This window comes from Dasypus novemcinctus, unplaced genomic scaffold (assembly GCF_030445035.2).
Source record: "Dasypus novemcinctus isolate mDasNov1 unplaced genomic scaffold, mDasNov1.1.hap2 scaffold_151, whole genome shotgun sequence".
NCBI lineage: Eukaryota > Metazoa > Chordata > Mammalia > Cingulata > Dasypodidae > Dasypus > Dasypus novemcinctus.
In genome coordinates, this window is record NW_026688155.1 from 793,669 (window position 1) to 865,757 (window position 72,089).

Genomic DNA, 72,089 nt, shown 5'->3' on the forward strand with positions numbered 1-72,089 from the left:
TGACCTTCTTGAACTCCATGTTAGTTGAGTGGGGTAAGTCCAATAAACCAGAATGTAGGAGCTGCAAGTCTGTTGAGGCTCAGGGCCTGGCTATCACATGGGCAGTCCAGAGATTCAGGTCCCCTGGGTATACATTAAACCCCAGCAACAACTACAGTTCTGGTAAAATTAACAGGAGAGACTTGTGGACCAAGATCACATCTGAGTCCAGCTCCATCACACAGAAACACAAACTCCAAAGTAGGGGCAACTGGCATGGCACTGAACTCCATCTGCCATGACCATAGAACCTGTGGGTCTCTGTAGCCCTCAGAAGAACCAATACCTGAGGTTGTATCTACTTTATCTGTCTTTGGGACTCTGCTGAGGCATGCATAAGGGTGACCCCTCTGATAACCTCCCACCTCTTTTTGGAGACTCATAGCCATATAAACTCATTTGTCCTTTCCATTTCCCCCTTTTCTTCAGGTCAAAATGTATTTTTAACTCCTGGTATTAATTATATGTAGATTGAGATATTCTGCTGGTCTGAGTTGACCCTTTTATTCAAGGTCATTTTCTAGTTACATCATCAGCTGGTACTTGGTAGTAATCCTTCGGCACCAGGGAGATTCATTCCCAGGCATCATGTCCCATGCTGGGGGGAAGGCAACACATTTACGTGCTGAGTTTGGCTTTGAGACTGGCCACATTTGAGCAACAAGGAGGCTCTCAGGAGGTAACTCTTATGCACTCTGCAGCTCTAGGCCTTGTCCTTATTTCAGGTGCACAGGCTCACAAGCATAGTCATAGTCTTTTTTTGGTCTTTGCCATTGCACTTGGGGGATTGTTGCTATTCCTTTAGGGACTGTGATAGAGCTCCCCTGGCCATTTTCTTAATGCCTTATATATTCTTTTCAGAAACTATATGTCAGTATATGACGTAGGTCATGATGAAGAACTTTCATCCATTTGTTGTGGGTTACTCCACACTTGCTCCTTTTCTCCCTATATTACTTTGGTACTTGAAAGTAACATGAAATTTTTCTGTTGGTATGCATACAATTTTAAAACATTATAGACAAAACTGAGATTCAAAATAGCTTCAGCAAAGCAGAGATCTGTTTCTTTTCCTAGACTTTTAATGAAATTTTTTAAATTATGCAACTTTCTTTCTGATATTTCTGGATTCTCTACTTCTGCCACTCTTAAAAATGGGTCCTCACTCTCATTATCTCTATTGCACCTTCTGTTGTTCATTTTCTTTCTCTATCTGACTACCAAATATTCCTTTTACATATACTCTGTTGAGAAGAAACATTATTACATTGGCAAAATCTTGTCATTCTCTATGAATGTGTATATATTTTCAAAATCAATTACCTACAGGTTATTTCAATAAGTTACATTGGATTTCATTTCTGAATTATCTTATTGCATATTTATATGTATTGTATTTCTACAATCACTAGATTTTAGTTTTTTATATATATTTTATAATGAAATTTCTTTGTTTTTATACTGAGTCATTTGACTACAGTTTTTAATTTTATATCAATCTATTTTCATACATATTTGGTATTACCAATGGCAGTCTATATTCAACAAATTTTTAAAAATATCTATTGCTTCAGATTCACAATCACATAGGTTCAGTGTCATTTCTATCTGGACTACAATATTACCACTATATGGCTTTATATCTATCATCAGGCACATACACTGACATCCCCCAAAGTAATCTTTATATTTCCCATGGTCCTCAAGGATTCTCGTTAATACTTGCTCTTGCGATGGTTAAAAAAAAAACAAAAACAATATTTTATAAATAACCTCTAGAAAGAAAAATTCATTTAATTGGGTTTACTGAATTTTTAAAATTTAAGAACACAAACATTTATGTATATTCTGTCATGATCTTATTATTAAAACTTGAACACAAGTACATTAGTAAGAAACATGTAATTCAAAACCATACAAATATAGGTCTACAATTAGCTCACATTCCAGGATTTCAGAAATGCACTCCCAAGCATCCTATATCCTGGGGGTTTTCTGCTTCTCTCTGAGTGGATGGTCATTTGTGGAACTCATTCCACTCTGTTCTGAGCTGCATCTAAATAACCCACTGCTAAAATAAGCAATAATAAAATACTGAATGTCTTTCCCATGAGGTCAAGAACAAGATACATTAGTTCATTTTCATCACTGCCATTGAACACTGTACTGGAAATTCTAGCCAGGGCATTAGGCAACATAAAGAAATAAAGTCATCAAAATTGGAATGGAAGAAGTAAACTATCTTTACACACAGATGAAAGAATGCTTTCAACAGACAGTCCCAAGGAATCCACAATACAACTGGAAGAAATGGAGATTAAGCAAACTTGCATTCTACAAGACATGCACTCAAAAGTCCGTTTTGTTTATATAGCAGAAAATAATATGAAATGGATTTTTTAAAGAAAATCCATTCATTTAGCCTCTAACAAATAAAATAACTAAGAATGAATTTAATGAAAGGGTGAAGACTTGAATAACTGACATACATACATGGAAGAATTTAAGAAGACATATACATATGGCAAGACAACCATTGTTAATGGTTGATGGGACTCATTATTGCTCTAATATCAATACTACACACAGGGAACTACAGATTCAATATAATAGTTATAAAAATCCTGGCAGCCTTATTTTTTTCTTACAGAAATGGAAAAACCAATTCTCAAATTTACATGACATCAGTAAGGGGCTTGACTGGTAAAACAATCACCTATTTCTCTTGTGAGATTGGGTAGATTAATTTATGTAACATGAAGACATTTGGCTGACTTAGATATGTAGGATTTGTGGGATCCTATAAGGGATACTGGGGTCACAGAAAAGAGGGATTAATTCTTCCCCTTAATGGAGAGACATCATTTTCCTGTAAGTCTTGAGGGGACTCAGAGGAAAGGATGTGGAATATCTCTGAGAACAGAGCTGTGCCTCTCCTTTGGGGGATTTTTGTTCAGGCTGGGTAAAGCTTTTGGATCTCAGAAGGAAGTGGAGGTCTCTAAAAGAACTAATAATTCACCATGTCCCTTCATCTGTATACCATAAATCATAGGACCTGCAGTGAGTTAAGCATGAGCAAAGGTATAAACATTCATTCACCATCACTACTGACCAGTAAAATTCATGTGAAAACTACAAGGTCTCACTGCTACATCTTTTGGGAAGGGCATGATCTGGGAGAGGAAGGACTGAAATAGGAAAGGTGCACACACCAAGCCGCTCAGAGTTATTCATGTCTTTCAACAGGGAGCCAAGTGTTGTTGACCACCTCCAGATAAATTCTCATATCACTGATTGGACTTTTCAAATGCAAAGTTTTTATTTCTGTTGATTTACTATTTTCTATCTCTTTGTTAATATTCTCTATTTGGTGAGACATAATTCTCATATTTTCCTTTTACTCATAGAGAATATTAAAAACTCATATATATATTTTTAATGTAATATTATTAGAAAGTCAATTAAAAAAAACTAGTAATTTATAATCTTTATTTATCAAGTTCAAAATCTGGGCTCCAGAATGAGGAGGATGGCGGTGGAGTAAGGAGCTCCCAGAGTCAGCTCCTGCTACAGGGCAGTTAGTAAACACCCGGAGCTATCTGGAGCTAGGTGAAGCATCCATCTCGGGGCTCAAGGAGGCCAGAAGAGCATCCTGCCACATCGCTGAAGGAATGGAAGGAGGAGACTGCCCATCTGCAGAGAAAACTTGTAAGTAGACCACTCCACACCACGGAGGCCAGTGCCCATCCTCTACTGAAGGTATAAGCCACATCACAAACTGTTCTATGGCTGGAATTGAAAGCTCCACTTCCAAAAAATGGGGAGGAAGAGATAGTTGGGCACCAACTTCAGCTGCTGATGAGTAAATTCAGTGGGCCAAAGTATAATCCTAAGAACAACTAAAGTTTGAGACTGTCCATGTCAAAAAGAGGCTGGTAGCTGCTGTCTTCACTCCACACTTGGCATGAGGGGAAGCAGGGTGGACTGACAATCACAGAGCTGGTGGGGACCAGCTTCCTTCAATCCAGGTCAGATTGCAGCTCTAGCCTAGGCACCAGTGTCACCTCCAGCAGGGAAGAAGCTGTAGGGACCTGCATCAGCCTCTCCAGGAAATTATCAGCCAAGCCATGAAGGCCAGTGTTTTTATTCTACTTTGGCAGCATGAGCCACCCCAGGACCTATTCTGTGGCTGGAATTGGAAGCTCCATTTCCAAAAAACAGGGGAGAAGGAGATGGTTGGTCATGATTTCAGCTACTGATAAGTAAATTCAGCTTACTAAAGTCTAACCCTAAGAACAGGTAAAGTATGAACCTGTCTAAGCTGGAAAGAGTCCAATGGCCACCATTTTGACTCCAAACCCCAGCCTGAGGGGAAGCTGGGCTGACCAAAAGTCATGGTGATGGTAGGAACCAGTTTCTTTCACCCAGATGAGCCTGCAGTCCTAGACTAGGCTTCAGCCCCACCTCTGGTAGGGAAGAGACTGGCAGGCCCTGCACTGTCCTATCCAGGTAACTTTAGGTACATTTGGCTGGCACAAACTGAATAATCAGAAGTCTATCAGGTCAACAGCAGTCATCTTGAACCTGCACTGCATAGATTGCTGCCCACACCTGCAGCTCCATCCTCACCCCAGGCAGGGAAGAAAGGGACATGAAACTTCATCAGTCTCTCTGAACAACTAGAGTCTAGGGCTGCATACTTGAGATTATTCTGTCCCAACCCTTGGCAAGAAGAAAGTTGGGAAAACCTTCATTGGTCCCTTAGGCAAGGCAGGCAGTTTGAGCCTCCACAGCATATAGCACCTACTGCACAACCAGGAAGGGAGAAATAGCAGGAAGTCCTAAACTAAAGAGAAAACCTCACCCAAAATAAATACTCTAATAAGCCAGATGCCAAGATAACAACATAAAATCACAATGCACACCAAGACACAAGAAGAAATGGCCCAGTTAAAGTAACAAGATAAGCCTCCAGATGACATAAAGGAGCTGAGACAACTAATTGCAGATGTTCAAACAAATCTCCTTAATAAATTCAATGAGATGGCTAAAGAGATTAAGGATATTAAGAAGACATTGCATGAGCACAAAGAAGAATTTGAAAGCATACATATAATAGCAGATTTATATGAAGGAAAGGCACAATAAATGAAATTTTAAAAACTTTGGAATCATATAATAGCAGATTTGAGGAGGTGGAAGAAAGGATTTGTGAACTTGAAGAAATGGCCTCTGAAAGTGAACATACAAAAGAACAGATGAAGAAAAGAATAGAAAAATTGAACAAGGTTTCAGGGAAACTAAATGACAGCAAAAGAAATGCAAACATATGTGTCATGGGTGTCCTAGAAGGAGAAGAGACAGGAAAAGGGGCAGAAAGAATACCTGAAGAAATAATGACAGAAAATTTCCCAATCCTATTGAAGGACATAAACATCCATGTTCAAGAAGCAAAATATACTCCCATCCAAAAAAGTCCATATAGACAAACTTCAAGACACATACTAAAAAGAATGTAAAATGCCAAAGATGTAAAGAGAATTCTGAGACTAGCAAGAGAAAAGCAATGCATAACATATAAAGGATATCCAAAAAGATTAAGTGCTGATCTCTTACCAGAAACCATGAATACAAGACAATGGTGTGATATATCTAAGATACTACAAAAGAAAAACTTCCAGCCAAGAATCTTATATCCAGCAAGATTGTCTTTCAAAAATGAGGGCAAACTTAAGATTTCACCATTGTAAATTATGTTAGCTGTGGGTTTTTCATATATACCCTTTATCATGTTCAGAAAGTGTCCTTCTATTCCTATCTTTTGCAGTGTTTTTACCAGGAACGGGTGTTTTAGTTTGTCAAATGCCTTTTCTGTATCTAAAAATATGATCATGTGATTTTTTTCCTTTTCTGGTCATGTGACATATTAATTACATTGATTGATTTTAAGTTGAATCATCCTTGCATACCAGGGATGAATTCCACTTGGTCGTGGTGTATAATTCATTTGATGTGTTGTTGAATATGATCAGCAAGTATTTTGTTGAGGATTTAAAAAGATTGGCCTGTAATTTTCCTATCTTGTGGTGTCTTTGTTTGGCTTTTGTATTAGGGTAATGTTGCCATTATTGAATGAGTTAGGCAATGTTCCTTCTATTTCAATTTTTTGAAAGAGTTTAGGCAAGATTGGTGTTAGTTCTTTCTGGAATGTTTGGTAGAATTCACTTGTGAAGTCATCTGGCCCAGGGTTCTTCTTAGTTGGGAGGTTTTAAAGAACTGATTCTCTTTATTTGTGATTGGTTTATTGAGATCAACTTCTTTCATCAATGTAGGTTGCTTATGTGTTTCTAGGAATTTGTCCATTTCCACTAAATTGTCTTTCTGTTGGCATAGAGACTTTCAAAGTATACTCTTTGGATAGTCTCTATTTCTGTGGGGTCAGTGGTGATATCCCCTTTCTCAGGTATATAGAGTATATAAATATGTTTAGATATTAATTGGGTATTGTCCTTCAAGGTAGACATGACAACTGAGGGAGTGTTGAGCTCTACTGCATTCCCCAATTTAACAGCAACAATCCCCCAAGTCCTAGGGCAAAGACCAGAGAAGGATGGTAGAATGATGGGCCCTGGATACTGAGAACTATGCTTATAAGCCTGTGTGCTTGAAATTTCAACTAGGCCTAGAGCTGCAAGGTACCTAAATGTTACCTCCTGAGAGCCTCCGTGATGCTTAAATGTGGCCACTATCTAAGCCAAACTCAGCATGCACTACCCTCCCCCCAGTATGGGACATGAGTCATGGTGATAAGCCTCCCTGGTGCTGAGGGATTACTACCAATTACTAGCTGGTGTCGCAACTAGGAAAAGACCTTCAATAAAAGGGTGAAATGGTAAAGACAAATGAATTCATATGGCTAAGAGATTTCAAAATGAGTCAGGAGGTCATCAGAGGGGTCATGCTTATGCATGTCTCAGAAGGATCCCAGAGATAGCAAAGTAGATACAACCCCAGGTAGTGGTGCTCCTGAGGGCTACAGAAACACACAGGTTCTCTGGTCATGGTAGATGGCTCTGGAGTTCAGTGCCTTGTCAGTGGGCCATACTTTGGAATTTGTGCTCCTGAGTGTGGTGGAGTTGGACTCTATCTCCACACATGCCTCTTCTGTCACTTTTACTGAACATGTGGCTGGCACTGGGGTTGGTGTATGCTCAGGAGAATTCAATCTCTGGACTGTCCATGTGCCAGCTGGTCCCTGAGCCTCAGCAGAATTGCAAAACCTACTCTCTGGTTCATTGATCTTAACCAGGTCAGCTAACAGGGAGGTGAGGATGGTCAACTACCACACCAGGGAACTGAGAGAGTAGACAACTACAAGCAGGAGAATTGCATCAATCAACCATATTGGATCTACACCCCCTCTTGATTTAGAGGTGATGTGGACATCATGATCCCAGGGTCCACAGGATGAGGAATAAAATATGGATTAGAGTGGACTTACTGGTATTCTACTATAGAACTATTGTGACTCTAGCAATGGAAGAAATTGTATCATTGATGTGGAGATAGTGGCCACAGGTGCTGCTGAGGACAGGGAGAAGAAAACAGAGGTGTGACACGAGGGCATTTTCAGGACTTGGATTTGTCCTGAATGATATTTGAGGGAGAGATGCAGGACCTTATATATCCTACCACAACCCACTGAATAGACTAGGAGAGAGTGTAAACTACAATGTAAACGATAATCCATGCAGTGCAGCATTGCTCCAAAATGTATTCACCAAATGCAATGAAAGTGCCACACTGATGAAAGAGGTTGTTGATGTGGGAGGAGAGAGTGGATAAGGAGTGGGGTATATGGAAACATCTTATTTTTTTAATGTAACATTTTGTGTGATCTATGTATCTGAAAAAAGACAAGAAAAAAATTTGCTAAAAAAAATGAGAGTTTAGAATATTCACAGATAACCAGAAACTGAGAGAATTTCTAACCAAGAGATGAGATTTTCAGGAAATTCTAAAGGGTGGGCTAGAGCCTGAAAAGAAAAGACTGGAGAGATGGGCCTAGCAGAGAGTCTAGAAATCAAGATTATATCAGTAAAAGTAACTAAAAGTGTAAAAAAAGTGATGAAAATAAAACATGCCAGAAAACTCAAATACTCAGGAATAAACTTAAACCAATGTTGTAAAGCACTTGTATTCAGAAAGCTGCAACTCAATGTTAAAGGAAATCAAGAAATGCCTAAATAACTGGAAGAACATTCCATGCTCATGGATTAGAAGACTAAGTATCTTTAAGATATCAATTCTACTCAAATTGATACACAGATTCAATGCAATCCTGATAAAAATTCCACCAACATTTTTAAAATTGAATACACAGGGACGTGGCTATGGCTCAATCAGTTGGGCTCCCATCTACCATATGGGAGGCCCTGGGTTCATGTCCCAGGGCCTCTTTGTGAAAGGCAGGCTCACCCGCCACCCAGCCCACAGCACTGCTGAGAGGCAACTCAACAAGGTGATGCAACAAAAAAAGGGAGACAAGCAAAAAAAAAAACACACAAAAGAGAGCACAGCAAATGGGCACAGAGAGCAGACAGCAAGCAAGCTGCAAGAGGGGAGGGGAAATAAATAAATAAGTACACACACAGAAGGAACACAGTGAATGGACACAGAAAGCAGACAGCACATCAAAAAAGCCACAAGGTGGGGGATAAAATTTTTTTAAAAAACATGACTATCTAATATTTGGAAAGGTAAGTGGTCCTCAATAGCCAGAAACATCTTAAAAAGGAAAAATGAACTTTCCTCTCTAGAGTTTAAATTATATTACTTAGCAATCATGGTAAATACAGCATGGTACTGGCAAAAGACAGTGGAACCAAACTGATGGTTCAGAAACAGGCCCTCACATGTATGGTCAAGTGATTTTTGACTAGCCTGTCAAACCCACACAACTCAGACAGAACAGTCCATTCAACAAATGGTGTTGAAAGAACTGGATATCCAAAGCAAAAAAAAAAAACAAACGGAAAAAGGACCCCTATTTCACACCTTATCCAAAAATTAACTCAAAATGGATTAAAACAAAAACAAAAACAAAAAATAAAACAAGAATACAGCTTCTAGAAGAAATTGTAGGAAAATAGCTTCAAGACCTGGTGGTAGGTGGCAGATTCTTAAAGGAGATAAGAGAAGGACTGAGACGGACTACTGATGTTCAATGTATGTAGTTTTAAAAGCTTTAATGTAAATATGTGGAAATGCATAGAGTTGGATGGAAACACATAGTAACAGCTAGTTTATAAATGGGGATATGGCTGAAAATGGTAGTAGTCTAGGTATGTAAATGCCAATTAACAGAATGCTAGAGAATATTCTGGGAACTGAATAGCACAGTAAACCAAGAGATGCATGAGAATTATGGTTGATGGTATAGATGCAAGATTGTCCTTTGTTAGCTAGAGTAAATGTACTTATTGCAGGGTCATGGGAATGTGGAGAAGCATGGGAAAGATACAACTGGAGTGACCTATAGACTGTGGATATCAGTAATAATACAATATTCTTTCATTTATGCCAAAGATATACAGTACTGATTATGGGGCAGTATGGAAAATGTGTGCTAAATGTACACTATGGATGTGGTAACAATCAGATGATATTATATTATTTGTAATAAATGTCCCACCACAGTGTGGTGTGTTGATAGAGGGGTATTGTTTGGGAATTCTGCATGTGTGCACAATTTTTTTATAAATTTACAACTTCTGTCATAAAAAATATATTTTAAAAAGAATAGCATGGATTGGGAAAACATACATGAAATAGAAGATAAGGACTGTAATTAGGAAGATTTTGACAATATTCTTTCATAATTTGTAACAAATATCTCACAACAATGCAAGGTGTTGGTGAAGGATTGATGAATGGACCCCTGTATTATATTATGCACTTTTGCTATGTAAGTTCCCAACTTTTACTATGCACTTATGGTTTTGTATGTTCATATATAAATGAAATAAAGATAATAATAGGGTGGGTTGGGGAAAATACTTCAGTTAGTAATAATATTTTGACAATGCTCTCTAATCATTAGTTAAATATTCTAACAACAATGCAAGGTATTGGTGGTATGGTGAGGTACAAGAGTCCTGTATGATGTTATATATGTGTTGTAAGTTCACAACTATTAATATTTGTTTATTGTTTATGTATGTTTACATGAGTGATATACTTCAATAAATTTTTAAAAATCTGAGCTTAATGGGGGATAGTTTCTATTAACTGTCTTTTACCTTGTGTGTGTAGTATTTTTTCTTGTTTCAGTGCATGTGCAAAAAACTGGATCTTTGAATATTTTAAGGTGGCCAGTCTGGAAATCCCAGTGTGTCAGAGCTGGACTCAGTTGCATTTTCCTTACATGAGGCTTTTCTGTCCCTTATATCTGAACCTATTTTTAGTACCAGAGTTAAGAGGTGTATGTCCAAGAGACTTAAATCTTTGGTCTGTCCATGTACCATTTGGCCCTGACTCTCAACAGATTTGCAACACCTACTCTCCAGTTCATTGGACTCACCCAGGACAACAAGGAGATGATGATGGACAACAAGCATGTCAAGGAACAGAGAGAGTCTGCAAATGGAAGCAAGATAGTCCCATCCATCTGCCCCATGGGATCTAAGCCCTCTCTCAGAGGTTAAGTGGGCATCACTATCCTAGAAACCTCCAGTTCAGGGAATGAACAATGGATGAGAGTAGACTTATTGTTATTCTACTACAGACTCATTATGATTCTGGCAATGGAAGAACATTTATCACTGATGTGGAGGCAGTGGTCACTGGAGGTTCTGAGAGGAAGGGGAGGGAAAAACAGGTCTACTTTGGGGGCATTTTCAGGATGTGGGAATTGTCCTGAATGGCATTACAATGACAGATATAGGCTATTATATATCTTGTGATAACTTACAAAAATGTGGAGAGAGGTGGCGGACATGGCCCAGTGGTTAGGGCATCCATCTACCACATGGGAGGTCCACAGTTCAAACCCTGGGCCTCCTTGACCCGTGTGGAACTGGCCCATGTGCAGTGCTGATGTGTGCAGGGAGTGCCATGCCATGCAGGGTTGTCCCCCATGCAGGGGAGCCCCACACACAAGGAGTGCACCGTGCAAGGAGAGCCACCCAGTGCCAAAGAAATTGCAGCCTGCCTAAGAATGGCACCACCCACATGGAGAAATGACACAACAGGATGATGCAGCAGAAGGAAACACAGACTCCCATGCCACTGACAACAGCAGAAGTGGACAAAGAAGATGCAGCAAATAGACACAGAGAGTGGACAACTGGGGTGGAGGGGAAGGAGAGAGAGAGAGAGAGAGAGAAATAAATAAATAAATAAATAAATAAATGTATGTATGTATGTATGTATGTAGGTATGTGGAGAGAATGTGAACTATAGTGTAAACAATAATCCAAGCTTAGTGGTCCAGTGCTCCAAAATGTGTTCATCAATTGTAACAAATGTATCACAGTAATGAAGGATGTTGTTAATGTGGGAAAGTATGGGAGGGTAGGGAGCAGGGCATATGGGAATTCCCTATATTGTTTATGTAACATTCATATAATCTAAGTATCTTTTTTTTAAAAAAATAAAAACTACATAAAAAATAAAAGGATTAAACACCTTGATCAAGGGTGATTTATCCCAGGAACAAAAGAGGGGTTCAACACAATATCATTCAATGTTATAATCCTTATTTCTCAAGTAAGGAAATACTGCATGAACATTTCAATGAACAAAGAAAAGATATTTCCAAAATCCAATATCCTTTTATGTAAAAAAACACTCTGGAAAATAGTTTGAGATATTAACTTCCTCAATGTGATGAAAGATCGTGTACAATAACTCACAGCTAAAATTATAGTCAATGGTGAAATTCTGAAAATCCACAACCCAAGGCCAGGAACAGGTTAAGGTATATCAATTTTATCACTGCTACTCATTATTGTATAGGAAGTTCTGTCCAGAGCAATCAGGCAAGAGAATATAAAAGGCATACAAATTGTAAAGGAAGAAGTAAAGCTATCTCTTTACAAAGATTACATGATCCTTTATATACAAAATCCAAAAGAAAACTAAAAAAAAAAAGGATCTACTAAATGAATTCAGTAAATTTGTAGAGTATAAAACAAAAATCCAAAAATTAGTTACGTTTTGACACTCCAGCAAAGAATTATCTGAAATGAAAATGAAAAGATTCTACTCAATTGACATCTAAAAGAAAAAGTCCTAAGTATAAATTTAATGAAATAGGTGCAACACTGTACACTAAACTAGAAAAAAGACTGCTGAACACAATTGAAGACTGAAACCAAAGGCAGGACATCCATTGGTCATGTCTCATAAGTCAAAGTATTGTTAATGTGTCAATACTACCCAAAGTGAGCTACAGATTCAATGACATATTTATCAAATTCCTACTTTACTTTTACAGAAATGGAAAACTTAATCCTCAAATTCACATGGAATCTTTAATTGTCTCACATTATAAAAACAACTTTGAAAAAGTATCAAAATACAATAAGCATGCTAACCAGAATATTACCCAAAATTATACTACATAACATGCAGTGAACCAGGTAAATCTGTTCTCTTCTCCAGGGTAATGTCTTATAACAGAACTAGATAAATTTGCTCTCTTTTCAAGGGTAAATACTTATAAACAGAATCAGTCCTTAATAACCACAGAAAGGGTAATCAAAATACCTACTATATGTTGCTCAATGAGAAACCAAATCCTTAGAATGAATGGAAAGAAAAGAGTTCTCAGTAGATAAACAGAAGGAATTAAAAGATGTAAATGAATATTTCAGAGCTCAGACTAAATTATCAAATACAAAAAAATTACTGGTGGGCTTAATAAAATGCAGGCATCAGAGGAAAATACTGTCATGCTGGAAGCTAGATGAGTAGAAATCATTTAAGCTCAGTATATACACAGAAAGAGGATACAAAATTAACAGTCTAAAAGAACTGTAGGACACTTAAAGTTTTAATATTCATTCCAAAGATGGAAGGAGATAGAAGGAATTTGATGTGAAATAAATACAAGTTAAAAGTGACTGAACACCACCCAACTTTGCAAATACAGATCCCAAAGATCTCAGAAAATGTCACCTGGAGAAAATCCAGTCAAACAATTGAAGAAATGAAGTCAATCTTGAAAAATCTTGAAAAGAGGCACAGGGAAATGAAACATCTTGAAAAGAGGCATAGAGAAATGAACATTACATATAGGAAAATATTATTTTGAAGGACTGTATTTCCCATCAGAAAACATATATGCCATAAGGGAGTTTAACTTTAAAGTGCTGAAAGAAAGGAATTGTTATTTACCAAAAAGAGATTAGGCTGCAAATGTTGCTTACACTTTGAAGGGAAAATTAAGAAAGGACAGACTGAAAAACAGACTTCTTCACTAGAGTCCTTCCTCTATAAAGATGTGAAAGAACTGCTTCAGGCTGAATAGAAATGATACAAGAAGGAAGCTTCAGGAATAAAAGACGTACTGGGCTCCTGGCCGGGGGGTCACTGTTGTGGGCCCTGGGAGAGAGCGACAATCCTCCAGGTGCAACGGCAAGAACCAGGAAGGAAGGAGGGCCCAACAGTGGGCTCGTGATACTAATGGTTACACTTTTGAGCCTATACACCTGCAATAAGAACAAGGCCTAGAGTAGCATTGTGCCTGAGGGTTTCCTCCTGACAGCCTGCATGTTACTCAAATGTGGCCACTCTCACAGCCAAACTCAGCGTGTAGATGCGATGCATTCCCCCCAGCGTGGGACATGACACCCGGGGATGAGCCTCCCTGGCACCGAGGGATCACTACCACATACCAGCTGAAGAAGCAACTAGAAAATGACCTTGAATTAAAGATTCAATGCGGAACAGCAGAATATACCTGTCTACATATAATGACATGACTTCGGGAAGCTGTTTGACCTAATGTAAGGGGGAAATGGAAAGGAGAAATGAGATTATAAGGCTGTGAGTCTCTAAAAAAGAGTCTGGAGGTTGTCAGAAGGAATACCCCTATGTACAACTGAACAGAGTCTAAGAGACAGATAAGGTAGATACAACCCCAGGTATTGGTTCTTTTGAGGGATAAAGAGACCCACGGGTTCTATGGTCATGGCAGGAGGGGTTCACTGCCATGACAGATAGCCCTTCTTTGGAGCTGGTGTTTCTGCATGATGGAGATGGACTCAGAGGGGATCTCTTTTCACAAACTTGCATGCTACTTTATTGGAATTGTAGTCGGTGCTGGGTTTAAGATATATGTAGGGGATTCGAATCTCTGGACTGATAATATGACACCCAGGCCCAGAGCCTCAACAGACTTCAGCTCCTACACTTTGATTTATTGGACTTACTCCACTCAGCTAACATGGAGTTGAAGAAGGTCAACCACCACAACATGGAGCCTAGAGTGTCTACAACTGGAAGTGGGAGGAGTGCATCCAGTACCCATATGGAATCTAAGCCCTCACTTGACATAGATGTGCAATGGACACAACCAATCCAATGTCCACAGAGAAAATGTGGAATGGGTGTGGGAACGGTAGCCATGGTGGCTGCTGGGTGTGGGGAACGGGAGGAAGAGATGAGATGTGGAGGAGTTTTCAGGAAGTGGAGTTGTCCTGGATAGTGCTTCATGGACAATTACGGGACATTATAGATCCCCCCAGGGCCCACTGGATGGAACGTGAGAGAGTCTGGGCTATGATGTGGACCATTGACTATGGGGTGCAGTGATGCTCAGAGATGAACTTACCAGGTGCAATGGATGTGTCATGATGATGGGAGAGAGTGTTGCTGTGGGGGGAGTGGGGGGCGGGGGCGGTGGGGTTGAATGGGACCTCATATTTTTCATAATGTAATTAAAAAGTAAATAAATAATTAATTTAAAAAAAAAAGGAATAAAAGATATAGTCCAGAAATGGGTAAAGGAAATAACCTATTTTTAAACTTTAAAATTGTTTCATATATTTTAAAAGGTACAATATTTTTGTAAAAGTTAGACTCTACTCTGGGTGGGAGGACACCCTCCATGTAGAGGGAATGTAGGTGACCACTATAAGAAGTGGGGTTGAAATGATCCAAGTGCTTCAAAGGCTGTCAGTTGAATTGCTATGTTAACTCTAATACATTTGACTAGATCGGTATACATATGTTATTCTCAGAGCAATCAGTTCAGTGCCATGTCAGTTGACCCAATTTTGGAGTTTGTGTTCCTGAGTGTGATGGAGTTGGACTCAGATGTGACCTTTCTACACATGCCTCTTCTGTTACTTTCACCAGATCTGTGGTTGGCGCTAGTGTTGGTGTGTACTCAGGAGACCTGAATTTCTGGACTGTCCATGTGACAGCCAGGTCCTGAGCCTCAGCAGACTCACAACTCCTACCCTCTGGTTTATTGGACTTAACCCAGCCTCCTAACAGGGAGGTGAAGAAGGTTAACAACCACACCAGGGAACCGAGAGTGCCTACAACTGCAAGCAGGAGAATTGCATCCATCATCCGTGTGGAATCTAAACCACCTCTCAATATAGAAGTGGAGTGGACACAACCATCCCAGGGTCTACAGAAATGGAGGAATAGAGTATGGACAAGAGTAGACTTGCTGATAATGTACTATGGAACTATTGTGATTAGTAATGGAAGAAATTGTAGCATTGAGGTGGAGAAAGTGGCCATGGTAGCTGCTGAAGGTAGGGAGAGGGAAGAGGAGATATGTGGGGGCATTTTCAGGACTTGGAGTTGCCCTGGGTAGTACTGCAGGGACAGATGCTTGACATTGTATGTCCTGCCATGGTCCACCGGGTGGACTAGGGGAGAGTGTAAACTACAATGTAAACCATTATGCATGTGGTGCAGCAGTGCTCCAAAATGTATTCATCAAATGCAATGAATGTCCCACGATGCTGAAAAAGGTTGCTCATGTGGGAGGAGTGGGTGAGGGGGGTGGGGGGTATTTGAGGACTGCTTATATTTTTTAATGTAAATTTCAAAAAATAGAGAGAGAAAACAATTGCAAAAAACTCTAGAAAAATTATGTGACCTAAATAGTCCTTTATCTAAGAGACACATATAAAGCACCTAAAACATTGGCATACAACTTGTGGAGTGAGCAACAGTATTCATTTCTCTTGGCTGAATACCTAGGAGTAGAATTGCTGGGTCAGAGGGGAAGTCGGTCTTTTCCAGCTATCCTCCCTACCAAGGTAGGCCATACTACAGCAGGATCTGGGTGGCCTCTACTTTTCAGCTGTGCATGAGGCTGCCAGTCACCCTGGAGAAAATGCAAGATTTCCTGGTGCTGACCCCACAGCTCCTCCTATAGTAGGCTTCCAAGAGTCTAAGACCAATGACCCCCCTGATTCTGCCCTGCAAGTTCAGGGGACTCCTGCCTTACATGGATGATGGCAGTGCTGGTGCTGGAGCAGAAGGTTGGGTATATCTACCATTAAGTCCTTTCTCAATCATACCAAACATGATTTTCAAGCAACAGAGTCCAGTAATGAGGAGTGTCCTGGGGGCTGGACCACAGGTTTTAACACACCAATATCCTGCCTGTGTTTGTGCACGTTCTTTCCTCCATTGCACCCCAGGCACAAGTCAATCAGGGTGGACTCTGCCTTTAATAGAGTTTTTCTGGACCATGGTAAGATATTCAGAGACCCACCCTATGTATCTGCTCTTTATGGGCACTTGCCTGGGCAAGCTTTGCCCCTGCCACCAGCTCTGCACAGTCTTAGATGAGCCTCTTTGGCTCTGGGAGCACAAAAAGTTCACATTTATGCTCCAGGTGTCAGTGGGGGCCTCTCCTCCTTCCTGGAAGACCTTGACCTCTAAAGAGAAACCTCGGTTCCAATTGCTCAGAAAGCAGCTCCATCCAGAACTCACAGACCTCTCCCATGACTTCACGTGCCAAACAAAATGCCATTTTCATGAGCCCATACAGCAATACTGGAGGTTTCCCTGGAGGGCAGGAGTCCGGATCCACACCCCTCCCTGCTGTACCAGAGGTCCTCAGAGAACATGAGCTGGATGGCCAGAATACTATCAACTTAGCCTCACAGGTGGTAAGAGAAGATGGTTTAGATTTGTCCACAGGAATAAAAGGAAGTCAAGGAATTGCTCACCCAAATCTGATAGTTATAGACAGAGTGAAGGGAAGACATTTGACTGCCACACAGGCAAGGGGAGGCTCGGAGGTGGCTGCCATGCCCAGCTAGCTAAATAGATCACTTATGTGGCTCTAGACTTGAAGATGGAAGCACATTCCTTAGCATCAATGTACTGGGGGGGTGGTGGGGAGGGGTGACAGAAGACTGAGTCCATACTGACTGTAGTGCCACCAAGCCTTTCAGTTCCTTCCTTCTGTCTACTGTTTAATCCTGTCTTTATTTATATGGTCAACTTCAGGAATTCACATCAATATACCCATTTTAACCCCCATCCACAGATATTGTTGAGATTCTTGCATTTACATATAAGTAGCTGTTTCCTGTATGCACATTAAGCAAATGTGATGAGATACAACACAGGATTGTTTGTTTCACTAGAATCCCATGGCTGTGGTGAGATACATGAATGGAACTGGTCACCTTTGGGCCACACTTTATACACTGGGCCACTGATTTCTTTCTTCTATTCAGCTTTGCACTCACTCTATCTCCCTGCTTCTGTCATCTCTGCTAAAACAGGGCAAAGCCTTGTGAAAACTCATGTAGTGAAGCATATCTCTCCTGTGAGGTTGTGATAGACTAAATCATATCACATGGAGTGGTCTTTGGTTGAGCTTCAGTTGACCTAGATATGTAAGAATTTGTGGGACTCTCTGATGATGTAGGTGTGTAATTACCCTCCTTAACAGAGGGATGCAATTCTCTCAAATGTCTTATTGGGACACATAGGGAAGGTTGTAGCTCATCTCACAGAACAGGGCTGGTTGTTTTCCTTGGGGGTTTTGGGATTGGGCTGAAAGCAGGATGGGTTCTCAAAAGGTTGTGGAAGCCTCTGAAAGAACAAATAATCCACAGTATCTGCTCTTCTGTGAACCATAAATCATTGGATCTTGTATTAGTCAGGGTTCTCTAGGGAAATAATCATCAAGAAACATCTGTCAATAGTATGTGATTCTATAAGAGTCTCTCACACAACTATGGAGATGCACAAGTCCAGGTTCCACAGACAGGCTGCAACCAGGGGCTGCAATGAAAGTCCAATGAAGGTTCATGACAAGTTCTGGGAGATGTTGGCTGTTGAAGATGAGCTGGGAAATCCTCTCTCAATGCTGGAATTGCTTCCCCTTTTTAAGGGATTCAACTGATTGGGTTAAGTGTTACTCATTGCTGATTGCAATCTCCCTGATTGATGCAATTATAACCAGCTATCTATGATTTACCACAGCAATAAAGTTAAAGGTGACTGAAGTCCATAAATACCCTTGTATTACAGTTAGTCCAGTGCTTGATTGACCAAACAACTGGGCACAATTACATGGTCTGGTTGACACAATAGCCTAACCATCACAGTCCACCCCTTGTCAACCTGGTACCCATACACATTACCTTAAACCATACTTAGTCTCTAAGCAAAAACAGTAACAGACATGCATATATCTATATTTCTGCCTAACAATGTTCAACTCTCTTGTGTACAACTGGAAACATATTAATTCCATATAGAATAGGGTGCAAGTTCTTGAGTAATATTCACTCTCAAACTTAATATCCTCAAATATTATGACATTAAATTGATAAAACTTGTTATATGATAAGGCAAAAGTTTGGGGAAGAAGACAAAGAAATTTGTTTTGTGTACATATAAAATCATCATAATAATGAAACAAGGAAGAAAGATTCATGACCATTCACTTTTCTAACTGGTCACATGACAAAGTTCATATTTATCACTTCTTCCACTACCCATTCCATGTTTCCATACCCTCAGAAAGCATCTCAGCTGGCCATGGTTCTTTGCCTGGTGGGGTGACTGAAACTTTCATTCCTGAAGAATATGGGCCATTGTTAGTCCTGCTTGGATTGGGTTGTTGCAAATTTCCATTGACATTAATCATAGGACACGGCAGTACTAGAAGATGCCCTACAGGATCTCGTGTATTCCAGGCAAACTCTTCTGTACTCCTATTATGTAGATGCAGTAGTAGCTCCCCTTGACAGTCAGGATCAATCACCCCAGCCAGTACAGTAATTCCCTTATTTGACTGTTGATTCAGAGGTAAGAGATCTGGTAGCAGTTTTAACTTCCATTTCAATGGAATCATTGTTGTGTTCCCTGGTGACAGCACTCTTTCTTTTGTGACTAAAACCTGTAGGCCAGCAGAGTTTGAGGTTGCAGGGACAGGAAGCAAAAATTTTCCTGGTGGGTCACTAGGGGTAATAGTCAGTGGTGCCACTCCCACTTCCATCCCTTGATTCCTGGACCCATGGATCCTGGTTATGGGAGAAACAGTGCCATAGAGTGGACACTGATTTAAAGCATACACAGCCTCCTGGAGAACACTGCCTCAGCCCTGCAAGGTATTGCCACCTGGTTGGCACTGTATTTGAGTCTTCAAAAGGCCATTCCACCATTCTATCAATCTAGCTGTTTCAGGGTGATGGGGAACATGGTAAGGCCAGTGAATTCCATGGGCATGTGCCCATTCCCACACATCATTTGCTGTTAAATAGGTTCCCTGATCAGAAACAATGCTGTGTAGAATGCCATGGAGGTATATAAAGCATTTGGTTAGTCCACAGATAGTAGTTTTAGAAGAAGCATTGCATGCAGGAAATGCAAACCCATATCCAGAGTATGTGTCTTACTCCAGTTAAAACAAATCACTGCCCCTTCCATGGTGGAGTGGTCCAATGAGGTCATCCTGCAACCAGGTAGAAGGCTGGTCACCTTGAGGAAATGGTGCCATTTCAGGGGCTGAGTGTGGGTCTCTGTTGCTGGCAGGTTGCACAATCAGCAGTGGCTATAGCCAAGTCAACCTTGGTAAGGGGAAGTCTATATTGCTGAGCCCATGCATAACCTCCATCCCTACCTCATGGCCACTTTGTTCATGGGCCCACTGGGCAATGACAGGAGTGGCTGGGGAAAGAGACAGCATTAGTCACAGAGCAGGTCATCTTATTCACTTGATTAAAATCTTCCTCTACTGAAGTCACCCCATGGTGAACATTCATGTGGGACACAAGTATTTTCATGTCTGCCCACTCAAAAAGGCCTATCCACATACCTCTTCCCCAGACCTCTTTGTCACCAATTTTCCAATCATGTTCCTTCCAAGTACCTGACCATCCAGCCAAACCATTGGCAACAGCCCATGAATCAGTGAACAAATGCACCTCTGGCCATTTCTTCTTCCAAGCAAAATGAACAACCAGGTGCACTACTCCAAGTTCTTCCCACTGGGAGGATTTTCCCTCACCACTGTCCTTCAGGGATGTCCCAGAAAGGGGCTGCAGTGTTGTAGCTGCCCACTTTTGGGTGCTACCAGCATGTTGTGCAGAACCATCTATAAACCAGGCCCAAGTTTTCTCTTCCTCAATCAACTGATTGTAAGGACTCCCCTAGAGGCCAAAACAGTGGGCTGGGAAAGAAAAGGTAACAAGGCAGGGGTGGTGACCATGGGTATTTGGGTTACTTCCTCATGTAACTTACTTCAGGACCAGCTCGAGTCCTATCTCATATATACCACTTCCACTTTATTATGCAGTGCAACTGTGCACTCCCAACTTTATGGTTTGGTGGGTCAGACAATACCCAGCTCATGATAAGAAACTCAAGTCTCATGGTAACTTGATGTCCCATGGTTAAGAATTCAGTCTCCACTATAGCCCAGTAGCAGGCCAAAACCTGTTTCTCAAAAGGGGAGTAGTTATCTGCAGAGGATGGCAGGGCTTTGCTCCAAAATCCTAAGAGTCTGCATTGTGATCCTCCTGTAGGGGCCTGCCAAAGGCTCCAGGTAGCATCTTTATTTGCCACTGAAACTTCCAGCACCATTGGATCTGCTGGATCATATATGGACACCTAGAAATTTCACTGAGGTGGAAGGACCTTGTATTTTAATTGGATTTATCTCCCATTCTCTCTTATGCAAATGCCTTACTAATAAGTCTAGAGTCTTTGCTACTTCTTGCTTACTAGGTCCTATCGACATGATATCATCAATATAATGGACCAGTGTGATGCCCTGAGGGAGGGAGAGATGATCGATATCCCTGCAGACAATATTATGACATAGAGCTGTAGAGTTCATAAACTCATGAGACAGGACAGTGAAGGTTAACTGCTGGCCTCGCCAGCTGAAAGCAAACTGTTTCTGGTGGTTCTTACCAATAGCAACTGAGAAAAAACACATTGGCTAAATCAACAGCTGCATACCAGGTACCAGGGAATGTGATTTACACAAGCAATGGTAACACATCTGGAACAGCAGGTGCAATTGAGGTCACCATCTGGTTAAGTTCACTATAATCTACTGCCATCCTCCAAGATCCATCTGTTTTATGCATAGGCCAAATAGGACAGTTGAATGAGGTTGTGGTGGGAATCACCACCCCTGCACCCTTCAAATCTTTGATGGTGGCACTACTTTTTGCAATCCATCCGGGAATCCAGTATTGCTTTTGATTTACTATTTTGCTAGGTAGGGGCAGTTCTAGTGGCCCAACCATAATGGCCCTCACTCCACAAGTCAGGGATCCAATGTGGGGATTTATCTAGTCACTTACTGAGTATGTCTATTCCAATTATGCATCCCGCAACTGAGGAAATAACCACAGAATGAGTCCAGGGACCTACTGGACCAACTGTGGGACAGACCTGAGCTCCATTAATCATCCAACTTCCATAAGCCCCTACTCTGACTGGCGGACCATACTGATATTTTGGGTTTCCTGGAATTAATGTCACTTCTGAGCCAGTATCTAATAATTACCAAAATGTCTGATCATTTCCTTTTCCCCAATGCAGTTACTCTGGTAAAAGTAGGTCTCCTTGGGGAAAAGTGGGAGGAAGATTAACAGTATAAAGTTTGGGCAGTTTAATGGGATCCTTCCCCCAAGGAGACTTGGCCTTCTCCTCATTCAAGGGGCTCTGGGTCTGTAAACCATCTCAAGTCTGGGAATTGATTAAGGTGCTGTGATACTCTGCATCTGTAATTTGAGTTAGGGTTTTATTCACTCAACCTAGAACACTTCTGTTTATAAAGATTGTGAAGAAAATTAGTAGACTGCTTATTTCACTGCTAGGTCCCCCATTATGTATTATCCAATACCATAAATCTACGCAACTCAGACTATTTTGAGTGCTTTTTTGAATCTGCCTTTCATGGTGGTAGCCATGCCCACCTTGACTTTGAGATTATCTGCTATTTGACTTTTACCAGACTGACATCCAATCATCCCCATAATGTTTAAGGATTCTAATTCCATCAGAGTCCCCCCTACAGTTATATCTGGACTACAGAGAACAACAACCACAGAGCTCTCCAGGGAAGATGGAGTAAGTCTTACAAAATTATTCCTTACAGTCCTGATTAAAGGTGTGTCCTCTGGACATTTCTGGGGTGGGTGGGCAGCTCTAAAATGGTAAATCCATTCTAGCATTACAATCTCCCTAAACCTTTGAATTCCTTCTACTGTGTACAAGCATAAATCAGGTATCTCAACCTCAGACATGATAGGCCATCTTTTGGCCCATGCTTCAATCAGCCACCCAAACAAACTGTTAAAGCCCTTTCTAACCCACCCAGCTATAGCATGGAATCCAGAATTTCTGCTTAGTGGGCCCATATCAATAAATTCAGTCTGATCCAACTTTATATTTCTTCTACCATTATCCCATACCCTTAGTATCCATTTCCATGCATATTCCCATGATTTCTGTCTATATAAGTTGAAAACTCATGCCATTCTTTCTGAGTATACATTACTTCCTCATGGGTCACACTTTGTATTTCACCTTTGGGGTCTTGTTGTGATTTTAGTCTAGTAATAGGTCTCAAATACAAGAGAGGTGGTGGGGGTGGGTAAGGAGAAGGATTAGAAATGCCTTGCAAGCTACTGACCTCAGGGCATTCTCTTGCATTTTCTTCTGGTGAGACAGGATTAATCTCTTCAGGCAGGGGTTGGAAGGTAGTTTCCTCAGGGCAGACTGGAGGCTAGGCAGTGCATGCTGGAGTTTGGCTGGTACATGTCTCAGTGCTGGGAGGAGGTCCAGACTCCTTGGGGCAGGCCAGAGACTGGGCAGGGCAGGCTTCAGTTTGGCTGGTACCCACCTCAGGGCTGGAAGTTGTTTCAGACTCCCTGGAGCAGGCTGGAGGTTGGATGATACAAGGTTGGCAAGGTATGATCTGGACAGGGCAGGCCATGGCAGGCTTATGTGATAAAGTCACAGCAGAATTCAGGGTTTCAATGTCCCCATCAATATCATCATCCCATATATCTCCATCCCAATTCTCTGAATTCCACTCTTTTCCAATCAAAGTCTTCAGTTTGAAGAAACCCTGCAGGATTGGGATTTTAGTTTCCTTTGTAACTCCATTACTCATACAATGAGAGTCTGAGTTTGGTTCTCAGATATTTCAAGCCTGTGGCACAGGAGACAAGATTTTCTTTCAGAGCACACATAGAAACTTTTGCATCATCCATGTGGAGTTTAAGTTTCAAATCTGAAGCCTTTAAATCATCTCTTTCTTTTGTAACACTATCCAGACTATCTAGGAGGAGCCAGCCAACATCATTACACTGTTTGACTGCACAGAACTCTGTTAAGGTATTGAAAACACTCTCACCCAGATCCTTGCTTCTTATAAGTATGGAAGTAGGGGAATCCAGTGATGCTATCTGTGCATCTCGATTGCTAACTCATACCATAAATCATTAGCAGCCTCTTTGTTATTGGAAAGGGAATTGTCAGTTCCCTTGAGTCCAATTAAAGAGACTATTGCAAAACTCCCAAAACCATCTCAGACACCCCATGTAAAGACTCTGTTCCTCAAGAACCACTCCCAGGCATTCTTAGGACTTGGAGTTGTCCTGGGTGGTACCCCAGGGACAATTGCCGGATGTTGTATGTCCTCCCATGGCCCACTGGATGGAACATGGGAAAGTGTGGGCTGTGGTGTGGAACATGGGACATGGGGTGCAGTGATGCCCAGAGATGTACTCATCAGATGCAATGGATATGACATGATGATGGGGAAGAGTGTTACTGAGGGGGGAGTGGTGAGGTGGGGGTGGTGGGGGCGAATGGGGACCTCATATATATATATTTTTTTAATGTAATATCTTTTTAAAAAATGAATAAATTGAGTAGAAATTGGAAAAAAAAACCACTCCCTGTACAAAGCTGTATGTCAGTGTTCTCTAGGGAACTAGAATCAACAAGAAATTATGTCAATAGTATGTGATTCTATAAGAATCTCTTGGGAAACGGACTTTGGCCCAGTGGTTAGGGCGTCCGTCTACCACATGGGAGATCCGCAGTTCAAACCCCGGGCCTCCTTGACCCGTGTGGAGCTGGCCCATGCGCAGTGCTGATGCGTGCAAGGAGTGCTGTGCCACGCAAGGGTGTCCCCCGCGTGGGGGAGCCCCACGCGCAAGGAGTGTGCCCATAAGGAGAGCCGCCCAGCGTGAAAAGAAAGAGCAGCCTGCCCAGGAATGGCGCCGCCCACACTTCCCGTGCCACTGACGACAACAGAAGCGGACAAAGAAACAAGACGCAACAAATAGACACCAAGAACAGACAACCAGGGGAGGGGGGGAAATTAAATAAATAAATAAATCTTTAAAAAAAAAAAGAATCTCTCACACAGCCATGGGGATGCACAAGTCCAGGTTCCACAGGCAGGCTGCAACCAGGGGCTGCAATGAAAGTCCAGTAAAGGTTCTTGACAAATTCTGGGACATATTGGCTGTACAAAGATGGGCTGGGCAATTCTCTTTCAATGCCAGAATCACTTCCCCCATATATATATTTATATATATTTACATATATGTAATATATATATATATTTACAAAACAATCATGCTGATATGCAGAATTCCCATACTACAAGTCTTCAACAACCACACAATTGTGGAACATTCATTTGTTACAGATTATGAGATTTATCATCAGACTATTACCACTAAATATGGTCCATAGCATACATTTAGTATATCTCTTCTGTACTCCCCTAGCCTTAACACGTACATTTTGATATTGATGTAAGAATGTTACAATCATGGTTGTTAATAACTTTTAATTGGGTTTTTGCTTTCTTAATGTTGGGTGGCATTTAACTGATTGGGTTAAGCATCACTCACTGCTGATGGCAATGCCCCTGACTGATGTAATTATAACCAGCTATCCATGATTTACCACTGCAGTAGAGTCAATGGTGACTAAAAGTTCATAAATGCCCTTGTATTACAGTTAGCCCAGTGCTTGCTTGACCAAACAACTGGGCACAATTACATGGCTGAGTTGACACATTAGCCTAACTGTCACAGATCTGTAGTGAGTTCAGCTTGTGAAACAGTAAAGAAAAAGGCATGTAGTATCAGTAATGGTCAGTAAAATTCATAAGGACTGTAAGGTCTCAGACCCATATCTTCCAGAATGGACCTGGTTTGGTGAGGAAGAACACTTGCAGGGAAGGTACATAATTAGTGCTTGTGAACTCTATGCCTATTTTCAATCCAGGCTGCTCAGACAGGATTGAAGACCTTAGCCAGGGAAAAAGCTGGGGGCTTCCAGACTTCATCCATTGAACCAAAAAGCCCTGGTGCAGTGGGTCACTATCCCTGTTGATGAACATCAACTGATCACCCAGGGTTGTTCAGTGGAAGGTGAAGCTAATCATTTGAGGAGCTGCTGTGTAGCAGTTGGTCTGGGATGTCCAGGGTTCTGCACCAGCTTGGGGAGCCAAATAGACCACCAGTCACTCAGGGATGTCCCTTGACTGTCAGAGAGGCTCACCAAAGTAGGTGACAGATAATGTAAAAATGCTGTGGGAAGAGGGCTACAAGTCTAGACTTCATCTAGACCTTTGGGGGGGGTTCATGTGAGGGAAATGACATAATTGTTAGGGTTTGAAATGTAGAGTCAGGAAATTGTGTCAGCATTGGGGCCATTCTTGTGGCTCATGAACATCCTTTGGGCATTGATTCTCTCCCTCAACAGCTTTGAGAAAGCAGCATTTTTAAGGACAGTCTCAACGGTGAAAGCAGGAAAGTAATTAGGAAACATTCTGAGATGATTGAAAACAAAACCACCACATACAAAAACTTACAGGATGTAGCAAACGCAGTACTGAGGGGAGAATTTATAACCCTAAATGCTTAAACTACAAAAGGAAAAAGACCAAAAGTCAAACACCAAACTGCACATCAGGAAGAACTAACAAAACAACAGCACAAACTAAATCCAACACAAGCAGAAAGAAATCACAAAGATTGGAGAGTTTAAAAACCAAAAATGAAGGGGGGAAAAAAAAACAATATCATCTAAATTAATGCAGAAAAAGCATGTGACAAAATCCAGCATCGTTTCTTCCTAAAATCACTTAGAAAAACAAGAATAAAAGGAAACTTCACCAACATTATAAAGGGCATACTTGAAAAACACCACTGCAAACACCATATCACTGGTGAAAGATTGAAAACTTTCCAAGATCTGGAATGAGACAAGGATGCCCAATGTCACCGATGTAATTCAACATTGTACTGGATGTTGTAGGCAGAGCCAAGTAAGCAAGAAAAAGAAATTAAAGACATCCAATTAGGAAAAGAAGTAAAACTTTCTACTTGCAAATGACATGATCTTATATATAGAAAGTCCTGTAAATTATACAACAAAGTTATTCAAGCTAACAATTCCAGCAAAGTGCTGTTTGTTGAGATAAACATGAGCAAATCAGTAGTATTTATGTATAATTTCAGGAAGAAATGAAAAAAAAAGAGTCCATTTCCAATTACCAGAATAAATTTAATTGAGGATGTAAAGGAATTATGCATGGGAAACTTCAAAATTATGAATACAAAAAGAATTTTTAAGAGAATGGAAGGATATTCCCTGCTCATGGATTGGAAGGTTAAATATACCAAGATATATGAATTACCGATGCTATGCAGTCCCAATGAAAATTGCAATAAACAACTTTGTAGAAATGGAAAAGACAAGTCAACACATTTATTTGGAAGGACATACAGTCCCAAAAAGCCAAAACCATCATGAAAAAACAAGCTCAGAGGACACACACTTCTTCACTTTAAAACATATTACAAAGCTACAGTGGCCTAAACAACATGGTCCTGGGACAAGTAGATACATAGACCAATTGAACTGAATGGACCCTCAAAATTATTCAGAAATAGACTCTCATAACTATGGCCAATTGATTTTTGACAAGGCTGCCAAGTCCATTCAAAATAGTCTCTTCAATAAATAATGCTAAGAGAACTGGATATCCATATGTAAAACAATGACAGAGGACCCTGATCTCATCTCATATACAAAAAATTAACTGAAAATGTATAAAGATCTAAAAGAACTAGTAAGATAAGATTTCTAGAAGAAAACATAGGAAATGATCTTCAGCACCTCATGTTGGGCAATGGTTTCTTAGACTTTACACCCAAAGCACAAGCAACAAAGGAAAAATTGATAAGACCTCATCTAAATTAAAAAGTTTTCCACCTAAAATAATTTTATCATGAAAATGAAAAGACAAGTCATTCCATGGGAGAAAACAATTGGAAACTATATATTCAATTAGGGTTTAATACCTAGACTATACAAAGAAATCCTAAAACTCAACAATAGAATGAAAGAAAACCCAATTAAATATGGGGAAAAGACTTGTGTCTCCAAAGAGTATACACAAATGAACAGAAAGCACATGAAAAGATGCTTACTTTCATTAGCTATTATGGACATGCAACTCAAAACCAAACTGAAATACCATGTCACACTCACTATAATGGTGTTATTAAGAAACAGAAAATAAAAAATATTGGAGAGGATGTTGAGATATAGAAACACCCATTCAATGCTGATGGCCAAGTAAAATGGCCATACAGCAGCAGTTGGACCTTGCAATAAGGAGAATACATTCCCTTTGAAAATTCTGTGATGACCGGTTGCCATGGTTATCTCATGATGCACGTAAGGCTCATGGTCCTAACTGTCACTCTATGCCCAGAGAGATTTGGAGTTGGTAGCAGGTGGAAAAGCTCCCAGCTTAGTTTCCACAGAACATAGAGATGGGAAATCTCAATTGCTGCTTGAGAGGTATGATCATATTGGCCTACATGATTAATTCAATCCCCAAAAAATTGGCAGGAAATTTTTCCACAAAATATGATTCACTTTTCTTCTGGTTTCTCCTCTCCAATTTGTCCTAAAGAGTTTTAGATGTGATTTATACTTTTCTCTTAATTCTTATTTTATATTTTAGATCCATCTATCAAGCTGGTTGCCTTAAAATGAGTCTCCCTTTAGAAAAATTTAGCATTTCTTATAAAGTTCTTTACCATTCACTCTCTTCCTCAAGACCATGTCTGTGCTAATGTTATTTTACTCAGCAGAGATGTAGTAAAGTAATTACTGCAGAATATGGAATGAATCTGGATTGGTAGGGACCAGAAAGGATGCATTTCATATGATGAGGTGTACTAAAGATGTTTTTAACACCCTTTTCAACCTCTATTCATCATTAAGTGTATATATAACTCAGTATACTTGGGGTATGTTAGTACCATTCATATAACTAGTTTTCCAAACCTAGCTATAAGAACTTGAGTTTCCAAATGTCAGTTTATAAACCAATATACATATTTCCTTTAATCCTTGGGGGTTATCCAAAATTTTCATTTTAAGAAGTTACCTACTGATTTTCTCACTGCCCTGTATGCTCTTCAATAGTAAGTATGGGGAAAATAGAATAATTTTTTTCCATTGTGTTTTACATTACAAAATAAGCTTCTTTAGATGTTGACCATAATAACACATATTAGACTTGTTAGTGGTTTCATGGTTTAGGAAGCTAGACCATAAGTAAGACAAATGTTGAACTTAAATGGAGTGATTCCCTTCACTATCCTTTCTCACTAATGGATTGTCTATCTTTACCTAAAAGGCCATATGATTTTGCCAGATTTCATGGTGGGATTTCTGTGGGATAATAGCAGAGGGTGCAGGTAATTGAGTGCAGCCTGAGGGAGGGAGAAGAAGGGACATCCCTTAGTACATGAGCAATTGGGGCCCAAAGAAAGGAGGCTAGAGGTGCTGAGGAAAGTCCTGGGTGGGGATAGCTATGGATGGGACTCTCTCCTCTGCCACTGCTTGTTCAGACTTGAGTGCAAGGAGAACACATTCTCTGCAGAGCTCTCATGTGGCAGCTCTTTGTGAAAAGGTGGGTTCTGAGCCAGGATGGGAATCAAGCACACCCCTGATCACTAGGAGAGATTACATGCCCCCAGGAAGGCTCACATGAGGCAGCTGACAATGGGAGTATTTGGGGCATGATGTTCACAAGTTTTGTTGTTCCCTGGTCCTTCAGAGGAACTCTATGAGAGGAAACCTGAGTCATGGTTTGGGTCAGAGAACTCACTTAGGCAGAAGGCAGGGTGAGGGTTTGAACCACTCTCTCTCCTGTAATAAAGCAGTTGGCAGGCCTTTCTCCACAGCTCCTGGGAGGTAACTTGTAACCCCAGAATCTGCTTAGTGGGGACACTGACTACATTTCCTGACTAGAATCATTCACTCAGCAGTGTTGTGACCACACAGGGTTGATGTGGGATCTCAGAACAGAGCACGTGTTCTCCGTGAGCTGTAAAGGATCACCCCACTGAGGGCTGAAAGTCAGTGTCCATCCACCCCTGTCCTGGAACCATCAGACACCCACTCTGGAGGGAAGCACTAGCAAGTTTCTTGCAAATTCCTCCCAACATTTAATAAGTGAACTCTTCTGGGGCTTTTATGGTATATTGGGCATTTTTCTTAAGGATTTCCTTACATTTGCTTATTTTTAGTCTCATAATACAAACTAATAAGCAGGTCTGGCTAAAATCTTCAAAAGACAGCATGGAAAACTGGACACATAGAGTTTACATAATGTTCCCTGTTTTGGGTGGCCTCTGAATTAGATTTGAACACAGTTGACCATGCTTTTGGTCACTGTGCTCTGCTGCCTTCCTATGCTGTGTCATCTATATAAAGTACCCTACATCTGTCTTTTGGGTGTCTAAAGTGAACCCCAAACTACAACTTTTTTTGAAACCCACCTTTGACTCAAGTGGGACACCTGTGTAGACTGTAAATAAGGGATCACAGTGTGAACTGTAAATAAATTAATAATTATTTCCTACATTCATCTGTTGGAAGGATGTCACCTGAGAGTTCTGTTGTGATTGCCTTTCCCAGTTCTTGTCTCAAGCATGAAAAAAGAAAATTTCCTACCCAGTCCAAAAAATCTACTATCTGATAATCCCATTCAGTTGGAAACCTCAAAATCAGCATCTGGCCAAAGAAAAGGGAGTGTCCTCAAACATTCCCTAGAAATTTTCCACAGACAGTACAGTAGAAATGCAATTATTTTATTGCATCAGTAATGTTGACTGTAGATACTAAGTATTCCATATTGAGAAAAACCTTTAAAAAGGTTAAACCATGATAGTTTTCTTAATTCACATGTGAAATTTTGCTTTTAGTAATGAGTCAGTAGTGCCACAACCATATAATTAAAAATGTAGTTACAACTAAAGTTGGTTCACATTTACTGGTAGATTGTATTTTAAGTTAATGTTTGGTCAGTCTATTTCTGAACATTAGTAGGAAGAGTTATCTTCTGAAAAAGTGCTGTGAGATTATTAAAAATCTGATATATTTTTAAGAGAAGTTTTAGATTCACATAAAAACTGTGGAGAATACAAACTGTTCCCACATATTCCCCTGCCACCCTCCCAGTCTAGAGCCAGCAGTTTCCCCTGTTAATAACTCTCATCACTGTGGTATGAACAATTGAAGGGACAGTATTGATACAGTGTTTTGGAGGCTCACTCTTCCTAATCCTCAGCTTTGTGCATTTTGACAAAGGCATATTGTCATGTACCTACCATGACAGAACATCAGTGGTTGAATTGTGTCCCTCCAAATTACACGGAGAAAACCTTGGTACCTGTGAGTGTGACCACTTTGGAAATAAGATGTTTGCAAATGTGATTAAGATGAAGCCTACTGAATCAGGGTGAACTGCAATATAATACAACTTGTGCACTTACAAGAAGGGAAGAGACAGAGAGGAGAAGGCTGTGTGAAGATGGACCAACACTGGGGAAGAAGGCCAGGTGGAGATGAGGAAGAGAATAGAGTCATGCTGCCAGGAGCCAGGACACCTGGAGCCACCAGAAGCTGGAAGAGTCAAGGAATGGCTCCTAGCAAGGACCTTCAGAGAGAGACACAGAGTATGGTGCTGTGGACACATTAATGCTGGACTTTTTGTCCCTAGAACTGTGAAGGTTTAAGTTTGTGTTCTCAAACCACCCAGTCTGTGGCAATGTATTATAGAAGTGCTAAGAAACTAAACACATATAGTGCTGGGAAGTAAGGTGCTGCTGTAACAGATATATGTGGAAGGCTCACAGAGGCTTCTAGGCAAAATATAGCTTCTGAGCACAGTCATGGGTGAAATTAGCCCAGATATTTCCAGCCTACCTATAGCCATGACTCTGCATTGAAGCTTCAGACTCCAGAAAGCACAAATGGACCTCATCAATGTGCCTCTCTGGATTGCTAAAGATGTGATACAAAAACCTACTGAAATTGTTGTATTCCACAATTTGGGACAGTAGGGTTTTCATACAAAATACCAGCAAAAATAATGCATTAATAAGAAATTTAAAATGTATGCAGGACTGTATATTGAAATCTGATTGACCTACCCTCCATTTTCTTTAGCCCTCTAGGTTCTGTGTCTCAAGTAAGAACAGTTAAGTTTTTGCACATCCTTTTGGATTGAGTAATTGAGTATTCATATAAAATTGACACTGTATCACAGTTTTCTAAGGGTTTTACCTATATGTACGCATGGTCTTTTTTCCCCTTACTTTTAAGGAAATTTTAGATTACATGAAAGTTAAAGCAAAATTAGGTGGGATTCCCATATACCCCACCTCCACCCCCTCACACTTTACCCATTAAAAACATCTTTCATTAATGTTGGACATTTCTTATAAATCTTGAAGCACTGCTACTAACCATGGTCCAGAGTTTCCTAGGTAAGGCCCACTGATGGGTTGCCAATTTCCTGGGGATATCTGCCCTGGCTAGAATGTCCAGATGTCTTTAGAGCCCTCAGGAACATTCCTGCCTGAGACATTATTTACTGTGGCAGCCACAGAGATCCTCCTGTGACCTGCCTAAACTTTCCTCTGGAATGACTTCCTGACTCATATTGAAGTATCCTAGCCATAAACACTCATTTGTATTTAATATTCCCTCTCTTGGTCAAAGTCTTTTTACAAATGTATCTCTAGTTGGCAATTGGTAACAATCCCTCAGTGCCAAGGGGGCCCATCCTTGGGAGCAATGTCCCATGCTAGGGAGAAAGCAGACTTCCATGATGAGTTTGGCTTAGAGAGAGGCCACATTTGAGCAACATACACATTTTCAGAAGGTAACTCTTAGGCAGTATATATCACTAGGCTAAGTTTCAGTTTTACAAGAATGAAGTTCATAACTACCAGCATTAATCTCAAGGGCCTGGCATATTGGTCTGTCCTCTTTTAGCTAGGTTCTGATGATGTATTGATATTCTTGCCACTGTATTAGAAAATGTAGCAGGGCTCCAAGAATGGGAATTGAAAGTTTTGTTGGTTATTGTATGGGTTCCATCTACTGAGATAACACCCCATGACCATATGGACACATTCATAATCCCTAGAGGCATGCCTGAGGTGCACCCCTCCCCACACATCTGTCCCTCACTGTCACCCTGCACCAGTAGACCTCCCCTGCCATAGCTGTAACTTGTGCAGTTCAAAACCTCCCCATAAAGAAAGTCAAAAGTTTTTTGCATTGTGACTTTCATCACCTTAATATCTGTTATTTTTTATGTATACTTACAATTTCATCTGTATCTTCCCCCAACGTCTTATTTTTTTTCACTTTATCTTCAAAGAAGCTTAAGGTTACAGAAATGTCACATCAAAAATATAGGGAATGAGCAGATGTGACTTAAATGTTTGAATGCCTGCTCTCCACATGGGAGGTCCCAGTATGATTCCCAATGCCTCCTAAAAACAAAGACAAACAAAAAGTAAATGAAAAAAGCAAACACACACACACAAAAACAACTCAAAGGAACTGATGTGGCTCAGTGGTTGACTACTGGCTTCCCACTTACAAAATCTGGGTTTCACTCCCTGGTCCTGGTACCTAAAAAAAGAGAGAAGAAAATTGAAGAATATATAGGTGATTCCCATATACTGCACCCCTTCCCATCTCATATTTATTCCTATTAGCAACATCATACATGAGTAGGGTTCATCTGTTACAATTGAAAAAAAAAATGGAAGCATTGCTACAAACTATGGTCAATGGTTTATGTTATGGTTTACACTTTGCATCATACTTTTATACGTTTTCACACAATGTACAATCATCTGTATCCATCATTGCAAAATCACACAGAACAGTTCCAATGCCCTCAAAATGCCCTATGATCCATCTATTCTTCCCTCCATCTTCCCTCAGAACCTATGTTAGCCACTAAGTTTCAATTTTCCAAGAATAAGGTTCATAGTCTTATGCATTAATAATGAGGCTTTGACATACTGGTCTGCTTTTATTTGGCACTGCCCATGTACTCTAGAGATTCTTGCCCCTCTCTTTGAGTATATAGCAGGATTCCCAGAATGGAATTTTAATATTTTCTCATTGTTTGTGGGTCTCCATCCACTGATATAACACCTTATGACAAGATGAACACATTCATATTCCTTTGAAGCATCCCCCAGGGGCATCCTTTTCTGTATGCCCCGCTAGCACCGGTACACTGCACCAGTGACCTACCTGCTGTATTTGCCAAAAGAACATTCCCATCCTTGTAGTCCCAACACAAACCAACAAATCCCAAGTACACTTGTTCCTTTCTCCAAGACTTCCACAATTCCATACAGTCCAAATTAAATACCTCCACCCTGCTCACCCTTCCATTCCAGTTCCATCAACCCACTCATATCCCTGCATCACCATCACCCCATCCACTGCCAAACCACCCCTTTCTGCCTTATCATAGGCACTGCCCATATTGAGCTTGGTTCACCACACTCAAGTCCCTTTCTGTCTCCTTTAATCTATCTTCTGGAATCTCTGTGAGTCTCCTAAATAAACTTAGGTCATATCAGTGAGGTCAAGAAGTATTTGCCTTTAGTGACTGGCTTACTTCACTCAACATAAGGTCAAGATTCAACTATGTTGTCACATATATCAACACGCCATTCCTTCCTACAGCTGAGTAATATTCCATTGTATGTATAAACCATATTTGCTTATCCATTCATTTGTTGCTGGTCACAATTCTTATGCATATATACCCAGTAGTGGGATTGCACAATCATATGGCAATTCTATATAACCCTTTTGAGCACTGCCAAATCATCCTCCAAAATGGCTGCACCATTCCACTTTCCCAGCAGCAGTTGAAGAGGGTTAGTCTTTAAGGAAATGGAGATACCATTTTTAATAAGTAGGGTGGCTAACATTTTAGAAAGAAACAAAACTAGAAAATAACAAATAGAGATGTGGATATGAGTAAACTGGAATCCCCATATATTGGTGATAGGAATCTAAAATAAAGCAGTCAATTCGGGAAATAGTTTGACATTCCCTCAAAAAGCTAAACCTAGAACTACTATATGACAGCTACCTACTAGGTTTATATATTAAAGAATTAAAAACAGAGGCTGAAAGAGGTACTTGAAACCAGTATTATTGCAGCATTATTTGCAATACCCAAAAGCTGGAAACCACCTAAGTGTGCTCATTTAGAGGAATAAGTTTTTTAAAAGTGGTATATCCATACAATGGAATATAATTGAGCCATAAAAAGTATTGAAGTTCTGATACATACTACTATATGCATGACCCTTAAAAATGTACTGAATAAGGCAGGCACAAAAGTAAAACAGTTGGTGATTGCAATTATTTGAAAGCTAAGAAAAAGTAAATTCATAGAAACAGATAGATTAGAGTTTATTACCAGGGACTAGCAGAAAGTAGAATGGGCTTAATAGCTAATAACTACAGAGTTTCTGTTTCAGGTAATGAGAAAGTTTTGGAATTGAATGTTTGGTGACAGTAACAAAACACTGTAAATGTAATTGATTCAAGTAAATTGTACATGCTGTAAAAATGAGTAAACTGGCAAATTTTCTATTATACAGCTATCTCATTGAAAATTTTTTAAAAATCCTCTAGAATGGATGGGATATTCAAAGTCAACAAGGCTGTGAGGCTGAAGCAGTATTTCTTGAAGTCAGTGTGATACTGACAATTTCCTTGGCCTTCAGAATAGGTTGGATATATATCATCATACTGTATAGTTTAGTACCACTTATACATGAACTATTTATCATTGACTTAGATTGTCTTCAGCTACAAAGCCAAGGATTCTATTCTGATTACATTCCACTCTTTCCTTTGTCTCTCTTTCCTACATGAAGTGTTTCTGGGTAGCTCCACCATCCTTGTTTGCACATTGTAGCCTCTTGTCTGGGCAAAGCAAAATGCCCTGAGTAATGCAGGAGCTGCACCCCAGTGTACTGATCATTACTCTGTGTCCCCCTAGCTCCCATGGAAGACCTAGTAGAGGAGCCTTCTAGTGACAGGGTGGTTGAGGAGGTCCCATCTAATGTTGAGGTGAAGTCATCTGTTTTTGTCTAAGATAGAAATGTTCCTTTCTCATATTTGTCCTTTTTTAAATTTGAGTACAGCACTTATTATATGATGGTATGAATTATAAATATTTTTAAAGATTAGACTACAGCATAATTATATTTTTTCTTCTCCTCCCCCAGCCCCACCCCCACCTCCATCCTACTGTTCTTACTGTCTGTGCCCATTCACTGTATGACCTGCATTTTTGTCTTGTCTTCTCATCTTTCTCCTCTAGGATTCACTAAGACTCGGTCCTGGGGACCTCTGATGTGGAGAGAGGTACCCTTTCACATGTGCCACATCAGTTCCTGGTCTCTGCTGCCCTTCACTTTGACTTTCCCCTTTGTTTCTCTTTTGTTGCATCATCATCTTACTGTGTGACTCACCTGAGCAGGCACTGGCTCACCACAGAGGCACTCAGCTCACCATGTGGGCACTAGCTCACTGCATAGGTACTCACATAGGCACTTGGCTTAACACATGGGCACTTGGCTTACTGTGTGGGCACTGGATCCCTTTACAGGCACTGGCTCAGCACATGGGCATTCACATGGACAATCGGCTCACCACATGGGCACACAGCTCACCATGAGGGCACTTGGCTCACTACATAGGCACTGGCTCACCATACAGGCTCACTTTCTCTTTTTCACCAGGAGGCCCCAGTGATCAAACCCAGGTTCTCCTATATGGTAGGTGGAAGCCTTATCACTTGAACCACATCTGCTTCCCTGAACTACAGATATTAACTGTCTGATCCAGTGGGGGTGGATTCCAGGAGCCTATGGGAAGAAGTGCAACAGGGAACAAGAAGAATGGAGGCAAGACAGGATTCTGATCAAGCCTCATTTATTGGGGGTAGAACATGGGAATATATACTGAGGGAAGGAAATGTGTCCATGGGTGATAGGCTGGTCTTGTGGGTGGCAAGCGTCCAAGGAGGGCATTGGCTGAAAGTTCATGCCAGGTCTGCAGAATTTCGCGCCTTGCACATGCATGCTGCTGTGGTTACCAGAGTTGTGGCGGAAAGTGGAGAACAAAGAAACAAGGAGGAAGAAGAAGGAAATGGTGGGGCAGGGCTGAGGTAGTTGTGAAATCCACCCATGTTCTCTGAGGCTGTAAATAGATTTCACAGTGGGTGGCTCCCCACAGGTCCCCCTTCTCTGTTTAATATGTTAGGAACTGAAGTGGACAGCTGGTGATGGCTCACGTTAGGGCAGGGCTTATGCTCAGTGGTGACGTATGGCTGCAAGGTGCTCCTGTACTGAGGGGGGCTGTGCCTGTCTTAGGTTGGGGCTGCACCCGTTAAGTGATCAGTCTTACCTGTCATTGGGAATCGTGGCAGCAAAAGGCCACGTCTGTCTTAGGTTGACTGATGGGTCAGCCCAGTTGCCCATCATTGACTAACCAGACCAGTGCCTCAGCAATAAATGACTTGCAAATATAACAAGCTATAACAGGGAGCTCTACACCATGCATGACATGCATGATGTACTGAGATTAGTGGGTGAGGCCACACCCACCCTGGTCTTGTTTGGCTAGAGCACCTGCTGCTCATTTGAACCACTAAACTCCTCACTGAAGCTGTTTTCCTTACCGAAGCTGTTCAGCAATATTAATTAAACAGAGAAGGGTTAGCTGTGATAGGGGCAGTTGTGACCATGGGCAGGGAGGACAGGCAAGGAAACGCCATTAGGGTACAGGTTGGCAATGAGGCAGCATAAGAGATTTGCATTTTCAAAGGTTGGTTGTTTGTTCTTCGGTCAGGATAGGCTGGTATTGACGAACAGCAGCAAGATACATCACGTGGGCAGAAATTTGCTTCATCCTTTCTTGGAGGAATTTAAGGAGGCAAGGTGCAAATGCAGAGATTAAAAGGAGAGTGATTAGGGGGCTGAGGAGTGGACCTAGCCATGTTATGAAGGGGGAGGTGAGCCAGGCAGATAAGGAGGAGGTTGATTGGGAGGGCAGTATTCCTTCCTGCAATTCTCACAATTTCTTAACATTTTGCTCAACAATACCAGATTCATTTATATAGTAGCAGCATTCCTCCTGGAGGAAAAGGCAGGTTCCCCCTTTTTTCAGCTGTAAGTTAAGGGCCCTGCAGTTTTGAAGGATTACTTGGGCGAGGGATGTTAGTTGCCACTGCAGAGAGTCAAGAGACTGTGCACTGGGTTCTAGGCTAATTTGTCATTCTTGTTTAAAGTACTGCAAGCTGATGAGGCCATGACCAAGAGCACCACCTGCCATGGCAGCTGCAGCGACTGAACCTGTGAGGCTAATTTTTTACCAATATAGGGAGGAAGGCGGCTCTCTTTGACACAGATGTGGATAGTAAAATTTTTAGTTTGCCTTCTCCATAGTATGTTAGTTGCAGGGTAATGGCTACTAGGATGCAAGGCCTCATTTTTATAGAATAGAGCATTTTTGGGTTATAGTTAATTTTCCAACAATCATGAGTAGGATTCTTGGTTATGATTAAATTGTAAGAGGGAAACAAAGTCACAATAAACTGAGTATTACTATTTTTGAAAATAATTATGGCCTGATTTTTAACCTACATACAGGAAGGATGGTTACTAATGCATAAGGGTTGATAATCAAATGGTAATATGAGATTATCAATTCTTTGTCTTTATAGGGTTTAATTGGCAATCAATTATCAATTGGTTTAGGGAATATATGGGTTTTATTCAGATATATATGAAAGAATGGATTTTTCCAGGTTAACACTCTAAGTAATGGGGGTTTAGGTATAAAGGCCTAATAAGTGTAATTACTGGCAGCTTCCTTATTACTTATGATCACCATCATCAGAAGTTGTAGAAGATTCCATCTCTTCATTCTGGGGTTTAATCCTTTTCAGAGATAACTAAATTTGTTCTCCATTTCTGAAATGATAAGCGCATAGCCTCACCCCCTTACTTTAATCCTACCTTTTTTCCATTCATTGCTTAAAATATCTTTCTAGAATATTGGTTGATCTTCATTTCCTGTGTCTACTGTAGATGTTTGACATTTTCCAGAGCAACATTCCACAGGTGTTAATGAATTATAAACATTAAGAAAATGCAAAGTAAATAAAGCTTTTGTTAATTAATCTTTTGGTGTCATAATACCATTATTTCCCCCTTTTTGTTTTAAAAGCATAGTTTTTAGGGTATGATGGTTGCATTCAACTATGGCTTGACACGTAGGATTATAAGGAATATTAGCAACATATTGAATACCATATTTTAAAAGGAAAGATTCAAAGGATTTACTAATGTAAGAAGGTGTATTATTAATTTTTAGAGGACATCCCATTACAGCAAAAGCAGACTATAGATGTGAACAAACATGATGCAACTGTTCCTTACTTTGAGCAGCAGTGTACATAAAATGAGAATAAGTGTCAATATAAACATGAACATATTGTAGTTTACTAAAGGATGGTATGTGAGTAACACCCATCTGCCATAATTGATTAGGAGTCAGGCCTCTGGGATTAGTTCCAGCCTGAAAAGCTACCACTGTTAGTGGTCCACAAGTAGGACAAGCGTGAATAATTTTTGTGCCTGTAGTTTTGTTAACTTTTGATATTTATTTTGCAGGCTTTTAGCATTAATGTGAGTTAGAGCATGAGCACCTTGTAAACACCCTATTAATAAATCAGCTTGAGCATTATTTGCTGTCATAGGACTAGGCAAAGAGGTATGAGAGCGTATGTGAGTAATGTAAATAGGATGCTGTTTTAACCTGATGAGATGTTGCAAGTCAGTGAAAAGTTGAGATAACTTATTAGTAGCAAAGATATGAGCTGTTTCAATATGCTAAACAGTAAGGCATACATATTCAGAATTAGAGACAACATTCAAAGGTTCCTTAAGTATTGTTAACACCTTAATGATGGCAGCAAGTTCAGTATGCTGAACAGACATGAATGGAGTCTGCCAAGCCTGTTCTTTTCAAGAAGTAATGTATGCTGCTTTTTTATTACTATTACAGTCAGTAAATACTGTACAAGATGGTTAGGCCATGCACATAGTCCTGAAAAACACTGCAAAAGTTCATTGTTAGGTTTTTTATAGATAGAGGAATGCAGCTGGCTTGATTTGTGTAAGAAGACACTAAAGAAAGTCTTAGCAAGTTTTAAAACAAAGTGATAGCTGTGCTGGACTTTAACTTTTTGCAACAAACTAGCAGTGTTTGGGATTGCTGCATACTAGTGTTGTTACTTTAATCTATGATAAGAGGTTGTTTCTGTGACACATACTCTTTTATTATAATTAAAACCATGAATAACCACACTGTACTTCTCTTTAATATTATGCTGAAATATTGGTAACTTTATACACTTTTAAGCATTTATAGAAACCTTTTGTTCATACGACTTTAATAGAGGGTTTAAGGGAAGAAAAAACTTGTTAATTTTATAACACTGTAAAACACCTTTTATTTACTTATAACATATTAAATGAACTTAATTATTACTTTAATTTTTCTTTCAAGGTAAAAGAACAAATCTCTTATAATTAGTTTGGAATAAAAGGCTACTGTTCAGGATTAGGTTTTGAGAAAGCAGTTTTGAACATTATGTTCCTTTAAAAGAGATAAAACTTTCCTTTCTTGGAACACCGAGGAAATGATAAGCAGAAGAAGCACAAGAAGCTATTTTGGTAAGACAGACTTTCTTTGTATACTGATTATTGAGGATAAGAACTTTTACCAAAACAGATTAATGATGAGAGGCCTTCAGAAAGAATAAAAATTTTCAACTTTGCATCAGCATACTACTTGATACTAAAGCCTTTAAAATTTTATAGATAGACCCATCAAATCTTATTCAACTTTAACTATAAAATTTCCTTTTTCACGAACCTTCTGCACTTTTAGTGGTCACTCAGGTTTTGTTCCATATATTACCCTTTCTTAATAACCAATCATTTTCTCTTAGGACAAAATTATCCTGTTTCCTTAATAATAAAAACACATTCCATATAGCCTACATACAAAGTTATCAAGCAACCTTTTTATAACATAATACCGTGAACACTAAATGAGCTTGTTAAAATAATGAACTTTTCTTTACTTTAAATATTTAGTAGCATGCAATATCAGAAACAGTTTCCTAAAAGCAAGTTGTCAAGGGAGGCTGGCTGCAGCCAAGCTTCCCTGTTATAAAATTACTTTTTATTATTATTATTATTAATTCAGGTTTGTTTAATAATGACCTTTTGGAAATAGCCACTTAAACACTTTAATTTAAATAATGCTTTATAAGACCTTTTATAATTATTTATAATTATAGTCTATATAAATATATAAATATATAAATATATATAAATATATAAATATAGTCTATAACATATAGACTATAATTATATCATTTTTAGACAAATTTTATCTTTACAGAACACATTCCCTTACTTAAAGTTATCACAATACCTTCTACAACTTGCCACATGCAAATTAAGTTTCAAGAGTTTATGAAAAATTAGCCATCCTACTTTAGGACAAAACACACCCCCTTGCAAAACCCATTAAATTTCAGCTAGCATTGCCACAAACCCCCAACTCTTTAACATTCATTCAAGTTTCGCATCCCCCACACCACCCTGCAAAGAAAAACAAGCCATTCATTTCAATCTAGGCAAGAACCATCCCCTATGAAAAGGCATAGTAATTTTGTTAATCAAGACTTACAATTTTTATCATTGTAGATATCTTATTAACATTTAAACTTATGTATTAATATAATTAACTATTAATATAAGTGCTTATTTAATTTTTAGCCACTTGAATAGAGCTCTTTTAAAAATTTCTACTAATTTATATTTAGCATCCGGAGGTATCACAATATACACTGACACCGAATGAACAAACAGACAAACACAAAACAATTACAACACATTAACAGAAACATACAATTTATTTACAGTTGACTCATAATTCTTACTTTCTTGGTATAGCTGCTTTTAAATCCTCTGTTATATATCACATCTTAGATTGTACCTTTTAAGATTTCTTCTGGAATTCATGTCACCTGTAATATGCAAGCTTGTGCTTGGAAACATTATTAGTTATCAGCAATCAATTAAAATAACTTGAGCAGCATAAATATAGTTAAGTTTTTATTTTGCAGTTTAGACAGACCATTAACACACATTTTTGGATTATTACTGTAAGACTATACTGAGACTTGAAGTTCTGGAGAAAACTATTGATTTAAAACTGAAAATTCCTTTTAGACCTTGATAAAAACTTGGTAGTAATTTTATTACCTTGGTTATGTAAGCCCAATCAGAATTAGCATGGAAACAAAACAAAACACAAATGTTGCCACATTTTTCTCTCTTTCCAGTGGCTTAACTATATTAGCCCTCACTTGCCCAGAGCTACATTGTCACATAAACAGCAGGGAGTTTGAAGAGTTGTGAAAGGGATTGGCATTCGCCGGAGCAAAGTTGATTGCCTCATAAGCTTGTTTGGGTTTTGGGGCCTGTAGCTGGCCTCACCTCCCATTTCCCTGATGGGGAGGGAGAGGTTGACCCTGCATGTCGATTTGGGACTGACAGCCACTAGCCCAGTGCTGGCTGCAGCGGCAACAAGGACAGACTTTAGGGGCACTACTAGGCTTTTTGTTAATACCAGGGGTGGGACAGTCTTGGGTGAAATGGCCAGGATCACTGCACTTAAAACAAGTTCTTATTTGCTGCGGCTGTAAAACCTCTTTTAAAGTGGCGGCCATAGCAAGGCCTTGTTGGTAGGCAGGGCCAATTTCAGAACAAAGCCTGATGTAACCAGACAAGTCCTCCTTCTTTCTATAAGGTCTAACTGTGGCCTGACAAGCCACATTCACATTTTCAAAGGCAATTTGCTTTACATAGTCTGTTTCTGTATTGGTATCACCAAACAGTCTTTCTGCAGCCATGCACAATCTGCCTACAAAATCTGAAAAGGGTTTCTCTGGCCCCTGCTTAATATTAGTGAGGGAGGAGGCAGGGTGTTCTTTTGTGAGCAACCTTTTGCAGGCCCTAAGGGCTGCAGTTTGAATTTGGGCAAATAGGCCAGGGTTATAATTCATATGCTGTATAGTGCCTTCATAATCTCCCGAGCCTGTTACAGAGCAGTGGGCCCATAGGTGGCAGCGGCAGTTTTAAGCTCTTTTAAAGATTTAAAGGGGAAAGTGGAATGCACACAAATTATCTTCACCTCAACATCTGCCTCATTATCTGCCTCATTGTTTTGCCCCTCGGTTTGCCTTTCGATGACCAGATATGTAAAAAAGGGGGGGTTTTTCACTGCAGGGAATGCCTGCCTGGGTGGCCTTTCTAAGCAGGTGCAGGTGGGTGGGAAGTTGATAAAAGGATTGTGGTTAAACTGCCTTTCTGCATTTATGGTGTTGTAATCCTTTTAGCTGCTGTAGCTCCTTTATGAGTTGTAAATGCTCCCTTCCTATCGAAACCAGGGATAAACTTCTTTTAGGAAGGCAAAGAATTTAGAGAGTTCTTTAACATTAACCTTTACTCCTCTCATCCTAAGCGGGGCCTGCAGGCCAGACAGGAAAAGGGAACGATTATTAGAGGATGCCTGCCCCATCCTCGCCAGATCACTTACCGAGCCTTCAGAAGATAGGCAGTCTTCTGAAAGTCTCTTCCACCCAAGCTGATAGCTCAGGTCTTCTGCCCAAGCCGATGGCTTAGGTCTTCCACCCAAGCTGATTGCTCAGGTCTTCTGCCCAAGCCGATGGCTTAGGTCTTCTGCCCAAGCTGATTGCTCAGGTCTTCCACCCAAGAATTCTCAGGTCTTCCGAGTTCGTGTAGATCACCTGGCCAGGTTTTCTGTTGTGTCAGCCTATCACGAGTACTTCATTCCCGGCCCCACCCACGTAGGGCACCGCTCCGATCCAGTGGGGGTGGATTCCAGGGGCCTGTGGGAAGAAGTGGGGGCAGGGGATGAGAAGAATGGAGGCAAGACAGGATTCTGATCAAGCCTCATTTATTGGGGGTAGAACATGGGAATATATACTGAGGGAAGGAAACGTGTCCATGGGTGATAGGCTGGTTTTGTGGGTGGCAGGTGTCCAAGGAGGGAATTGGCTGAAATTTCATGGCAGGTCTGCAGAATTTCATGCCTTGCACATGCGTGCTGCTGTGGTTACCAGAGTTGTGGCAGGAAGGGGAGAACAAAGAAACAAGGAGGTAGAAGAAGAAGGAAATGGCGGGGCAGGGCTGAGGTAGTTGTGAAATCCGCCCATGTTGTCTGAGGCCGTAAATAGATTTCACAGCGGGTGGCTCCCCACAATTAACCACTCTTTGGGGGAAGGATAGTTGGGAGATGCCTACCAAAAGATCTCAGACGATGGAAGTGTTAAAATGGCAGTGTTGTTTCATAAAACGTATGGCAGTGAATTTATACTTGAGCACCATTATTCCTGATCAGATTAGGACTTTGCTAATTGCCATCAAAATGGATTTGAGAAACACATACTTCAGGAAAAGGTTGACTCCCAAAGTTAGTTGCCAGGCTTATTCATGGGGGCTTTGACTTTACTAGTGCTTCCTATATGTTTTTATAAAATCACCATCTGAACAGACCCTATTCAACATCATAGTATCCTCATAGTTTTCTTTTCAACAATTGCAGGGGAACTCCAGAGCAAGTGAAAAAGTAGGTGTTCTGGGCTCATCCAATGTCTGATTAGAAAACAAATATAAAAGACTCGGGCTTCAAACTAGAGACTCAGGCTAATCACAGCATCATGGTGAGATGAGGATTAGGAGTATGATGAAGGGTTTCCATGGAGGAAATGTGCCCTTGTTACTACATTCTGTGGTAATGGCTGTGATCTCTCTAAGTTGTGCAAGTTTTGCATGCAAGGGGGTTTGCAGGTACTCTAGTTTTAGTTTCTGTGGTGTAATTTTTAGTTTGTCTCTGAGCAAAAGGGGTGACCATAAGCAGCTCCCTAGATGTTAGGTGCCATTTACACTGGACAATTACCAGGGACAGTTTTCTCAAATACAACCCATCACCACAGCATGCTCTATGTATATTACCTTGTTCTGTCCTCACCACAGCTGGATCTGGGGTTTGCTTTCTATGATGGAAAAAAGATGTAAAAGTGAGGTCCAGATGTGAACCCACACTCTTGCACTGCTAAAGGGAAGGTCATTAATGTGAACTCAGCCATGTGTCATAATACTGTGACCTACAGACATGAACTTACCACACAACCATATGCTTGCTAGAAACCATGCAAGAGAGTTCTAGCACATGTGTATGTACCTACACCCAAATTACCTGGGCCTACAAAGAGAACAAAACTGCCCATCATTATAAAGTAGCCTCCATAGTCACATGGCCTAGGGAAGCTAGCTGTCCAGAATATTACAGACTTTGGCATAGTTATTAGTACCCAAAGCACACAGTACTCCCACATGCAAATGAGCAGCTCAAAATTCTGAGTTGTGTGGCAATGCATAGGATAACATGGTCAATCCTAAGAGGGATGAGGACACAGCTCAGCAAGTCACCAAAAGCAGACAGGCAGGAAGTGGCTGTGGCTCAATCAGTTGGGCTCCTGTCTACCATATGGCATGAACCCAGGGCCTCTTTGTAAAGGCAGGCTCAGCCACATGCTGCAGAGAGCTACTGGCCCAGGCGCCATGGAATGCCACTGGCCCGCAAGCACTGCAGAAGGTCTCCAGGCCCGCAAGCACCATGGAGCGCCAAGTCAGCAAGGTGACACAACAAAAAGGGAGACAAGCAAAAAAACACAAAAGAGCATGCAGCAAATGGACACAGAGCAGACAGCAAGCAAGCCACAAAGCAGGGGGGGAGGGGGAAATAAATAAGTAAAAATACAGACTCAGAAGAACACACTGTGAATGGACACAAAGAACTGAGAGCAAGCAAAAAAAAAAGCTGCAAAGGGGTGATTAAAAATACATATATATTAAGAAAAAGCAGATAGGCATTGAGAAGACAATACAGTGCATTTGATAACATCATCCTAAATGACACCATAGATGCTCGAATCATGAGTCAACACAATACTGTCACTGAAAAATAAGAACCCAGGAACATCATCATTCTTAACCTGGTTTCTAAAACCCTTCTTGAAACATTCTTAAACAGCTGTCTTTATGGGTGTTGGCACTCAATCTAGGCAGCCCTCCATAATGAGCATCCCAGAGTTGATGGCCAATAATGAACAAACAATATTTCAATGAATTAACAAAGGGGGTTGCAAAGAAAGACTGGAAGAAAATCCATATGATTAACAAGCAGTGACATTTAAATGGTAATATTTTAGATCATCAATCTTCTACAATTGATTATCTTTATTACAATATGATACTGATAAATGCAATGGAATGTACAATGTAGACTGGAATCTAGACCACCAAAAAAAAGTTGCTTTTAATCAAGTGGAAATTCCTGTGGAACAAATGGTAAATGTAGCATCAGTACATGTGTATCCAAGGAGCTGAATTTGTTGGATTTGTCAAGAGGATACTGGCAATTTAGGTGAGATACACTATAGAGAGGAGGTGTGATAGTACTCAGCCACTGGGTCACAGCATGTATTTTTGTGCCATTTGTACACTGGGTATGGCCAATTGCTTTAGGCTTCCATTAGCTACAAAGCTGGGGACACTGAGTTTTGTTTCTTTCCTCCTACTCTCCCTGCCATCTTTCTTTCATGATGGAAGGCCCCACAGCAGCAAACGTCATGCTTGTTAAACTACCATCTCTACAAAATTTAGCATCTTGTCCAAGGCCATAAATTTCTTTAGCAATTCATAAGCAACCCACAAATATGAGGCATTATTCTGTGTCCTCATAGCACCCCAGGAACAACTGATGGTGGCACTTCCAAAGGACCAAGACGATAAAGAGTTCCCATCTACAGCCAGGGTGAGGTTACTATTCTTTATCTAAAATGACAACGTTCCTTTTCAGTCACTTTCAGATGAGGATGCCTCATCATGTACATATTACATGACATAACACAATTTTCTTAGGGTAGGAAGCATCAAGTAAGAACCTCTATTAACTGATCCAACTTTGAAGAGATCATCGACAAAGTGGGGCAGCAGTTTACAAAGTAGTCTTTTACTGAACTATAACTTTTTTCACCTTAGATTGAGAATTTGCAATCACAATCAAAACTGAATTTAACAGATGCATGTCTCAGAAAAAACTCATGCCTCTCCTGAAGTGTCTGCTATAATTGCTTATCAGGTCTTGCTTGACCACTCTTTCACATCTGATTTACTAATCATGCCAAACAAGCAAAAGTCCTTTGCAAACAGACAAAACATGATATGATCCTCATAGGCTTTTCTCTAATTGCAGATGGCCCCAGGAGCAAGTCAGATTGGTAGGTATCTAGAATACTGATTAAGGAAATATATGGGTAAGATAAGTTTGCCTGTAGAGCCATGGCAGCTCCAGGTACTGGTGGGAGTGAAGATTGTGGTATGGTTAGACATGAATTTCTCATGATAAGGAATATGGCCATTCTCTATTGTCCAGTAAGCAAATGCATTCCCTTTAGGTGGCATGGATTTGTGTGTACTGTGGTTAGGGCATTGTATGGCTGACCCTATGTGCAGGAATTGTGGAGGTGTGTGGGGCATTAATGTGTGTTTCCCTAAGAGAAGCCCAACATACAAAGGACAATTGTCATTGAAAACTTTCTAAAAAATCATCCCATCACCACTGCACATTTCACATATATTAACCTGTAAAATCCTCACCAGAATCATTCTTGCAATGATGTACACTCTCCCCATCCCTTACATGAAGATTCTGAGGGGCATTGATTAATCACCCAAGACTTCAAATTCCTAAGTGGTAGAGTCAAATATTCTACCACTAATATCTGTGGTAGTGCTACCTATCACAATATACCAATATTGTGAGCTACTATCACTTACATCACAGGCATGATTTATTAGTGACAATGAAGGAGTTTCCATCATCTGTATATATGCATGTGCCCTAGACAGTTCTTAAACACTGCACTTATATATTTGATATACTCAGGGGTCATATAACCCAGGGTTGCATTAGTTGCATTTTACCAAATCTTTTAGTTACTAGTTTGAAAAGCAAGAGAAAACCCAAAATGTTTCTGGTAAATTCCGAGACTTGTGAGGCATCAGTAGAACAAGTTGCCAATCTCTGCCAATGTTGGGTCACAGCTCAGTGCATGGCCCAAGTAGACAGGTATTGGGGAGATATTTTCATTTACTTGATGACTTCATTGCCACAGCCATACAAATGATCATTCTGTGAGTACACATTGGAGGAACAGTAACCAGGAAGTAATCAAACTCCATCTTAGTCATAAGCTTCATGTTCATCACTCTCATTGCCACATTCCTGCATAGGTGGGATAAAGAATCAATGCTCAACCTCTCAATACAGTTAATCCAAATTAACTGTCCCACAGTGGGCTGGTTCATGTAAGCATGGAGAGTCACATCACTCAGTGAATACAAAAATACAGTAATGAAAAGAAAGAATGAAGGAAAAATGTAAGTTGAACATGTTACTTTTAAATGGTAATGCTTCAGTATAATGACAAGCTCTATAAAGACTATCCTTATGACACATCTCAGTGACTCAATACAAAGAATAATTTACCTAGAATTATATCCAGTCCACCAATACACACAAAGAAAAATACTACACAACAAATGAGTATTTTAGTAGCAGTATTTTGTAGTAGTGGAGATTGAAATGATCTTGTGAAGTACAGAAGGATACTACAATTAGCTTTGATTCAAAAGAGGAAGGAAGAGTGATAGGACTCTGAGGGAAAAGCATCTATTCAATACTATTTGTGGGTTGGATATATCATGTTGCTTTTGGATGCCTTAAGCTACATAGCCAAACATTCTTGTTTCTCATTTGTTTCCTGTTCCTCTCCTCCTTTAAAATCCTTCTTCCACCAGAAAGCATGGGCTACCACACATCATTCCAGGCTTATTGCCATCAGCTCCATATTTTCTTGCCCATTGCAAAGATATGGCAGCTGCCTGAATAATTCATGAACAACACCCCATGTAAAGATACTTACTCTGTGTCCTCCTAGCAACCGCCAACGGTCTGTTAGAGAAGTCCCCTAGAGATAGGGCAGACAAAGATGTTCCATCTAACTCAAAGGTAAGGTCACCCTTTCATTTACTGAAATAAACTTCCTAATTTTAGCTTTCATTAAGATATGAAAATCAGACCAAGTAATTATTCATGATGTATACAATTTCCTTGGTCAGGGGGAGTGTTCATTTGGAACCTGTTACTAACTTAGCCCTGACACAAGAGGAACCACAAGGAATCACCTGTATGATACAGGGCTAGTTTTTCCTCATAGGATTAAGATTTTATTTCCAACCTAAATAGACAGGAGAGATGGATCAAACAGGAAAATCCTGTGCATTTCCACACATCTGTTACAGTTACTTTACGGGCATTTCACTGGACCACTTTTTACCATCAGCTTTTCTAAAGGAAGCAACAGAGTAAAATATTTGTGCAAACATAAACAGCATGGTCCAATCCTCAGTGTTTTCATTTCTCTAATTGTAGGTGGCTTCAGGAGTAAGTGAAAATGGTATGGATTTTGGTATTGGTTACACGTTAAGAAAAAGAATCTAGATAATTTAACCACAAGGTTTTTCATGCTTACTTTACTGTGGAGAGAAGCCTGCTTTCAGCTTCCACGGGGACATAAGAAATAGGAATGTGCTTCTGTTTAAGGTGAAGACAAAAGGCCATGTACTACAGTACTTGGAAGCAGCTGTATTCCCATTAGGTGGTTTGGGATTTTGCTCATGCTCCACCACAATTGCATACTTTACATATATTTGCACAGTCAATGGTCAAACTATAACACTGGGCTTCAAAAGGGGCATGAGGAGTGGTAAGAATCTCTCATTGAACAAACTGCTGCATTTTAGTCCCTTTGCAAGGTTATTTCCTGCTAAACACCAGTGACAGCTTCCCTTGCTATTGCTGCCCCTCCATGGTGTGGTTCTTCCTCTCCTCAGCAGCTCACTTGTGCTTGCTGATTACCTGCCTCATAGACCCTAATCCCTGCTCCAAATAAGGCCTCATGACCAATCCAGGAGGAACAAACCCAAGGTACTGACTGTGACTCCGTGTCCTCCAAGATCCTCCTGAAGGCCAGCTGGAATAGTTTCTAAGTGCCAGGGCAGAGAGCATGCACCATTTACTCCAAGGTGAGGTCAACTTTCTTCATCTGAGTTAGAACTGAGCCATTCTTCATTTCTTCCTTTTCCCATCTAATTCAGACAGGAAAATTTGATCCTGTGCACTAGAGGTGGGAAGTACAAATGTCTAGTGGGTCAGTGATCAGTGGGCATCTCTTAGCTAATCACTATGTCAAGGGTAAAATCACAAAAGGCAGCATCAAGTTATTAACTATATGGTAGAAAAATATATTCTACTTGGGTTAAAAATTTTGGACTTAGTAATCAAAATGGACTTGAGAGATACATCATCCAGGACAAGCTTCTGTCTTTTCCTGATGTGTCTCCTTTCCTTGAGTTCTTTCCCATCCTGTATTCTAAAGTCACCAAGTGGACATAAGCTTCTGATATCACTATACAGTGAGTTCTGATCCTTACAGTGCTTTCTTTTTTTAATGAGCATTTATTTTTATTGTACTTTTTGTAGACACAGACCACAAAAAACGTTACATTAAAAAATATAAGAGGTTCCCACATACCCCACACACACACCCTCCTCCAAGGTCAACAACTTCCTTCATCACTGCAGCACATCCATTGCATTTGGTGAATACATCTTGGAACACTGCTGCACCACATGGATTATAGTTCACGCTGTAGTTTACACTCTCCCCCAGTACATTCAGTGGGTTATGCCAGGATATATAATGTCCAGCATCTGTCCCTCCAATATTTTCTTTGTAATTGCAACCAGCCCATACAGAAAGCAATAGTAAGTATTCTGAAATCTCACTAGCTGAGGAAAAAAATCCACATAGTGAAAAAAAAAAAAAGGGTCTTCCATGCTAGTTTAGTCTCAAGAAGTCCCTGATTACCTCCTCCTGGTAGGAAGTGTGGTGAAAGCTGCGGCTATTCCAGGTAAGACAACAACTATGTTTCCTGAGAAGCTGTGTTCTCTTTCTTTGGCATTAGTCTGTGTGCACCAGAGTGGCACATGATGAAATGAAAACAGACATATGTGGCCATTCATTAACATATGAGACAGGGAAGACTTGAGAAGATGTACAAAGTATTCAGAGCTGCACATTTAGTGAAAACAGACCCAGGCACTGGAGATATTAGAGGCTTGGATTCCTAAATCACACACTTTCTTCACACCTCTTCTGCCTGGCAGGGTCTCTAAAGTTCTAGTATGAATTTGTCAACATTTCCTATTTTAATTCCTGGTCCTGAGCCCCACAGGGTCAGTGCATGTATAGCAGATTGCAATTTTTGCAAATTTTCAAAAGCCCAGTATCCATTTGTGCTAGTAGTTATGATATGGACAATAGAGAGAACACATTCACCCTTGTAAAATGATCTCCAGGACAGCTACCCAGAGTCTAGCACTAGGTCCATTCTTTGTACTCACCTTAGTGTGTGTGTCCAGTCAACATTTCAGGGTGATAAGATTTGAGAAGAATGCTGTAACTTTTGAGCTAAATGAGGCAGTGAGAAGTTGAGGGCTGATTCCTTCACCTCTTCTTCCACATTTGCAAACTGCTTGCAACATCTCGTTGGAGGCCTGGGACTCCAGAGAGCACAGGGAATGTCTCAGGACCCAGGCTAGGGAGCTGGGATTCCTATGGTAGCCAGCACGGCCTCAGGTAGAGAAGAGAGGGTGGAGGCCTTATTTTAATAATGTTCCTATGGATGCTTGTGTTCCTAAAAGACTAACTTGTGGATCAGAGGTACATCTCCACCAGAAGCAAAGATGATGACAATCCAGGTAGGTAACAATTCTCAAGGAAGGATCTAATGGAGAGGATTCCAGATCAGTAGTTATACCTGGTGCCAAATCCAAAATGCTGGATTAGGAATTAAACCTACATTTCATCACATTTGAGAAAGGCTTGATTCCAGCTGCCCCTTCAGTGCTAAAAATCCCTAGCAGGTTTTTGTAGGACTTCTGTGAATGGGCTCTGGATGGCTTCACACACTGGCTCTCCAAGTCCTACTCAGCTGGAGTTCTGGAATTGAGCAGGCCCAAGAGAAAATCTCTGGGCAGCAGGACCACAGCTTCCCTGCTCCTCCCTAAACCAGTGCTGCTGCCAGGCATCTCTGCTATGTCCTTCACACAACATGTGTGTCCCTCCCTATACCTTTCCCCAGGCTTGTCAAAGCACCCAAGGTACCCAGTCCTAGAGAGGCTTGATGAAGTCACTTCTTTAATTGGCCATGCATCCTGCATAAACCCTATTATGTCAATTGCAGGACAAGGGAATGTGGGCAAGGTACCTCTAATCTTGTGTTCATCCACCCAAAAGGGTTAGGAAACCTATGGGGGCATTGAGAGGACAAAGGTCTGCCCAATTCCTAAGGTCATCCCAGGCACTTGACAGCCACTTGGTTTGTGAGGTGGGTGGTAGCTCTCTTCCCCAGGATCTGATTCAACTCCAGGTTGCAGAGAGTTGCCCCTGGAGATGGGTGAATTGGTAAGTGAACAATTTATTGACTGGAGAGGACAACAATATACACTTGATCATTCCTCCATGTTCTCCTATGGAACAACAACACGAATGGAAATAAGAAAGCAAATAAGCACTAATTAGGAGACGGAAGAGAGGCAGGGAGGTTCTGAGCCAGGAAAATGGGAAGGAAAGCAATAGCATGCTTAGAAAGACAAGGAGACACTGACTGCTTTCTTAGTGCTCAAGGAAGATATGAGCATTTCTCCCTAAAATTAGATCATGTGAGGTCTAGAACACAGACCCTATATCTTAGGCAAACCCCACAAGGCAGAAGAGAAGCAATTGAAGCTCAAAATCAGGATGAGATGAGGACAGAATTGTATCCTAGGTGCAGGTCATGTTATGACATCAACAATAGGGGCTTGAGCTCCCCTTTCAACCTGAACTTTCTCCTTTCCTTTTGCAAGGCCACCCCATCACCGTTACAGCATTGTGCATTCAGAAGCATTTTTCACAGATGAAGAAGATTCAGACATAGAGAATGGCAACTTGCATGTAATTTATTTCCTTTCTCCCTATTTTTAAAATCTGTTTCTTATCTGTAAGCATTTCTTTGTAGCTCTTCCTTTATCCATTCTTTATATAATTATCTTGAAGGTCTCTTCCAGGAAGATGAGTTCATACCAATGACAATGTTTTTAACACATGTCTTCAACTTCCTACCTACTATATTTCTACATTACACTGATTTTTCAACCTACTCTGCACCATGAATCAACTCATGGAATCCAGATGAGCCAGACAAGTAGCTGTGCTGGGATCAGAAGCCTGGATCTCCATCATGAGGAAGGGGACTCTGTGAAGTTGGTTCTGGGCTGGGCTATCCCCTCACGGTAGTGATGCTGCACATGCAGCTCTGGAAATGCAAGTCTGCTCTCCTCCCTGCAGCTGTCTACACTCTTTGAGGAGGAGAAGGAGTCTCTTTATGTCAATTGTCTGTTCCTGGAAAGCACAGATGGCATCCAAGATGTAGAAAGAGAAGAACAAGAAGAGGAAATGTTGAGTGTGGTGTGGGTAGAATGAGGAGGAGAAGGGAAACAGGTCAACTAACACTCCACTGATTCTTTACTTTCTCTTGACACTTCAGGAAATCCAGCCTTCTTGAGGAGCTTACTGAAGAGACTGCAAGTGTGGGAGCATGGAGATAGAGGTGAGAATTGGATGGTGAAAATAAGTGCAGGCAGGTGAAGGATGCCCTGAGACCCTCACCCCAGGGACTAGAAACCCATTCCACAAAAGTCCTAATTTGCTCAGCTATGGCTCCTTAGTTAAGAGGAGAGAGCTCTAGCCCAGTTTAAGAACAGAGTTTGCCCTCCCAATCCCCTTAAAGTCCACCAGCTCTTCCCCTCTCTATTATTGAGTGTGGTGGATAAAGTGGAGTGTCATTGAGTGCCACCTAGTCAGGTCTCAAGGGAAAAGGTTGAGTTAGATTGTTAGTTTGCCAGGGCTGCTTTACCCAATACCACTGACTAGTTGGTGTATACGCAGGAATTGACTGCCTAAAAGTTTCAGAGGTTAGAAGTAAACTCTAGGTGTGAGCATGGCCATGATTTCCCTCAAGCTGGTGGCAGTTTGCCAGCAATCCATAACTCCACTTCTCCCTCCATCACCTATCATCTCTTTATATTTGCCCCCTCTGCTCCTGCTCATGAATTTCTCTAGACTTGCTCTCTTCAGGACTCCATGCATAAAGTACTAAAGCCACCCTGTAGCAGACTGGCATCACTTACACCAAGAAGATCTAACAGCCCTATTCACAAACGAGTTCACTTCCCTAGGAGTCGAGGTGAGGGTGAAACCATGACTTTATGGCTGGACCTGACTTGATCTAACAAGAACAGTGATGCTCTGGGGTCCCTCTTAAGCAAGAAGGGTAGCTACTGTGGCCATTTGTTCTCACTGGGACCTGACTCTCAGTTGCCCAAGACATGGGGTTCTCAGCCTCTGCAGTTCTCTACCCAGATACCAGATTAGCTCATGCACCTTTTCTCCAGATGCAGGTCTTCAAGATTTCTCTATGTATGTAGAAGTCAAAGAAACAAAACCTGAAGGAAATTTCCCTGCAGAGCTAACTTGGGATGAGAGAAGCAAGTAGGATTTCACATTACTCATTTCCCCTTATTAAAGATTGTAATTATTAAAATAACTCTATTATACTATAATGAGGAGTGTTTTATAATATCTACATTTTGGAATATATTAATGTAAGAAAATTTGTTTTTGGTATCACAGTACAACTTTTTAAAAATGGAAAATGACAGGTAAGCTTTGTGTTTGATTAAGAATGAAACTGTTGATTAGGAAAAGGAAGGTTTTTTTTAATGTGAATCTTTCATGACTGAACTCTGTTGGAAATTTCTAGACAATCTTTGTCACAGACAGCACCCTCTGCAAAGAGCAGCAATAGGAATTCATTGCCTCCTAGATCTGGCTCCCAGGGGTACAGGGACCTAAAGTCACTTCTCCAGGGTCTGAGGTGTCCAGAAGGTGGGTCTTGCAACCCACCTCAGGTATTCCAGATTCTGTATTTGTGTTGCAGATCCTACAACTGACAGCTGCAGAGACCTTGACTAGAGGCCTCAGTTTGAGGCTAAGAGGAGCTGGAGATCTCACAGTGCTTGGAGATGCCTCAGTACTCACTCTTCTACTCCACTCAGAATGAGTCAATTTAATGACAGTTTAGTTTTACTTCAAAAGATTAGGTTGTTTTAGAAAGAGGTTACATTTAATTTTACTTATTAAACAATATTTGTATCTTTAATACATGTATATATATAGATAAGCACCCTAAACAAAGTTAGCACTATATGAATTATATTTGGTCTCCATAATGGCTCCCAAGGTCTCCCAAGGTCTCTCACTCCTAGAACCCTCATTGTTAGTTGAATAATGGTAAATTGAGTGTGTATCATCCATCCTCCTGTCAATGAATTTCTATAATTTCATTTACTGAACTCTGTTCACTCAACATGGAAGAGGTCTTGGCCAAAATATTAATCTTTGTCTAGTAGGATAATTGAGTTTCAATGAATTTTTTGCTGTTTTTTCTCTATTTTTTTTAATGTTACATTCAAAAAATATAAGAGGTCCCCATATACCTGCCACTCCCCTCACCCCACTCCTTCCACATCAACAACCTCTTTCATCATCATGAGATATTCACTGCACTTTATGAATACATTTTGGAGCACTGTTGCACCACATGATAATGATTTAAATTGTAGTTTACACTCTCTCCCAGTCCACCCAGTGGTCAATGTCTTTTTTATTACATTTCTGTGTTGCTGGGTATAAAACCACAAATATTGCTTTCCACAAATATACTGCCCCATTTGCATCTGGCACAAAATATTGTTCTCAAAAATGTTGATGAAATAGTAATTACTTTGCATAATGCATGTATAAGGATTTTTATATTTTCTTTAATGGGTAATTTTCCTAAAATATGCCTTGCATTTAGCCTTTCTTAGTCAGTGCTCAGTGTGCACTTTTGATATGCAGCTTCAAAGAATTTCATATCAAACAAAGGAATTGTAATTTTTAGTATTTCTTTCAAGTCTTTCAACTGGTTTTCTGGTTCAGACATTCTATACCATTCCTCATTGTATTAATTCAGGGTTCTCTATGGAAACAGAATCAACAGGAGATATCTGTAAAGAGTATGAGATTTTATAAAATTCTCTTATGTATAGTGGGGATGCACAAATCCAGATTCTATAGGCAGGCTGCAAAGCCAGGGGCTCTGATGAAAGTCCCACGAAGTTCCCAGGAGACGCTGGCTGTCCAAAGAGGAGCTGGGAAATTTTCTCTCAATGCTGAATCACTTCCCCTTTTTAAGGCATTCAGTGGATTGCATAAAGCATCACACATTGCTGAAGGCAATCTCCCTGGTTGACTGTAGACATAATCAGCCATCTATGCAGTAAACTCACTGATGACTTAAGTCCACAAATGCCCTTATATTACAATTAGCCCAGTGCTTGCTTAACCAAAAAAAGTGGGCACACGTTCTGGCCAAGTTGACATATTAACATAACCATCACACTCACCTGTTGACTTCTCTTTCAAATCTTTAACATTCTACACTTAATATCTTTTCAGCACTTTCCACTTATTACCTTCTCTTTCTACTTAAGCGTTGTCACCCTATTTCATATATATTACATTTCAAGTTTGAACTCATATTTTTCCAATTTTCTTACTGCCTAATTTCTCCCCATTCATTTTTTGTTTTATAAATAATTTATAATGTCTTCTCAAATATTGTTTCATTTTCTTAGTGCCTCATATCTTCTTTTGAGAAAGTATATTTCAGTACATAATATAAATCATGATAAAGAGCTTTCATTCATTTGGGGTTATTCTGTACTTCTTTTCTCACTATATTATTTGAAAATTACATGAATTTTTTCTTTTGATTTTCACATGATTTTAAAAAATTATAGACAGAAGTGAGATTCAAAATACCTTTTCCAACAACACAGAACTGTTTCTGTGTCTAGATGTATTATGAAAATTTTTTTTAAAGCATGGAAGCTTTCTTCCCGATATTTCTGGATTCTGTACTTTTACCACGCTTAAAAATGCATCGTCACTCTCATTACCTCTATTGCACCCATCATTGTGTATTTTTTTCCTCCATGTGACTACTGAATATTCCTTTTAGCAAGTGAAACATGAATTACCACTTTGCCAAAATCAAGTCATTCTCCATAAATGGTTATGTATTTTTAAAACCAATTATCTGTTATTTTCAAATATAACTTACATTGTATTTCATTACTGAATTAACTTATTTTTGAATATTTATATACATATTATTCCTATACTCATTAGGTTTTAGTTTCTTATATTTCTTATATATGTAAATTTCTTTGTTTTTACACTTTATATCTGAGTTGACTTCAGAGTTAACTTCCTTTTTATTTCATTTTAAATCAATCTATTTTCATACATATTTGGTGTTAGCAATGGCAGTTCATATCAGCAATTTTTAAAAAATTTCTATTATTTTGATTCACAATCACATGGGTTCAGTGTCATTTATATGGACTAAAATATCACCACCATATGGCTTTAAACTTATCATCAGGCACATACACCAACATCCCTGAAGGAATCTTGGTATTCCCATGGCCCCCAAGGATTGTCTTTAATACTTGTCCTTGACCCATTAATAGTACTGTTTTCTTAATAACCTCTAGAAAGAATAAATTCATTTGATATGCTTTACTGAATTTTAAAACTTAAGAACACATCAAAATGTTTCAGGCATATTTTATCATGAGCGGATTATTAAAACTTGAACACGTGGACATTAGAAAGAATTCAGTTCTTCAAAACCATAAAATTGTAGGTATGCTACAATTAACTCACATTCCAGGATTTCATAAATGCACTCACAGGATGCTATCACCTGGGAACTTTCTACTGCTTACTAAGCAGAGGGACATTTGTGGAAGTCATTCTACTCTGTTCATATACCTGCATCTACAAAACTCACTGCTAACATAATACTCAATAGTGAAATCCTGAAAATCTTGCCTATGAAGTCTAGCCAGAGCAGTTGGGTAAGAAAAAGAAATAAAGTCATTCAGATTGGAATGGAAGAAGGAAAGCTATCCTTACATACAGATGACATAATCTTATAAAAACAAATTCCAAAGAACCCACAATACTAATTTTACAATACTTTTACAATAAAGCAAACTTGTCATGTATAAGATACACAAAAAAGGTTTTATAATACAGCAAAGGATTTTTTTAGAAGTCCATTTAATTATCCACTAACAAATTGAATACCTAATGAATTTAATGAAAGGGTGAAACACTTGAACACTAGCAAACATACCTGCATTAAACTGAAGTCCTAGACATATGGTAAGACATCATTTGTTCAAGGATGGTAAGACTCAGTAATGTTCTAATATCAATACTACCTACAGGAAACTACAGATCAATATAATAGTTTAAAAAATCCCAGCAGCCATTATTCTTTTTGCAGAACTGGAAAAACTGATTGTCAAATTTAAATGGCATCAATTACTGTCTTGAAGAGTCAAAACAATCATCTTTCTCCTTTGTGAGATTGGGATAGGTTAATTTATATAACATCAGGAGGTCTTTCCTTGAGATCTGGTTGACTTAAGAATTTGCGGGATCCTCAGGGACATTGGGGTTCACAGAAATTTGGGTTATAATTCTCCTTGTTAATGGAGGGCCACTATCTTCCTGTAAGTTTAATGGGGACTCAGAGGCAAGAATGTGGAATATCTCTGAGTATAGAGCTGTATTGTTGTAGAATTTGAGAGGTTCAATTATTTGAGTATAGAGAGGCCAGGACTCAGGAATGATTTTGAGAAGGAAAAATGGTTTATTGACAGCAGGCTGGACTCAGGGAACTTTCCATTTCAATCCCTTTCCGTTTCAATCCCGAGCCCCAACAAGATTTTTTAGTCCCTTTTATACAGAGAGGAAAGGCCAAATGGTCCTTTTGTTTCAGTTCTCAATAGGCTTGAATCAGCATATATTTCCACTTCTTAGGTAAGCTTTTAGCATGGACCTCAGGCATTCGATAAGCTTTTAGCATATTTTGTTTGCATTTCCCCTGAATACTTAAAGTTTATAGACCTTGCTTTGTTAAACTGTTTCCTGCTCACCAAGGGCAGGACTGCAACCTTTTATCATCCCACACCCACAAGTCACAGATAGTTTAAGGTTATCTCTGAAGAGACAAAGAGCCTCTCACCCATAGCCCACATCAGTATCTCTCCTTTGGGGGACTTTCATTCACACTGGGTGCAGTCTTGGGTTCTCAGAAGGAAGTAAAGGTCTCTTAAAAAAATGAATAATTGACCACCTCCCTCCCCTGTAGACCTTAAGTCATAGGATCTGCAGTGAGTTAAGCATGAGCAAGGGTATGAGCATTCATTCAACCTCACTAGTGACCAGTAAAGTTCATAAGAAACCTAGAAAGTCTCACTGATACATCTTATGGAATGAACATGATCTGGGTGAGGAAGGACTGAAATAGGAAGGTGCACAACTCCAGGCTGCTCAGAGAGTGGTTCAGGTCTTTAGCCAGGGGAACTACTGTTGTCGACCACCTCTAGAGAAGTTCTCATTATCACAGATTATACTTTTCACCTCCAGAATTTCTATTTCAGTTGATTTTATACTTCTTAGCTGTTTATTTATAGTCTCTATTTGGTGAAACATCCTTCTCATGTTTTCCTTTTCCTCACTGAGCAGATTAAAAATTGGTAATTAAGAGACTAGTCTGGGAAAATGGCATCAATGGAGGTGGGCACTGCTGAGTTCTTTCACAAAAATGGTAGAGAAAGGGCAGGGCCTAACCTGAGTGAGCTGTTTGGGGAATCCACAGAGCAGGAGGCTGCAGGCATGCAGGCATCATTAAGGAGGGAGCTGGACAAAGAGACAAAGATCCCAAGGGAAAACCATGAGGTGCTCAGCCCTGTGGCTGGACAAGTTGGTGGATAAGTCCCACCCTCAAGGCAAATAGCCTGTGTGGACCCCCTGATCTCAAAGGCCAGCTGAGTGGGAGGAAGCATTCCCTGGAGGAAGGGAGCCCTGGTGAAGGGTGGAGAGTGGTTTCCTTTCTGCCATTTGGGAACCTGAGCCACCTTTGAATCTCAGGGAGGACACCAGCCAGCATTGAGGTGGCCCTGGGGAAAGGAAAGGGGGAATCTGCTCAGGCAAGCTGTCAGACCCAGCCACCTTGGGAGAGGAACTTGGCCAAGGAGGGGGCAGAGACAGGCATCTAACTAGTCCAGCCACTGAAAACTGTTAGAAGTCCACCTGCCTAAGGGAAATGGGGGCAGGAAGAGCCAGATAAACTTTCTTTTTTGTTGTGTTTGTTTCTTTGTGTTATTCAGGAGAAAAACTCTATCAACTTCTACTAAAACAGACTAACAGCTTAAGAAACTGTCACATTAATAGAGAAAGAACAAAATTTTAGCTTTACATTATTAGATTTGATATTAAAGCTTTTAAATTTTTATAAATAGACCCATCAAATCTTACTCAACTTTAACCATAAAAATTATTTTTCCATGAACCTTTTGAACTTTCTGTATTCATTCAGGATTTGTCCCACACTTTACTTTTTCTTAATAACCAGTTATTTTATTTTAGGGCATAACTACTTTCTTTTTCCATAATAAGAAAACATTCTATTTACATACATAAGTTACCAAAGTGATTTTGGAAACTATCTCAGAGCAAATCTCTTACAATATATAATTACCTTGCTTACATTAACAGGTAGTTTATTTTAACAATACAGGAAAAATTACTTTTTCTATTGTTTTATGAAAACCTAAGATTCCCAATGGAATCAAGATCACTTTATTTTTACCACCACCTTAATATGAAGATTGAGGTGTTTGTTGCCTATTTAGCTTGTAGAGCTGCTGTAGAAAAAGAGGGAAATGCCTACCTTGCACATAGGTACCTGGTTCAAACCTTGGTACCTCCTAAGAGAAGGGATCTAGAGAGAGTAAGGTACCCAGCTAGCACCTCATGATAGGAACTCATAGACTGTGTTTCTATTATTTTGTTTTATGGCTGTTTGGGATCTTTTTTCTTTTTTCTTTTATTCACTAAAACTGGTTACATCACCTGCAGAGGGCAGGCTGCAGGGTGAGTGACTGATGAGCACCAGCAGTCTTGGGAGGTCCCTAGGGGCCTAAGAGGGAAGGCTGCTCTTCCTGGGTTGTTACTCTTTCATTTCTTGTTTGTTCTTTTACCTTTTGTTTCCTTCATTCTTTTACCTAATTTTTCAACCTACTTTCTCTTCTTTCCTTCATTTTTCTGTCTTCCAGCTTCTGTTGATTTTCTTTCATTCCACCACTTCTTCTTTGGTCTTTATGTTTCTTTTTCTTTGTCTTCTTTTTTCCCCTTTCTATTCTCTTCTCATCTGCTTAGTCTTTCAATTCATTATTTTTTTCTATTTTGTTTCTTGTTTTATTTTTTCCCTCATCTGTCTAGTCTTAAAATTCATTCTATTTTTTTCTAGTTTTTTCAATCCCAACTCTTTATTCTTATTCCTTTGTATTTGTTATGAATTTTACTCATATTACTTAGTTTCCAAACTTTTGTACAGTTCCTCTTGTAAGTTTTATGATTAATACTATTCTCCTTTCCTTATCTCTTTCCTTTTCTCTGAGCCTTTTTTTTTTTTACAAGGGAACAGAGACAACTGCAAGGATATAGAATGAGAGGAACCAAGCAAAAAAAAAATATCCTTGGTGAATGCAAAGAAACAAAATAGCTCATCAAGATAAATAGATGGTTAGACACAACAGAAAATTACAAGCCATACTAAGAAAACAGGAAGACACAGCCCACTCCAATGAACAAACTGAAAAACAGGAGAAGATACAAAATGGGGAACTAATCAACGGTGTCCAAACAAATATCATGAGTGAAATTAATGAAGTGAAGGAAGAGATAAAGGATATTAAGAAGTCACTGTGGGAACATACTGAAGAAATTGTAAATATACATAAAAAGATAAAAGACCTGATGGTGATGAATGGCATAATGCAAGAAATCAAAAATACCCTAGAGGTACAAACAACACATCTGAACTGGCAGAGGAAAGAATCAGCAAAGCAGAAGACAGGACAGCTGAAATCAGGACAGATAGATAAAAAGACCCAAAAAATTTCAGGAGGAACTAGGGATGTGAATGAGAACAAGAAATGCACAAACAAGCACAAGAACAGATAGAGCACAGTACTGTCCACAGTGGCATTATTCACTACTACCAAAAGATGGGAACCTAAATGTCCATCAACAGAGGAATGGATACACAAATTGTGCTATATATATACAATGGAATATTACTCAGCTGTAAGAAAGAATGCAGTGTTAACACATGGGATAACATGGATGAATCTTGAAGACCTTATGTTAAGTGAAGCAAGCCAGGCACTGAAGGACAAATATTACATGACCTTACTGATATGAACTAAACAAATTAAGAAAACTCACAGAGCTAGAGCCTGGAAGATAGGTTTACAGGAGACAGAAAGGGAGCAGAAGATTGTGAGCCAAGGCCCATATGAGAGAAACCTATGGTAAGGTGTATAGGAGTAGTTGTGCAGTGGAAGGGCATGACAGTGCTGGATTGGCAGTGATGCTATTAGGTAGGTGCTGGTTTGTGAAGGGTTAGGGAGGGGAGGGTTGGTTGGACTGTCAATGGAAATGGGGGAATGATGGGGGAGGGAGCAGGTGAACACTGGGGATTTGTAGGTATGTGATTGAAACTATAATGTTGGGAATGTTATTTTGCCAAGTATGGCAAGGGGGATTACCAGTTTACAGAGTTGGATGTAGGGAGGATGCAGGACAGGGTGCACCTGGGGTAGGCATCTAGGGAGTGAGAGTTCATCTTGTCAATTGTGTGTTGTATCAGTGGGTGCAGGGCCATATAATGAGTGGGAAGGTGTTGGACTCCCATCCTGGGGAGTTCTGCTGTGCTTATCAAATAGAAAGGAGGGAATCTCTCGAGAGCTAGGGTGGTGCCTCATAGGGGAGGACAGAACAGTATGTAAAGCCCAAAATGTTGTAAGTAACTCTGAAACTTGTTCTTCAAGGGAGGGGAAGGAAGGAATAAAATAGATGGAATATGGGGCATTTTTGGGGTGATGGAAGACCATGTTAAATTTCATCAAAATTTATAAAGGAGTATGGTTTCAAATGTAAACCATAATGTAAATCACTGACCATGGTTAGTAGCAATGTTTCAATATCTGTACATCAATTACAACAAATGTATCATCCACATGTAAATGCCTTCAATAGAGGAAAAAGGGGAAGATGTTGGGTATATGGAATCTCCTATACATTGTATGTGAATTTACTGTAATAAAAGGTTCTCTGAAGACAAAACAAAAATAAATAACACCCTGGGGGAATAAACAGAAGAAAATGTCACTTAACACACAATACAACACATCTTACAATGATGAAAGACATGTTAAATTTTTAAAATTTATTTTACTTTTCCTCATTTCAAATTTACCTTTAATTTTTTTGTATTTTCATTGATAATTTTTAAACTATCATTATTTCATTTTCCTATTAATTGTATTTGATTATTGTGTTGATTTCATGTCTGAAGAAGTTCTGGATCACAGAAGGGTTACAACTGTGGAAGGAGAGGATGATTGCTGTAGGGTGTCAGTAATGGGGGATGCATGGGAGGAGGGTGACCTGGGGCAAACCTATAAGGCATATAAATGTACGTTAAGTATTCATGGGGCATTGTCACAATGGGCAGAGATTTACACACAACTGAAAGAATATCAAATTCCCGTTCTGGGGAGCATGCCACATTCTTGAATGGGGCAGCAAGAATCCCCCAAGTACAGAGACAGTGACTAGTGAAGAAGGATGGACTGATGGCAAGCCCTTGAAAGTGATGACTGTATTTATGAAACGTCACTTCTGAAATTGAAACTTAGCATAGTATTATAGGGTGCCTAAGAGTTACCTCCTGAGAGACTCCTTGTTGCTCAAATGTGGCCTCTCTTAAGTCAAACTCAATATATAAATGCATTACCTTCCTCCCAGCATGGGATTTGACTCATAAGGATGAGCCTCCCTGGCACTGATGGATTACTACCAAGCACCAACTATCAATGCTAGGAGGAGAGAGACCTTGACCAAAAGGGGGAAAGGGTAAAGACAAATGAGTTTATAAGGTAAGAGACTTCAAAGTGAGTCAGGAGGTCATTCCAGAGGTTATGCTTCAGCATGGTCTCATTGACTGCCAAAGTAAACACTGCCTCAAACATTAGGGCTCCTGAGGGCTCTGGAGACATCCAGACACTATAGGCAGGGCAGACAGCTCAGGCCTGGCATCATGCCAGAGGGCACTATTTTGAACTTATACTCCCCAGTGTGACAGAGGTGGACTCAGTTGTGGTTTCCCTACACGTGACTTTTCTGCCCCTTTTACCTGAACCTATAGTTAGTACTAGAGTTGATAAGGGTATGTAAATCTTTGGGCTATCCATATGGCATTTGAGGCCTGAATCTCAACAGAGTTGCAACACCTACTCTCCAGTTCATTGGACTCATCCAGGAGAACTAAAAAGGAGATAATGATGGACAAGGACCATCCCAAGCTACACAGTGTGTGCAACTGCAACCAAGATAGTCCCATCCATCTGCCCAATGGTATCTAAGACCCCTCCCAATTAAAGGATGGAGTGGATTCCCCATCCCAGAATCCTCAGGATTGGGGAATGAATGATGGACTAGAGTAAACTCACTGGTATTCTACTATAGACAATGTGATTCTGGCAACGGAAGAACTTTTACCCTTCATGAGAAGGCAGTGGCCACTGGAGGTCCTGAGGGGAGGGAGAGGGAAAAATAGGTGTAATATGGGGGCATTTCCCAGACTTGGGAATTGTCCTGAATTTAATGGCAATGACAGATACAGGCCATCATATATCCTGTCAAAACTTACAAAATTGTGCAGGACATGGTGTAAACTACAATAGGAAACTATAATCCATATATAATGCCTATATAGCATTATAGGCAATGCTCCAAAATGTGTTCTTCAATTTTCAAAAATGTACCACATGTATGAAAGATGCTGTTAATGTGGGAAAATGTGGGAGGAATGAGGAACAGGGCATATGGGAATCCCCTATATTTCTTATATATCATTTATGTAATCTAAATACCTTCTTTAAAAAAATGGAAAAGTATATAAAATTTGGTAATTTGTAATCTTTGCAGTGTATTAGTCAGGGTTTTCTAGGGAAACAGAATCAACAAGGGATATCTGTCAATAGTAAGAGACTTATCAGAGTTTCTCATGCAGCCATGGAGATACACAAGTTCAGGTTCTGCAGGCAGGCTGCAACCAGGAGCTCTGGTAAAAGTCCAGTGAAGATTCTTGATGCATTCTGGGAGATGTTGGCTGTCCAAAGATGAGCTGGGAAATTCTCTCAATGCTGGAATCACTTCCCCTTTTAAGGGATTCAACTGATTGGGTCAAGTGTCACTCATTGCTGATGGCAATCTCCCTGACTGATGTAATTATAACCAGCTATCTATGATTTACCACTACAGTAAGGTCAATGGTGACTAAAGTTCATAAATGCCCTTGTATTACAGTTAGTTCAGTGCTTGCTTGACCAAAGAACTGGGCATAATGACCTGGCCATGTTGACACAATAGCCTAACCATCACACCTAGTAAGTTCAAAATATGGGTTTCCTAAAGTTTCATTTATATCACTTTTTCCCTTGTATGTGGGATATTCTTCCTTCTTCCATTGCATGCTCTGAAAACTGGATCCTTTGAATATTTTAAGGTGGCCTGTTACTGCCTCCCTCTACCCCTCCTCCCCGCTGTTATCTTCCCCTTCCAGCCATTGCTGTCTTCCCCGCCAGTCCCGACCACATTGCCAACTCATAATCTGCCTCCTTCCTTAGCTACCGCTTACCTCATAGCCACCCACCCACTTCCCCCTATCCACTACCGCCCTGTAGCTACCCGCCCTAGCTCCTACCCCTCCCTTTACCCAACCCTATATAACCAAGTGTACTTCCGCAATAAAGCAGACCTGTTCTTGCGCTCAAGCGGTCTCCGTGGTTTCTTCTCAACCGCGCATCCCCCGCGCCTGGAGAACAAGTGCTTCCTATGGGAGTACCTCCGCCGGTGGTGTTACAGGAGCGAGCCCTCCCCTGACCTCTGGCGCGTTGGGTCAGGCTATCGCGCCACGCAACATTAGGCGCCCAACGTGGGGCTGCTCCTCCCCCCGGCCCCTCTCTGCTGCTGCTGCTGCTGTGAATCGGACGGCTCATTCTCTTCTCCAGGTAGGGACCCCTCGCCGTTGTCCTGTCTCTATTTTGAACATGGGCGCCTCTCTATCAACGCATCAGGTGCCACAAGTCAGGGCCCTCGCCGCCCTGCTTGACACCAATGGAGTCCACGTTTCCCTGCGGCAGCTCCAAAAATACTGGGACCTTTTGCTCCCTTTTAATCCGTGGCTCGCCACCTGCCAACTCTGGAGCCCAGATACATACTCTCGACTCATAGATCAAGTCACCTCCGCTATGGATCATGAGAAACGCTCCTTCCTAGTGGGCCTCTTACCTGTTCTCATTGCCATTCGCGCCTGTCTCCTTGGCGCCCCATCCAAGGCTATCTGTGAGGCTTCTCCCAAGCAGCCTCTAAACTGTGATCCTGATGAGTCCGCCGACACTGACTCTTTGTCTGACCAACTTGTGGCCGCCCTCGAGCGTGAGCCCCCCCGTCCCAGCTCCCCGCGGCACACAGAGACTGTTCCTGCCCACTCCCCAAAATGGTGACTCGGGCCCCCAAAATGGTAAACTTCCGCCTTCTTCCTCTGCCTATGCCCAAAATGGTGCACTTCCGGCTTCTTCATCAGGCCCGGAGCCCGCCGGCGGGAACAAAGGCACTTCTTCTCGCCTTTACCCGCCTCTTCCTGTCCGGTCAACATCCGGCTCCGCCCCAGAAGCTGGAGGGCTGCCATCTTCCACTAAACCGGAAGCGCCCCCTGCGCCATTTTGTTCACAACCGGAAACGGAAGTGCCTCCCACGCCATTTTATACATCACCGTATGTAGCTGCTCCGCCATCTTGTCCAACACCCGAAAAGGCCCCCCCGCCATTTTGTTGCCAGATAAATGCCGCTAGGCTGCCATTTTTTCAGCTGCATTCCGCTTATCCTCAGCCGCCCCCATACGGTGGTAGCGCCCCGCCTGCACAAATCGCTGCCCCTAATGCCACGCCTCCTCAAAACCCTCAACTGTACCCGCTGAATCTGCAGCCTATGCCACAACGGCCTCAAACCTGGCTGCCCTTTACAGCGGAAGAGGTTAAAACCCTCCGCAAAGCTGTTAAAGAGGATGGAATCGGCAGCCCTTATGTGCAGCAGCTCCTTGAAGAGCTAGGGACCCAACTCATTCTCCCATACGACTGGATTTCCCTGGCCCATGCCATCTTAATGCCAGGTCAATTTCTTGAATGGCGCGCTCACTACCAAGCGGCTGTTGACCAGCAAGTAGTAGAGAATGCCCAAGCTGGAGTCCTAGATCCACCTGATGCATACACGGGGATCAACAACTACACGGACCCTCGTCCCTATCTACAAATTGACCCAGGATTTTGGCACCGGGTAAAATTCCTCGTCCAGTGGTCGTTCTCTCTGGTTTCCACCAAGCAACCCACCAAGCTTGCGCAATTGCTACAAGACTCCAATGAGACCTTCCCAGCCTTCGTTGCCCGCGTTATAGAAGCCTGCCAACGAAAGATCTCTAACGAAGACGTTCAGTTCACACTGGCCAAAGAGCTCATCATAGATGGATGCCTTGCGCCCTTCCGGGCTATAGTCCTCCCCATACGTGACAAGGCTATCCACGAATGGGTTCTCGCTTGCCGCGACGTTGACCCGCAAGTCAAAACGCTCACCGCTGCCTTTGCTTCTGCCATGGCCATTTCATCTACTTCCACTTCTGTCTGCTTTCGATGCAGCCAGCCTGGCCATTTTGTCCGCGAGTGCCCTCAGCCAGGCCCAACGCCTTGCTCTGCCCTGCCACTGCGACTATCGAGAGGCCCTTCCACGCCGTGTCTGCGCTGTGGAAAAGGATATCACTGGGCCCGTGACTGCCGTGCCACCCAGAATTACCAGCAGCCTTTAAACTCCCAGCTGGGCAGGCCTCAGCCCCACCCGCAAGAGGTCCTCAGGAAAACTCCCAAACCATCATGTGGACAATGCCTATCTCGCGTCATCAAAAACCCTACCCTCATTAGAGCTTAAGATAGATGGACAATGGCTTGATGGACTCTTAGATTCTGGCGCTGAAATCTCCTGTGTTCCCTTCGAAGTCGCTGCGTTCAATCACTGGCCCCTCGAGACTGGCCCTCAAGTCATCGGCGCCATGGGAGCCGCTACCTCCTGGAAAACATCCCAGCCTCTGCATTGGAGCGACCGAGAAGGCCACGAAGGTCAAATTCACCCACTCGTCCTCTCTTCAGTCCAAACCATCCTGTGGGGGAGAGATGTCCTCAGCCAGCTAAAAGCCCGAATCACCACAGAAGCCTTCTCAGCTGCACTGCCCCCCCCTTATAGGGGCCACTGCTCCCATCGCAAAACCTGACCCTATCCCTCTGGAATGGGACACAGAGGAGCCCATCTGGGTCAAGCAGTGGCCCTTGCCAGCTCACAAGCTACAAGCTCTCTCTGCCCTCATTGAAGAGCAGTTACAAGCAGGGCATATTGAGCCGTCCACCAGTCCCTATAATTCGCCAATCTTCGTCATTAACAAGAAAAACACAGGCAAGTTCCGCCTTCTCCATGACCTCCGAGAAATCAACAAACATATTAAACCAATGGGATCACCTCAGCCAGGATGCCCGCATCCCACCGCAGTCCCCCAACATTTTCATGCAGCAACCATCGACATCAAAGACTGCTTTTTCTCTATCCCCCTCCATCCCTGGGACTGTCCAAAGTTTGCGTTCACAGTTCTGCGCATCAACAACCAAGGTGCAGCGCGGCAATTTCAGTGGAAAGTGTTACCTCAAGGCATGCGCAACAGTCCTACTATATGCCAATTGTATGTCAACCATGCCATGGAGCCACTGCGCTCCAAGTTCAACCCAGAGCACACATACATCCTCCACTACATGGACGACCTCCTTTTAGCAGCAAGCTCCCATGCGCTCCTCAATGATCTACTCTCAACAACCATAACAAGCCTCTCCAACCTCGGGCTTGCAGTGCAATCAGACAAAATCAATCTCCAGCCTCCCTTTCAGTTCTTGGGCTTTCATTTTCACCAGTCCATTCAACCTGCGAGTCCAAAAATTCACATCTCTCACAAAATGACACTCACTGAGCTCCAGCGGCTTTGCGGGCAGATCAATTGGCTTCGATCAGCCCTCCCCATCACAACAGCACAAATGCAGCCCCTCTTCGAGCTCTTGCAAACCAAGGATAGCCCACCCACTGCAGTCACTCGCAACATCACCATCACCCCCGCCGCTTGAGAGGCCGTCCAACAGGTCCGTGCCGCTCTCCAACAATGCCGCCTAGAGCGTTTCTCCCCTGACCTTCCAATTTTAGCTTTAGTCCTGCCAATGCCAATCACTCCCACAGGCCTCTTGTGGCAAGATGGCCCTCTCCTTTTTCTGCATACGTCAAAAAGCAAACTCCCGAAAATCTGTCCTTTCATAAAGGCCTGGATCGCGTTGGCCACTGGCCTAGTACTTCTCTCCATACAAACGTACAGCATTCTGCCGCACACCATTGTTTGGCCTTTAGATGCCAAAGAAGTTACTTCCCTCATTATGAACAATGCTCAGATGCAGTGCCTAATAGAGCTCTTTCATGACTCCTTTAACAACCACTATCCTCATCACCGATTGCTGCAAGGAATGTCTCAATTAGCGTTTTCCAACCCGTTCTGTCCATTGCCCGCACGGAACCCAATCCCTTCAGCCATCACTGCCTTCACAGATGCCTCAAAAAAACGGTGTTTGCTGCCATCATATACACTCCTGGAAATCCTAAGCCACGGCAACTGCTGTTCGCAAATGACTTTTCTGTTCAAGTAGGCGAGCTTCTGGCTGTCGCTGCAGTCCTCAATCTCCACCCAGACCAGCCTCTCAACATCTTTACTGACAGCCTGTACACTCTTCAGATGCCGCACCGTCAGATGACGCCTCTATACAGCCTCGTGACCGTTCTCTTCGTTCCGGCTTCCTTCGCCCTCCCAGCCACTGCCAACTTGAATCATCAACCCTTCAATTGGACTCTTTCCGTATTCGATAAGGTCCTCACCTATAATGTGACGGCAAGCGCCCCCTCTTTTTCACAGCACATCTGCTCCCTCGCCGGCTTCTCCACCTACTCATCTGGATCGCAAACCTACGCCCTCGGCCCCTCAGTTGCCTGCGGCTCTGGGAGAGATGCAGTCACCGTCGTCATTGGCTACTATATTTGCCCCTCTTCTGCAAGAGGCTGCCATGACCCGACACATTACTTTTGCCCCTCCTGGGGCTGTGAAACCATAGCCTATGGCTGGCCTGGAGCCCCAAACAAAGACCCTTATCTCAACCAAGAAAATAGCAAAAATTGGCACACCCCCGTCCTCAAGGTAAAAGACCACGACTCAGACCAATGGCTAAACAGTCGTTCTTGGGGAATCCATTTGTACAGAACACATCATGACTATGGTTCAATTTTCACCATCCGAAAGAGGCTAGCCTCAGTGTCAACCCCCTCCGCTGTCGGCCCTAATCAGATTCTCAATCCTCCAAAGGCACAGCCTCCTTCTCCCGCTCTTCCTCCCACCTCACCCTCTCCTTCACCCAGCACCCCCAATGCCAGCACCCACACCAACGCTTCCCTGCACTCCTTCAGTTCCCATGATCCTAAACCTCCTCTAGCCCCTAGTCGGCCCTTTAACCCTCTCATCAACTTAATCAAGGCCTCATACACCTCTCTAAACACATCCCACCCCAATCACAAAAAACTGTTGGCTCTGCCTCTCCCCCTCTCTTCCTATCTATGAACCTGTCGCCGTTAACTTCACGTTCAACGAATCCACTTCAAGAGCCCCAGCCAAGTGCAACTGGAACACTTCCTCTGTCCCCCTAACTTTTCAATCTGTTTCCTCCACAGGACGCTGTGTTCATTCTCATCAAAGTCCTCACCCCTCCCTTAACGCTTGCTCTAACTACTCCTCTCCCAGCGCTTCTGCCAAGTTCTTAATCCCCCTTAACACCTCCCAGTGGCTTTGTACCTCCACCGGATTAACCCCCTGCCTCAATGTCACCACCCTCAATGCTACCAATAAAACTTGTATACTTATCCTTCTCGCCCCTCGAGTCCTTTACCACTCTAACACCGACTTCTTCCGCCGTTTGTTGCACAAACAGACCTCTCTCCAATTACAAAAAAGGGAACCAATCACTGCAGCCTTCACAGTTGCTTCCCTTCTGGGCCTCGTGGGAGCAGGCTCAGGAATCGCTGCCCTAGCAACGCAGTCCTCTGCCCTCTCATCTCTCAGACAGGCCGTCGACGAGGACATCACCTATCTTCGTAATGCTGTAAAATACCTAAAAGACTCTCTTAACTCTCTCTCTGAAGTAGTACTCCAGAACCGTCGCGGCCTCGACCTTCTCCTCCTTAAAGAAGGAGGTCTATGCACCGTCCTTGGAGAAGAATGCTGCATATACGCCAACTCCACCGGCCTTGTAGAGGACAATCTAAGAAAAGTCCAAGAAGGACTAGAGAAATG

The 72,089-nt window shown here is 41.2% G+C and overlaps 2 long non-coding RNA genes across 2 annotated transcripts; one reads left to right on the plus strand and one right to left on the minus strand.

Annotated features, from left to right (window-relative positions):
- Positions 1-24,959: 24,959 nt before the first annotated feature.
- Positions 24,960-34,114, minus strand: LOC131277570 (uncharacterized). The gene is made up of 3 exons (XR_009184718.1): positions 33,518-34,114; positions 33,238-33,407; positions 24,960-24,992 (listed from the first exon to the last, which is right to left on the minus strand). It is a non-coding gene; the product is annotated as an uncharacterized lncRNA (long non-coding RNA).
- A 19,120-nt stretch (positions 34,115-53,234) lies between these two features.
- On the plus strand, positions 53,235-53,970 carry LOC131277569 (uncharacterized). The gene is made up of 3 exons (XR_009184717.1): positions 53,235-53,263; positions 53,657-53,766; positions 53,856-53,970. It is a non-coding gene; the product is annotated as an uncharacterized lncRNA (long non-coding RNA).
- Positions 53,971-72,089: the final 18,119 nt, after the last annotated feature.